This window comes from Rutidosis leptorrhynchoides, chromosome 6 (genome assembly GCF_046630445.1).
Source record: "Rutidosis leptorrhynchoides isolate AG116_Rl617_1_P2 chromosome 6, CSIRO_AGI_Rlap_v1, whole genome shotgun sequence".
NCBI lineage: Eukaryota > Viridiplantae > Streptophyta > Magnoliopsida > Asterales > Asteraceae > Rutidosis > Rutidosis leptorrhynchoides.
Genome location: NC_092338.1, coordinates 409,376,753 through 409,448,841, shown reverse-complemented (window position 1 = coordinate 409,448,841; position 72,089 = coordinate 409,376,753). Strand labels below are relative to the sequence as shown.

Below are 72,089 nucleotides of genomic sequence, written 5' to 3'. Positions count from 1 at the left end.
CTTGCATCTTGGTTGTTCTTGAAGATCTTGAAGCATAAAGCTTGGATCTTTAAGTTACATGAAGATTACAAACACAAGTTTGAACCTTTATAACAAAATAACAAGATTAAAGTTAAAAGATTTAGATCTGCAAAGTAGGTGAAGATTCAAAGCTAGAAAGCTTGAATCTTCCATGTTCTTGAAGGATTCAAATCCATGTTTGAATCTACAAGATATAATCAAGATCAAAGCTAAAAAGCTAGATCCTTAGATGATGATGAGGATCAAATGAAAGGGAAGGGAAGAAGAAGAAGAAGAAAAATCAATTACTTACACTTTTTAAAGAGAGAAAGACTAGAAAAATAATTAGAGAGTAAGTGTGTGTGAAATGCAGATGAGAGCAAGTGTAAAATGGATGAATCAAGGCTTGAATTTATAGTGTGGTGATGGTGGTGGTGGTCTTCCAAAACCGTGGGCATGGGGGGACAAAAGGGGAGACAACTTTTGCTTTTTGGTTAATGGTTGTCTAAATTTGGTGCTTATGTTGGGATCCTATGCAACATTAAGGATAATACTTGAAAAAAAATGCTAGCATGTTCCCTCTAATAAATGAGCATTTGTCTTACTTATTAATGGGTCACTAGTTACTTATAATTGGGCTAATTAAATAGTCCACTAACTAGTGTAGGGTGGGCTAAAGTCCAACAAGGTAGAAAGTCCAACAAGACTAACTAGTAAGCATAAGTAAATTACTAAGCGTAATTAAGCATCCAAAAACCAAAGTAATTGTTATTATAAAATAACAATTAGTATTTCGTAGTTATAATATTCCGATTATGACCAAAGTTAAACATGTACACAGTACGCAGTTCGTTTTAAACGTCAAGTGACACCAACGGTCATAAAGGCTTTCGGGGATCAAGTTAAGTACCCTACGTACTTAAAGGCACGTTTTAACATATAAACAAAATTAATCCACATGTAGTAAGATCCCAGAGTATAATATAGCTCAGTACGCACAAATACGCAGTTTCGTGAAAGCACAAAGCACAAAAGCATGTCGAAAAAGCCGGGTCGTTACAGTTCTGGTACTGCAACTAATAATCCCCCCTGACTTCTATCTACATTGAGATACTCAGCAATTAAAGTAATGAAAATTCCACCTCCTATTATACTATTATTTCGCATACCCCTTACCATTACCGATAAGTAATAACCCACACAATAAGGTATGTTCACAATGAAATGTCCCGTTCTTATTGATTAAAAACGTTCCATATTATTTGATTTCGTTGCGAGGTTTTGACCTCTATATGAGACGTTTTTCAAAGACTGCATTCATTTTAAAACAAACCATAACCTTTATTTCATCAATAAAGGTTTAAAAAGCTTTACATAGATTATCAAATAATGATAATCTAAAATATCCTGTTTACACACGACCATTACATAATGATTTACAATACAAATATGTTACAAAAAAATAAGTTTCTTGAATGCAGTTTTTACACAATATCATACAAGCATAGACTCAAAATCTCGTCCTTATTTAAGTATGCGACAGCGGAAGCTCTTAATAATCACCTGAGAATAAACATGCTTAAAACGTCAACAAAAATGTTGGTGAGTTATAGGTTTAACCTATATATATCAAATCATAATAATAGACCACAAGATTTCATATTTCAATACACATCCCATACATAGAGATAAAAATCATTCATATGGTGAACACCTGGTAACCGACATTAACAAGATGCATATATAAGAATATCCCCATCATTCCAGGACACCCTTCGGATATGATATAAATTTTGAAGTACTAAAGCATCCGGTACTTTGGATGAGGTTTGTTAGGCCCAATAGATCTATCTTTAGGATTCGCGTCAATTAGGGTGTCTGTTCCCTAATTCTTAGATTACCAAACTTAATATAAAGGGGCATATTCGATTTCGATAATTCAACCATAGAATGTAGTTTCACGTACTTGTGTCTATTTTGTAAATCATTTATAAAACCTGCATGTATTCTCATCCCAAAAATATTAGATTTTAAAAGTGGGACAATAACTCACTTTCACAGATTTTTACTTCGTCAGGAAGTAAGACTTGGCCACTGGTTGATTCACGAACCTATAACAATATATACATATATATCAAAGTATGTTCAAAATATATTTACAACACTTTTAATATATTTTGATGTTTTAAGTTTATTAAGTCAGCTGTCCTCGTTAGTAACCTACAACTAGTTGTCCACAGTTAGATGTACAGAAATAAATCGATAAATATTATCTTGAATCAATCCACGACCCAGTGTATACGTATCTCAGTATTAATCACAACTCAAACTATATATATTTTGGAATCAACCTCAACCCTGTATAGCTAACTCCAACATTCACATATAGAGTGTCTATGGTTGTTCCGAAATATATATAGATGTGTCGACATGATAGGTCGAAACATTGTATACGTGTCTATGGTATCTCAAGATTACATAATATACAATACAAGTTGATTAAGTTATGGTTGGAATAGATTTGTTACCAATTTTCACGTAGCTAAAATGAGAAAAATTATCCAATCTTGTTTTACCCATAACTTCTTCATTTTAAATCCGTTTTGAGTGAATCAAATTGCTATGGTTTCATATTGAACTCTATTTTATGAATCTAAACAGAAAAAGTATAGGTTTATAGTTGGAAAAATAAGTTACAAGTCGTTTTTGTAAAGGTAGTCATTTCAGTCGAAAGAACGACGTCTAGATGACCATTTTAGAAAACATACTTCCACTTTGAGTTTAACCATAATTTTTGGATATAGTTTCATGTTCATAATAAAAATTATTTTCTCAGAATAACAACTTTTAAATCAAAGTTTATCATAGTTTTTAATTAACTAACCCAAAACAGCCCGCGGTGTTACTACGACGGCGTAAATCCGGTTTTACGGTGTTTTTCGTGTTTCCAGGTTTTAAATCATTAATTTAGCATATCATATAGATATAGAACATGTGTTTAGTTGATTTTAAAAGTCAAGTTAGAAGGATTAACTTTTGTTTGCGAACAAGTTTAGAATTAACTAAACTATGTTCTAGTGATTACAAGTTTAAACCTTCGAATAAGATAGCTTTATATATATATGAATCGAATGATGTTATGAACATCATTACTACCTTAAGTTCCTTGGATAAACCTACTGGAAAAGAGAAAAATGGATCTAGCTTCAACGGATCCTTGGATGGCTCGAAGTTCTTGAAGCAGAATCATGACACGAAAACAAGTTCAAGTAAGATCATCACTTGAAATAAGATTGTTTTAGTTATAGAAATTGAACCAAAGTTTGAATATGATTATTACCTTGTATTAGAATGATAACCTACTGTAAGAAACAAAGATTTCTTGAGGTTGGATGATCACCTTACAAGATTGGAAGTGAGCTTGCAAACTTGAAAGTATTCTTGATTTTATGTAACTAGAACTTGTAGAATATATGAAGAACACTTAGAACTTGAAGATAGAACTTGAGAGAGATCAATTAGATGAAGAAAATTGAATAATGAAAGTGTTTGTAGGTGTTTTTGGTCGTTGGTGTATGGATTAGATATAAAAGATATGTAATTTTGTTTTCATGTAAATAAGTCATGAATGATTACTCATATTTTTGTAATTTTATGAGATATTTCATGCTAGTTGCCAAATGATGGTTCCCACATGTGTTAGGTGACTCACATGGGCTGCTAAGAGCTGATCATTGGAGTGTATATACCAATAGTACATACATCTAAAAGCTGTGTATTGTACGAGTACGAATACGGGTGCATACGAGTAGAATTGTTGATGAAACTGAACGAGGATGTAATTGTAAGCATTTTTGTTAAGTAGAAGTATTTTGATAAGTGTATTGAAGTCTTTCAAAAGTGTATAAATACATATTAAAACACTACATGTATATACATTTTAACTTAGTCGTTAAGTCATCGTTAGTCGTTACATGTAAGTGTTGTTTTGAAACCTTTAGGTTAACGATCTTGTTAAATGTTGTTAACCCAATGTTTATAATATCAAATAAGATTTTAAATTATTATATTATCATGATATTATCATGTATGAATATCTCTTAATATGATATATATATATACATTAAATGTCTTTACAACGATAATCGTTACATATATGTCTCGTTTAAAAATCATTAAGTTAGTAGTCTTGTTTTTACATATGTAGTTCATTGTTAATATACTTAATGATATGTTTACTTATCATAGTATCATAATAACTATATATATATATCCATATATATGTCATCATATAGTTTTTACAAGTTTTAAAGTTCGTGAATCACCGGTCAACTTGGGTGGTCATTTGTCTATATGAAACATATTTCAATTAATCAAGTCTTAACAAGTTTGATTGCTTAACATGTTGGAAACATTTAATCATGTAAATATCAATCTCAATTAATATATATAAACATGGAAAAGTTCGGGTCACTACACACAACGCTCTGTGGGTCTCGAATACACATGAGGTAAAATAGATCATTTTCATTTACCTTTTCTTTATTCCTACCTCGTTGTGTAATCGAGTTTGCTAAAAACCTATGGATCACTCTTAGCTCAGCTCTATTAATATCAGTATAAGAGTAAGATCCCCCACGAAATCGGTTATGGCTAGTCATTCTACTCCATATTCCATTCATATCAAAATTTTCATCAACCCTTCTACCATTAATTATCAACCTTTGACAATCATTAGATACTAATTCCTCAGGCGTATATATACACAAGTCCCGAGCCATATCTAATAGAGACATATGGCGCATCACACCTCCTAAAAAATATCTAATAAAACTTTGATCGGTTAAGCTAGCTACCTGATAATTTATTTCAACTGTACTTAATAATTCCACACACCATTCCCTATATACAGGCTTACATATAGTGAATAAACGTTCCCAATCATTAAAAGTAGAATTACCATACCTTTGGTAAAGTAATTCCCTGATTCGTTCGGCTAATCCCACTGTTCTAACGGTTCCCAATCTATCACCCTGGGTACTTCAACATCCTTTGACTGAAGAATGTGTAAGTTTCTCTGATATTTTGGATAATCTATCCAATGTCTGTCAAATCTTAAATTAGGGTGTAAATCTGCCACTTGTATATTTGAATATGAAATGAATTGATGCGGTAGATTTTGTCTGTATTGGTTGTTAATCTCCTATTCGTCTGCATTCTCAGGAGGAGCATTGTGAGCCTGGGAAGTGGATGAAGATTCACCCCTTTCAGTCTGCAAAACACATTAAACACAATTTTTGTGCATCCAAATATGCATTAGTGTTAGCAAAATCATAGATTGAAACAATCATAATGACATGTTTAATTCAAATTAAACTTTATACGCATTTTCATAATATTAACAATTCTACACTTTTTCAAATAAGCATATATGAAAATGTATGCAATATTCCTTAGCATTTAACTTCTAAAACATGTCAAAAATAATCATTATAGCAATTAAACGAGTTTCAATTGGCATTAATATCAATTAAATCAAGTTCATGCATTTTTTTACTCAAAAAGTCAACAATCTTGCTAAAAAAATCATGTTTAGGATCAAAGTTTGAATTATTTAGCAACCTAAACATGTTATACTACTTAATTAAGCATGAACTAACAACAAAATTCGGCCATAACCCGTTTATATCAAAAAGCCCCAATTTTGCTCAAGAACACAAACCTTAGATTACTCAAAATTTTGAAGTTTAAAGCTTCTAATCATGTTAAATAGCATCAATCTAGGTTATACAAGCATAATATACAAAAAATTTATGCACAATTAGGCTAAAATTCATCAAAATTAAATTAGCTTAAAATATGCTCAAGAACACTTAAATTCCGAATTAAAGAGTGTTTGTGTGTAGAAATTACCGATCTTCTTGAAAAACTACTTGGTATGATTCTTCTCAACATGTTTTTAGCAAGAAATTTGATGATTAACGGTGAAAAATTGTGAATTTGGGAGTGTTTTGTGTGTGTTTTCCGCAAAAAAAAAATGAGATGGGTGTGTTTGGGACTGGTCAGTCGACCAGTTATCTGGTCTGGAAATATGTAGCTCCGCGACTGCGGTGATAATTCCCCTCAGGAGCTCCGCGAGTGCGGTGCTTTTTTTATTTATTTTTTTTATATAAAAACCTTTATTAATAAAACAATTAATGGAGTAATTTTTAAAATTTTGTTCCTTTCTTTGGGTTGAGGTCGTTTCGGTACGTTTACCTAGTTCGTCCCTTGACAAAATTTAAAAATTGTCATTTTAAAGTGATTGTTTTAAAAGCAAAGATTTTTGAGTTTTTTTTTTAATGTTTTTGGCATACTTTAGATCAATAAAATTAAAAATAATGATAATAAAATTTCTCGTCCCGCCATCGGGTAAAGCAATTTCGGTTCAATGACCTAGTCGATGAATTTTAGAAATCAAATTTTTAACTTAATGAAGTAAAGTAAATTTTTGTTTTTAATTCACACCAAACTTAAATTTAAAATGCATAAAATTTTATATAAATATTATTAGTATTTATATACATTAATTTTACAAACTTACATTTAAAAATAATATAGTTATATATTAATTTAGAAAACAATAAAAATCTTTATGGTCTTTTGATGTGTTCTAGAGGGTGTGTATGAAACGGCTATCAGTTTTATATTTATTTACTATAGGAAATCACCTAAATTAAACTAAAACACAAAAGGCAAGTATACCTATCGTGTAATAATATAGCTAAGGTAAAGGCCGAGAGGTCGATCCGTGGACACTATTATTGGGTGTCTTACTAGGTCAAATTAGTTAATTAAGTAGTTAAACTAGATTTAGTAATATATAGTAATTATAGGTAACTTTGGGGGGATTTACCGTTTAATGACCGGTTTGTCAATTTTATATTTTTAAACGTAAATATAAATGACAATAATTAAAGTACAATAAATAAAATGACGATAAATGAAAGTACGATGAGATATAAAATAAAGGAATTATGCTTATTTAAACTTCCGTAATCATGATGTTTGACGTTTTGATTTTAATTTATTACCATGGGTTAATTGTCCTTTGTCTTGGATTATTCAATACGTCTATCTGGTTTTTGTCCATAACAGTACATCGGCCATAATTATAAAGTGCGAGTGTCCTCGTCAAATTACCCTTATACCTGAAGTCAAATATTCCAACTAATTAAGGATTTAAACTGTGACGCAGTTATCACTTCTGTCAACAATTACACCAGTTATCATTGTATGTAATCCACCCCTGTTTTGATTAGATATGAATATTAATTTACCCACTTGATCAGTTTGAATAATCAATTACCCAACCCGAATAATTAATTAAATGATTATAATAGATTCCATATGAATGTCACTAAATAGGACAACCATAATCATTATTAATTATTAGGTTAATTAATTTGAAGATAGGTTTGACAGACTCCAATGAGTTGTCACTCAATTAGACAATACCCCCCATCTATTAATAGTCAATAGTCCAATTTCCACAAGTGTCGGTCTTTTGCCCAAACCTTAATTATGGTCCAAAGTTCAATAACCCCGTCTTAATATTTAGTCAAACATCACGATTACTTTGACTTAAGTAAGCATAATAATAACTTAGTTACAAGACATTAATTTAAAAAAGAAGAACATAACTTACAATAATTATTTATAGCGTAGCGTTACACGGACAGAGTTTCGATTTAAAACCCGTAAAACATTCTTACAGTAACCCAATTATTATTAAACTTAAATTAAAATTATAATTATAAAATATAAATATATATATATATATCGTATATGATATGAGAAAGGAAAAGAAAAAGGTGTAGTTTCTTTATTACTCCGTGCCTTGCTTTTATAGGCAAATGATTGATACTGTTGTAGGTGGAATGTTAGCTGCTACCATTCAAAGTTGAATCAATAATATCTCGTTGCGAATTATTGATTTGAAATTTTCACTTATGACCCTTTAACTATGCTCAATTAACAACTTTTTATTATTTATTATTATTCTTATTATGAATTATTTAAATATTATATTATATTCTTGTGCATAGTTGACTTGTACTTTCAGCTCCGTTGCGTCGAGCGTTGAAAGTTGGTTCATGTCTCGGTTCCGGATTTTCGAACGCCTTTTCGTATAATTTAATATCATGTACTTTGGGTTTTGCGGCTTGTACTCTTGTCATTTTAGACGTTTCTCATCAATAATTTGAACCACTTGGATTGTATCTTGTACATTTGAGCTTTTTGGTCATTTGCGTCTTCAAATCTTCGTTTTCGCCTTTTGTCTTCGCACTTATTTATTTAAACGAATATTACTTGAAAATAGAACAATTGCAACTGAAAACTTTACATATTGGAAAGATATTGCGCCTGAATATATGTTCATTTGTAGCACTATCAAATATCCCCACACTTGAACGTTGCTTGTCCTCAAGCAATATGGAACTTGAAATAAAATCACACTAGAATCACTTCTTTATTCTTCACACTTTATACATAAGTGATTTTGATACGGCGGTATAAACAATGATAGTAACGATGTGGTTTACAGTCCCACATGACTATGAAAATTTAGATCCTTTAAGAAAATCGGATCTTTATGAAAACATTTGATCTTTTGAAAATTCAATCTAGCTTTTACCCTGGATAAGTTTTCCGAAATAACCCTTCATCGGTGTTTGCAAATTATTTTTGTGAGTTTTGTGGGTTTCAGATTTGAAAATTTTAGCTTAAAACTTATGATTTTGTGTCACCCACTTGCTAACCTTGTATTAGGAAAGCAACACGTCCAGTATACTTGCTCCGTATATTACCTTTCGGTAAACTACCATCCGGTTGTAAAGGAAAGCCTTGAACAAGCAACTGTTAAGGCAATGTCCCGTGACATGCTTTTGATTATGGTATATATCTTGTCGGATGCAATTACTATCCTTTGTAGGAGCAATAGTAAAGATCACCCTATAGTTTTTCGGTCTGGCACAAGGTCCTGTCTTTGACCATGCTATGCAACCACCGTTCTTACGGTTGACACCTGATTTGGTTCAGGTGACCTAATGAATTCCAGGTGAATTCCTAGGATTTTACGTTCAATGGTAATGAACGCATTAAAAATGGGTTTTCAGAAAACAAATCGGTTTGTAATTTTGATCAAAATATTTTTCTCGTTCAAGCTCGAGTTTAGATATCATCGAATTCCATGAGTTTGTAATTCTCAATCTTCAAGGTCAATCTAAAGGATCGAGTAATATCAGGCTTACAGAAACATGTGATAGATAGTTTTATTGAATAACTTGGTACATTCTCCCCACACTTAGTTTTTTTCTTTGCCTTTTTATTCTCCTTTATTCCATTTTAAATGAATTCAAGCGTTTTAGGGTGTTTCTTAATTTATGTCCATTCCGAGGTAACGATAATTTCGGTATTAACACCTAGTTTTTATCGTTCATAAATATGTATAAACATGATTTTGAATTCATTTAGTTGAAAATTTTTCAAAAATTAAACCAAGTGTAACCCGAGAGAATTTATAACACTTCCCCACACTTGAGATCTTGCAATGCCCTCATTTGCAAGAAATCAGTAAAAATTTAAATTCATGAGGGTGATTAGTGTAGAAAAATGATTAAAAATACCGAGTTTTCAAACCTATTGTTTTATATCACATTTGATATTTTACGTCTTGTCGTTAAAATTAGTAGCCTTTGATGAACATAATGCTAGTTTTTGAAAGTGTGCTATTTTACCCTGTTTTGTACATAATATAAACTACAAACAAATATATACATAATATTTTTTTATATAAAACCTTTATTTATTAAAACAATTTAAATGAATAATTTTTAACATTTTGTTTCCTTTTACTTTAGGTAGAGGTAGTTTCGGTACGTTTACCTAGTCCGTCCCTCGACAAAATTTTAAAATTTGTCATTTTTAAAGCTATAGTTTTATAAGCAAAGATTTTTGGGTTTTTTAATTTTTTTGGTATACTTTAGATCAATAAAATTAAAAATAATGATAACAAAATTTTTCGCCCCGCCCTCGGATAAAGCAATTTCGGTTCCATGACCTAGTCTTCAACTCACGACGAATTTTATAAATCAATTTTTAACTTGATGAAGTAAAGTACATTTTTGTTTTTAAATTCACACAAAACTTAAATTTAAAAATGCATAAAAATTTCATATAAAACCTATAAAACCAAAAAATTTAGAATGGGGGAGAAAACTAGTTCTTTAGTGTCTACTAGTGGAAAAGACCAATCGAATTCCATTCTTGGAACTACACGAGAACAGAACAACTAACTCTAGACAGCATTTTCTTTTTTTAGAACATTTGAATCTCCCCACACTTAGGTAGCTGTGGTGTCAAATTTGTGATTAACTTCATTGTCAATTTCTTTTGGACCATAATCAACTTGCATATCTGTGACTTTTGCTTTAAGCCATTGGTCGGATTCCTGTGTAATATCCACAAATTCAACTAGTTTTGCCTTATCTTTATGCGATAGATTGGATACTAACCGGTTACATAACTTAAAGTTCCCCTTGGTTCTGGCATCGCGAATCTGTTTAATAAGTTTCTTCATTGAACTATTAATAACGGAGTCATTTAATTTCGTATCAACAACGGGGTTCTTTGTTATCAGGTCATCATTAGGTGTTACTTCATTTTCCCCACACTTAGGCATTTTATTATTGTTAAGCACTACCGATGGAGTTGGTAAAACAATATGGTTCTTACCAATCGTTTTTGTTGGTTCAACGGTTTTGGTTGGTGGAGATTTAGACTTTCGACTCACAAAGGTGATCGATTTTTCATCATTACTAAGTGTCATTCTACCTTTTCTTACATCAAATAACGCTCTGGTGGACGCTAAGAATGGTCGATCTAAAATTAGAGGAATGTTTGAGTCCTCTTCTATGTCAATGACAATAAATGCGACTAGAAATGTTAAATTACCCACTTGAACGGGTAGGTTGTCAGCAATTCCAACTGGGTGCCTAATAGTTTGATCAAAGAGTCGGACACTCATCTCTGTTGGACTTAACGCACCTACTCCTAATCTCTTATATAATGAAAGAGGCATAACACTCACACTCGCACCTAAATCTGCTAGTGCATCATACATGATACAATCACTAAGTAGACAAGGAACAATAAATTCACCCAGATCACCCACCCTGGGTGGAGGTTTTGGTGAAACTATCTTCACCGGGTTTATTTTTACGGTTTTTATTTCTTGTATTTTCTTATTCTTCTTCTTCTTCTTCTTTCCAGAGGTATCACAAACTTTATTACCTATTACTTGCTCATACTCAACTCCTTTTCTTGGAAATGGGATGGGTGGTCTGTATGGTGCCACCACTGGCTTTACATACTCGGGTGGTGGTGGTGGTGGTGGAACTTCTTCATTGTTACTCACATCTAAAACCTTCCCATCTTCTGATGCTGGTTTTTCAGAATTCGTTGATACCATATTAACATTCTCATTCCGAGGATTTACTTCAGTATCACTCGGTAGCTTTCCTTGTTCCCTCTTACTCATCATGCTAGCAAGAGTACCTACGTGTTTTTCTAGATTCAAAATGGAAGCTTGTTGAGTTCTTAATGACTGATCAAACCTCTCATTTGTTTGGGTTTGAGATGTAATAAATTGTGTTTGAGATTCCATTAGCTTTGCCATCATTTCTTCCAGATTTAACTTTTTCTCTTCGGTTTGTTGTGGTGGTTTATACAAGCCAGGTCTTTGTTGATTGAAAGTGTTGTTTTGAGTTGGTTGGTTATTCAGACCTTGTTGATTGTATGAGTTATTGTTGGGTCCATTTGGATTGTAAAAAATGTTTTGATTTCGATTGAAGTTTGGCCTTGGCGGTTGATAATTATTTTGATTATTATTTCCCGGCCTTTGGTTCATGTAGGAACCATTCTCACGTTGTTCCATCGTTTGCTCAATGTGACAATCTTTCGTTAAGTGTGGTCCACCGCATTGCTCACAACTGATTCGTATTGCGTGAATATCTTTAGTCATCTTTTTCATTCGTCTCTCGAAAGCATCTATTTTTGCGGAAACGAAATCAAAGTCATGGCTAGAATCGGCTCTAGCCTCTTTAGATGAATGAAAGATATCTTTTTCTTGGTGCTACTCATGTGAGTGGGAGGCTGTGTTATCAATGATTTTGTGAGCTTTAGTTGCGGTTTTCTTCATAATGGAACCACCAGCTGCTATATCGATGTCTTTTCGTGTAGTGATGTCGCATCTTTGGTAGAATATTTGTACTATTTGATAAGTGTCTAAACCATGTTGAGGACATCCTCTCAACAACTTTCCAAATCTTGTCCACGACTCATATAATGTTTCATTTGGCTTTTGTGTGAACGTAACAATTTCTCCTTGAAGTCTCACGGCTTTAGATGCCGGAAAGAATTGTTTAAGAAATTTTTCAACTAAAACATCCCATGTATCAATCGCCACTTCAGGTAACGATTCTAACCAATCTTTGGCTTCTCCATTTAAAGTCCAGGGAAATAACATGAGATAGATCTGTTCATCCTCAACTTCTCCGATTTTGAATAGAGTACAAATTCTATTAAAGGTTCGAAGATGTTCGTTTGGATCTTCTTTTGGCGTACCACTATATTGGCATTGATTAGTTACCATGTGTAGGATTTGTCCTTTGATTTCATAATCTGACGCATTAATGTCTGGCTTAATAATGGCGTGACCTTGGCCAGTGCGTGTGGCTCTCATTCGGTCTTCCATACTTAGAGGTTCTGTTACTTCCAAAATTGAATTTGTTGAATCTGAATCACTAGAGGATTTTGATTTAATGGTTTCTTCCTCGACAATCTCTGGATGAGTAATTTGTGGTTCCGGAGGAATGATTAGTGGTTCAGGATCTCTGAATTGTCCTTGAATATTCTCCGGATTCTCAATTGTGAAATCGGGTTCAAAATATGGATTATCGGAAATATGAATTGGAGTACTTGTTCGACTAGATGATGATTTGAATGAAAAATCAACGGCGATAATATTGGCTAGATGTCTTGATCTGGTTACAGGTGGTGAACGTAAGAAATGTGGTGAACGTTTTGCTTGGTGCATTCACAGAATATCCTATTAGTTATAAAAATAAAAGAAATTATATAAGTTATCAAATTAATAGACTTTTCTGATTTTGCCCACGTTTCGAATAGCCAAAAGATGCAGCAGGTAGCCAGGACTCTTTAAATCGGAAGCCCACAACTCGCCACTAACAAATCCAACTATTACTACGAACCAGAAAATTTTGGATGTCTATCAATTTAACCACTTAAAACAATTTTTCGTCAAAATTTTGAAATAAAAATCTATGTCCTAAAAACTAGAGCGTCGAGAAATAAGAAAGAAAAAGAGCGCGTCGAAAAATAAAAGGTTAAAAAATAAGAAAATTGTTGCGCGTCGAAAATTAAAAAGGGATTCTAAATGAAAAACGGGAATTACTTAAAAGGATACTAAAATTTTAACACGGCGTCGCAAAATTTTAAGGCACCTAAATCTTAGTCTAAAGAAAAAGCACTTAAGAGATTTTACGGCAAAGCCTAAAAATCTAAAAGTATAAAAATAACTATGACAAAACTAAACTTAATACTAAAAGTTGTGACTAGAGTCTAAAATTCTAAAGGTAATAAAACTTAATTTTTTTTTTAATTTTGTAGACAAAATCTTAAAAAAATATTTTTTTAAATAATTTTTTTAATTTTTTTACGAAATTAATAATTTTTTTTTAAATTTTTTTTTTACGTTTTAATTTTTTTTTAATATTTTTTTTAAATATTTTTTTAAAAAATATTTTTATTTTATTTTTATTTTTAAAAAAATGAGATTTTTTTTATTATTATTTTTTTTAAATTCTATTTTTTTTTTTCCATTTTATTTTATTTTATTTTTTTAAATTTTTTTTTAATTCAAAAAAAATAGAAAAGCAAAAACTATTTAATTATTTTTTTAATTCATTTACTATTCATTGAATAATAAATGAAATGAAATTAATTAATTTACTATTCACATAAAAGCGACATGATATAAATTATTAATTATAAGTTACATAATATACTCCTGAAATATTTAATAAATACGACTTTTTAAAACTTTACGATTCAAATTTGATTCAAAATTATTATTATATTATTATATTTTATTTCAATATTATTATATTATTATATTTATTAAATTATTATATTTAAATTAATATATCTTTAATCAATCAAAAACTAAAAAAAAAAACTTAAATACCCCGTGAAGACACAAAAAGTGTCCCCGGCTGCGGCGCCAAAAATTTAATGTGTTCTAGAGGGTGTGTATGAAACGGCTATCAGTTTTATATTTATTTACTACAGGAAATCACCTAAATTAAACTAAAACACAAAAGGCAAGTATACCTATCGTGTAATAATATAACTAAGGTAAAATCCGGGAGGTCGATCCATGGACACTATTATTGGGTGTCTTACTAGGTCAAATTAGTTAATTAAGTAGTTAAACTAGATTTAGTAATATATAGTAATTATAGGTAACTTTGGGGGGATTTACCGTTTAATGACCGGTTTGTCGATTTTATATTTTTAAGCGTAAAGATAAATGATAATAATTAAAGTACGATAAATAAAATGACGACAAATGAAAGTACGATGAGATATAAAATAAAGGAATTATGCTTATTTAAACTTTCGTAATCATGATGTTTGACGTTTTGATTTTAATTTATTACCATGGGTTAATTGTCCTTTGTCCTGGATTATTCGATACGTCTATCTGGTTTTTGTCCATAACAGTCCATCGGCCATAATTATAAAGTGCGAGTGTCCTCGTCAAATTACCCTTATACCCGAAGTCAAATATTCCAACTAATTAAGGATTTAAACTGTGATGCAGTTATCACTTCTGTCAACAATTACACCAGTTATCACTGTATGTAATCTACCCCTGTTTTGATTAGATATGAATATTAATTTACCCACTTGATCAGTTTGAATATTCAATTACCCAACCCGGATAATTAATTAAATGATTATAATAGATTCCATATGAACGTCACTAAATAGGACAACCATAATCATTATTAATTATTAGGTTAATTAATTTGAAGATAGGTTTGACAGACTCCAATGAGTTGTCACTCAATTAGACAATTTTTTACTGTAGCAATTCACTGTAGCAAAGTCAATTTCACTGTAGCAAGTAGTGATTTTCGAAAACACTGTAGCATTTTGAGTACTGTAGTAATTTGAAAATACTGTAGCAAATTAGTGTTTTACTGGTTCATCTTAAATGCTTTAGTTAACTTATCTAAATATCAATCGAATCAATAAACGAATATTACTATCGTTTACTAAATAACTTGAAATTATATATATGTATATATCTTTTTAATATACATAAATCAGTTTTTAAATATACATTGGAAGTTATTTATAAATAAATTTTAATAATAAATATTCCAACTTATCATATATATTCAAATAGATATTTAAACCAATAAGTTTAATGTACGGTCTCAAACAATTAATACATTGTTACCTTTTCAAATTATAGTATATATGTATCTATTTATATATAATTGTTCGCGAATCGTCGAAAACAACCGAAGGGTATTTAAATATATAAAAGTAGTTCAAAAATTTTGAGATTCAGTTTTACAGACTTTGCTTATCGTGTCAGAAATGTTAATCATACAAAGATTAAGTTTAAATTTGGTCAGAAATTTCATGGTCATCACAACTCTTGTGCATAGTTGACTTGTACTTTCAGCTCCGTTGCATCGAGCGTTGAAAGTTGGTTCATGTCTTGGTTCCGGATTTTCGAACGCCTTTTCGTATAATTTAATATCTTGTACTTTGCGTTTTGCGGCTTGTACTCTTGTCATTTTTAGATGTTTCTCATCAATAATTCGAACCACTTGGATTGTATCTTGTACATTTGAGCTTTTTGGTCATTTGCGTCTTCAAATCTTCATTTTCGCCTTTTGTCTTCGCACTTATTTATTTAAACGAATATTACTTGAAAATAGAACAATTGCAACTGAAAACTTTAAATATTGGAAGGATATTGCACCTGAATATATGTTCATTTGTAGCACTATCATCTTTTATCCCACTTTAATCAATCAAATATTAACAAAAATATACGTCCCTCTTTTGGGTAAAGTAATTTCGGATATATTACCTAGTTTTACTCGTGACGAAATTCTGAAATATTTTAAATTGATTGATTAAAGATATTTATACCTTATGAATAAACGGTAAATTTCGCAGTGATGCATTAAATTTTTGTATGATATCAATAATTTCGGTTTATTATACCTAATTTTATTGAATATCAATTTAATACTTTATAGCGAATGATTCAGCGTTTATTATCAAAAGGTTAAAAGCAATAAATAAAAATAAAATAAAATTAAAAACTGTACATACTTACCTATGAGAAAGAATTCTCAGAGACCTGCTTTAGTTGACTCATAGGAGAGTCGTTCGATTTGGTTCTCCATTGCTACGTAAGCGTAACCTCGAGTTTTCAATAATTTTTCTTCTAAACATATGAATGGTCCTTCTCTGCATTGAGTAACAAATTCAGAATCGGAATGTGTTTGATTGTTCGAACATTTCCCTTCATGTGACCATTTTCCACATTTATGACATCTTTCAAGGTGTCGTGTTCTTCTTTTTGCTGCGGATTTTGATTTTCATTTACCAAAATGTGTCTTATTATGATTGTTCCTGAGTTCTTTTCTTACTTCGTTCATTTTTTCTCTTATGAATGATACCAGTTCACTCGAGAAAGTGTTATTATTACATTTAGTAATCATAGCATGTAGTAGTAGACCATGGTTCAAATTAAAGGAATTCTTCATCTCGTAAAACTTAAAAACACAAAAATTCAGAATGGAAGGAGAAGACTAGTTATTCGGATTCCATTCTCGAGAACTACACGAAAACATAAAATCTAACTCTAGACAGCATTATATTATCCTTTAAAACATTTGAATCTCCCCACACTTAGTTAGCTGTGGTGTCGAACTTGTGATTAACTTCATTATCAACTTCCATCGGATCATGTATGTAATGTTTAACTCTGTGATCATTGACTTTAAATTCAATTCCGTTTGAATTTATCAATTATATTATTCCATATGGGAAAACTCTTTTGACTATGAATGGTCCAGACCATCTAGATTTCAATTTTCCAGGAAATAGCTTGAATCTTGAATTGAAAAGAAGGACTCCGTCTCCTTCCTTAAATTCTTTTGAACTTCTGATTCTTTTATCATGCCATTTCTTCATTCTTTCCTTATAGATTAACGAATTTTCATATGCATCATATCTTAATTCTTCTAATTCGTTTAGTTGACTTAACTGTAGATGTCCAGCTCCATGTAAATCAAGATTACACGTCTTCAAAGCCCAAAATGCTTTGTGCTCAATTTCTACTGGAAGGTGACATGCTTTTCCATAAACGAGTTTAAAAGGTGTGGTTCCAATTGGAGTTTTGTAGGCTGTTCTAAAAGCCCAGAGTGCATCCTCCAATTTCATGGACCATTCCTTCGGATTTGATCCTACAGTTTTCTCTAGAATACGTTTTAAAGCTCAGTTGGTATTTTCATCTTGTCCACTTGTTTGTGGATGATAAGCAGTAGAGATTTTATGAGTTACTCCATATCTTTTGAGAACTTTCTCAAGTTGATTATTACAGAAATGAGTACCCCGATCACTTATTAAAGCTTTCGGTGTTCCGAACCTTGCAAAAAGACGTTTTAAGAAGTTGACTACAACTGGTGCATCGTTAGTTGGGAGAGCTTGTGCTTCCACCCATTTAGATACATAATCAATGGCAACGAGAATATAGAGATTATTATGAGATTTTGGAAATGGACCCATAAATTCAATACCCCAAACGTCAAATACTTCACATACTTGAATGACATTTTGTGGCATTTCATCACGTTGACTTATTTTTCCGGCCCTTTGACAAGCATCACAGGATTTACAAAGAAGGTGTGCGTCTTTGAAAATTGAAGGCCAATAGAATCCAGCGTCATAAACTTTTCTTGCGGTGAGTTGAGGCCCATAATGCCCTCCTGTTGGTCCTGTGTGACAATGGTTTAAGATTTGACTAGCTTCATCTACGAATATGCATCGGCGTATTATTCCATCGGGACAACTTTTAAACAAATGTGGATCTTCCCAGAAATAGTCTTTTATATCACTAAAGAATTTCTTTCGTTTTTGGTACGACAACCCTTTTTCAAGGAATCCACATACTAAGTAGTTTGCATAGTCTGCAAACCATGGAATTTCATTATAATCGATCTTTAATAGATATTCATCAGGAAAGTTATCTTGTATAGTCGATTCATTTAGAACTTCTAATTCAGGGTTTTCAAGACGAGAAAGATGATCAGCGGCGAGATTTTCTGCTCCCTTTTTGTCTCGGATTTCAATATCGAACTCTTGTAAGAGTAAGATCCAACGGATTAATCTTGGTTTGGCATCTTGTTTTGAAAATAGGTATCTAAGAGCAGAATGGTTGGTATAGACCACCGTTTTTGCTAGAACGAGATATGAACAAAATTTGTCAAAAGCAAAGACAATAGCAATGAGTTCTTTTTCAGTAGTTGTGTAATTCGTTTGTGCTCCTTGTAACGTTTTACTAGCGTAATAGATAGGTTGAAATCATTTTTCAATTCTTTGACCTAAAACGGCTCCCATTGCAAAATCACTTGCATCGCACATGAGTTCAAATGGTAGATTCCAATTTGGAGTTATCATGATCGGCGCATTAGTGAGTTTTTATTTAAGAATATTAAAAGATTTGATGCATTCATCTGAAAAGATGAATGGAGCATCTTTTTCTAGGAGTTTATTCATAGGAGTGGCAATTTTAGAAAAATCTTTTATGAAACGTCGGTAAAAACTGGCATGCCCTAGAAAACTCCTAACTCATCTAATATTGGTGGGATGTGGAAGCTTAGCAATTACATCTACTTTAGCTCTATCCACTTCAATTCCTTCCTTTGAAATTTTATAACCAAGAACGATGCCTTCTTTAACCATGAAATGGCATTTCTCCCAATTAAGTACTAGATTTTATTTCTCGCATCTAATAAGCATTCGTTCAAGATTAACTAGACATGTTTCAAAAGTATCACCGAAGACTGAAAATTCATCCATGAAAACTTCCATGCATTCTTCTATCATGTCGTGAAAAATCGCCATCATGCACCTTTGAAAGGTTACAGGGGCGTTGCATAGTCCAAATGGCATGCGTTTGTAAGCAAAAGTACCATAAGGGCATGTGAAGGTGATTTTCTCTTGGTCCTCGGGTGCAATTGGAATTTTAAAGTATCCGAAGAAACCGTCAAGAAAACAATAGTAACTGTTCCCAGCTAACCTTTTCAACATTTGATCAATGAAAGGTAAGGGAAAGTGATCATTTCTGGTGGCGTCATTTAATATTCTATAATCAATACAAACACGCCATCCTGTTACAGTCCTAGTAGGAATAAGCTCATTTTTTTCATTTGTGATGATAGTGATGTCACCCTTCTTAGGTACGCATTGAACTGGGCTTACCCATTGACTACCAGAGATTGGATAAATTAAACCTGCATCTAGCAGTTTAATAGTTTCTTTCTTAACAACATCTTGCATATTTGGATTTAGTCTTCGTTGGTGTTGCACATAGGTTTTATGATTTTCTTCCATAAGGATTTTGTGTGTGCAATACGAAGGACTTATACCTTTAATGTCATGAATCTTCCATGCAATAGTGGGTTTTATGAGCTTTTAGCACAGAAATGAGTTGAGATTTTTCATTTTCTGTAAGAGAAGACGATATTAATACAGGTAATTCAGATTCACCATGTAAATAAGCGTATTTCAAATGGTTTGAAAGTGGCTTTAACTATAATGTCGGTGGTTCTTCTATCGATGATTTGTATTGATATTTGTCTTCCTATTTTAGTATTTGAAGTTCTTCTTTTGTTGGTTCGTATTCGTTAGCCATAAGTGTAGCTAATATTTCAGCTTCATCAATTGGTTCAGTTCCTTCTCCTAAAGAACATTCTCCCGTTCCTTGTAATTCTATAAATTCTTGTAACAATTCTGCATGTGAATCAATGGTTTGAATGTAATAACATGTATCATCTGCAGATTGCGGTTGTTGCATGGCTCTATCAACAGAAAAGGTAACACTCTCTTCCTCTATACTTAAGGTCAGTTTCTTACCAAACACGTCTATTATTGCTTTAGCCGTGTTTAAGAATGGTCTTCCTAATATGAGAGGAACTCGAGAATCTTCTTCCATGTCCAGAATAACAAAATCTACTGGAAATACTAAAGTACCAACTTTAACTAGCATGTTCTCCATTATCCCTCTAGGATATTTTACTGATCGATCTGCTAGTTGTATGCTTATTCGTGTTGGTTTCAAATCTCCAAGGTCTAGTTTAGCATATAATGAGTATGACATTAAATTTATACTAGCACCTAAGTCTGCCAATGCTTCTATTGAACTAAGACTTCCCAGAAAACATGGAATTGTGAAACTTCCTGGATCTGATAATTTTTCTGGTAGTTTATTCAACAACACTGCAGAACAATTAGCATTCATTGTAACAGCTGAGAGTTCTTCCATTTTTTTTCTATTTGTGATTAGATCTTTCAGGAATTTAACATATCTTGGCATTCCTGAAATCACATCAATGAAAGGAAGATTGACATTTATTTGTTTAAACATATTCAAAAATTTGGATTGCTCGGCTTCAAGTCTTTCTTTTCTCATTTTACTCGGGTAAGGAAGCGGTGGTTGGTATGGTTTAACATAAGGCTTTGCCTTAACTGTGTTATCTTCATTAACCTTTTCAACTACTGGTTCTGATTCCTTCTCTTGCTCAGGCTGTGGTGCCTGTGTAGTAGGAATAGAGTCATCAGAAATTACAGGTATTTCAGGTGGTTTAAATGTAATACCAATTCTTGTGCTAATGGCTTTAGCTGTTTCATTTCGGGGGTTAGCATTTGTATCGCTCGGTAGACTCCCCGATTTTCTTTCACCTATTAACCTTGCTAGGTTACTCACTTCTTGTTCCAGATTTTGTATAGAAGCTTGTTGATTTCTAAATGCTTGAGCATTTTGTTCATTAGTTTGTTTCTGAGATGTGAAAAATTGAGTTTGAGATTCAACTAGCTTCGACATCATATCTTCTAAATTTGGCTTTTTATCATCGGTTTGTGGTGGTTTATTTGGAAAAATAGGTCTTTGTTGGTTGTAAGTATTATTAGATACTTGTTGATTGCTAGGACCTTGTTGGTTGTTATAAGGAACATTTTGGTTATAATTCTGATTTTGATTGTAGTTTGGTCTTGGCGGTTGATAATTATTTTGATAATTATTTTGATAATTATTTCCAGGCCTTTGGTTCATGTATGAAACATTCTGTCTTTGTTCCATTGTTTGTTCAATACTGAGACAATCTTTTATCAAATGTGGTCCTCCACACTGCTCACAACTAATTCGTATTGCGTGAATATCTTTAGTCATCTTTTCCATTCATCTCTCGAAAGCATCTAACTTTGCGAAAATGGAATCAAAGTCATGGCTAGAATCGGCTCTAGCCGCTTTAGATGAACGAAAAATATCTTTTTCTTGATGCCACTCATGTGAGTGGGAGGCTGTGTTATCAATAATTTTGTGAGCTTCAGTTGCGGTTTTTTTATAATGGAACCATCAGCTGTTATGTCGATGTCTTTTCTTGTAGCAACATTGCATCCTTGGTAGAATATTTGTACTATTTGATAAGTGTCTAAACCATGTTGAGGACATCCTCTCAACAACTTTTCGAATCTTGTCCATGCCTCATATAATGTTTCAATTTGGTTTTTGCGCGAACGTAACAATTTCTCCTTGAAGTCTCACGGCTTTAGATGCCGGAAAGAATCTTTTACGAAATTTCTCAACTAAAACATCCCATGTATCAATCGCTCCTTCAGGTAACGATTCTAACCAATCTTTGGCTTCTCCCTTTAAAGTCCAGGGAAATAACATGAGATAGATCTGTTCATCCTCAACTTCTCTGATTTTGAATAGAGTACAAATCCTATTAAAGTTTCAAAGATGTTCATTTGGATCTTCTTTTGGCGTACCACTAAATTGGCATTGATTAGTTACCATGTGTAGGATTTGTCCTTTGATTTCATAATCCGGTGCATTAATGTCTGGTTGAGTAATTGCATGACCTTGGCCAGTTCGTGTGGCTCTCATTCGATCTTCTATACTTAGAGGTTCCTGATTTTCCATGATTGAATTTGTTGAATCTGAATCACTAGAGAATTCTGATTTAATGGTTTCTTCCTCGACAACCTCTGGTTGAATGATTAGTTGTTCAGGAGGAATGATTAGTGGTTCAGGATCTCTGAATTGTACTTGAATATCCTCCGGGTTCTCAATTGTGAGGTCGGGTTCAAAAAATGGATTATCGAAAATTTGAATTAGAGTACTTGGTCGACTAGAAGATGATTCTAAATAAAAATCAACGGCGACCATATTGGCTAGATGTCTTGATCGAGTTATAGGTGGTGAACGTATGAAAGGTGGTGAACGTTTTGCTCGGTGCATTCACTGAATATCCTATTAGTTATAAAATTAAAAATTATTAAAGTTATTAAATTAATAGACTTTTCTGATTTTGCCCACATTTCGAATAGCTAATAGATGCAGCAGGTAGCCAGAACCCATTAAATCAGAAGCCCACAATTCGCCACTAATAAATCCAACTATTACTACGAACCAGAAAATTTTGGATGTCTATCACTTTAACCGCTTAAAATAATTTTTCGTTGAAATTTAAAGAAGATAAAAAAATTCAATGTCCTAAAAACTAGGGCGTATAAATGAGAAAGAAAAAGCGGGTCGAAAAACGTCGAAAAAAAATAAAAGGTCGAAAGATAAAAATAAGAAAGAAAAGCGTCGAAACTTAAAAGTCTAAAAACTAAAAATTAAAACTTGTGTCTAAAGGTATTAAAGATTAAAAGGAATTCTATATTCAAAACAGCAATAACTTAATTAGGCACTAAAATCTTAAAACGGCGTCGCAAAATTCTAAAGCACCTAAATCTTAATCTAAAGAAAAAGTACTTAAGATATTTTACGACAAAGCCTAAAAATCTAGAAATATAAAATAACTACGGCAAAAACTATAACTTAAAAAAAACTATAACTTAAAACTAGTTACGAACGATAAATATACAAATTACGAATTAAACGATTAAAATTTACAAAATATATAAAAATAAAACTTAAAGTTATAAAAATACAATTTTTATAAAAATATTATTTTTATATTATTATTTTATAAAAGTATTAATTTTATATATTTAATAATAATTAATAAACTTAATATTACTAAATAAAACTAAAACTAAAACTAAATACTAATTAAATAAATCAAAACCTAATTAGGTTAATAATAATAATTAATTTATTAAAACCCTAATAAGTAATTAATGCGTACAAGGTTTAGCCTGTCAGATGGCTCCGCGACTGTGGTTCATTTATGCCTAAAAGGCTCCACGACTGCGGAGTTTGCAGACTCAGATTTCGTGCAGGCCAAAATTCGTGCAGGTTCAGATATATATATATATATATATATATATATATATATATATATATATATATATATATATATATATATATATATATATATATATATATATATATATATATATATATATATATATATATTGATTTTAAAAATAAAATTTAAATAAAAAAATACTTATTAGTAAAAAAATATAAACTTTTTAATTTAAACACTTAAAATTATAGATATTTATATTTTTTATGTTTTTATATTTTAAAACTTATATAAAATTATATTTTTACAAAAATAGCTTAAAAACTAATTTTTTTTATAACGTTTCGCTTTCGGTGTGATGTTCCCTGGCAGCGGCGCCAAAAATACTTGATGTGTGCGAGGGGTAGTACAAAATACTATTATATTTTACTACGAAATACTATTAAATATGATACAAATTTACACAAGTTATTTATTTATTTATAGAATGGATATACCTAAACCTTGCTACAACACTTATAGGCAGTGTACCTAATCGTAGAGTAGTGTAGTTTTTAGTAAGTCTGGTTCGTTCCACAGGGATACAGTTGAGTTTAACGCTATATTTTTATTAACTATATTTGTATGTATATATATATATATATATATATATATATATATATATATATATATATATATATATATATATATAAGTAGTATTATTATTATTATTATTATAAAGGGGGTTTTACCGTTTAATGACCGGTTTGTCGCTTTTCCGTCTTAAATCACAATTAAAACCTAATGTAAAATATTAAATATAACTTAATTTAAAGCGTAAAGTAAATGATAAATAAAAGTACGATAATTAAAAGTGCGATAATTTAAAGTACGATAAATAAAATGACGATAAATAAAATTGCGATGAGATATAAAATAAGAGAATTATGCTTATTTAAACTTCCGTAATCATGATGTTTGACGTGTTGATTTTAGTTTATTACCAAGGGTTAATTGTCCTTTGTCCTGGATTATTCGATATATCCATCTGGTTTTGTCCATAATAGTCCATCGGTCATAATTATAAAGTGCGAAAGTCTTCGTCAAATTACCCTTATATCCGAAGTCAAATATTCCAACTAATTGGGGACTTAAACTATAACAAGGTCTTAATACTTTGTATAATGAATACACCAGGTTATCGACTGCGCGTAATCGAAGGTTTTAATACTTTGTTAACAATTACACCAATTACCCTTGATTGTAATCCACCCCTGTTTTAATGAGTCCAGTGACTACCAATTCATCCCCGTGTCCGGTCAAATGAATAATTATTAGTATTTATAAATATCCCGCCCACCATACCCAGTCAAGCGTATGTGGTTATAGATAAATACGTCAAATTATAAATCTCTATATTAAATCAACGAGATATCATTTAATTAATATAAAGCCCATTAATAGCCCATAGTCCAATTTCCACAAGTGTCGGTCTTTTGTCCAAACCCCAACTATGGTCCAAACCCCAATAATCCCGTCTTAATATTTAGTCTAACATCACGATTACTTCGGCTTAAATAAGCATAATAATAACTTAGCTACGAGACATTAATTTAAAAAGATTGAACATAACTTACAATGAGTATTAATCGCGTAGTGTTACACGGACAGAGTTTCGACTTACAAACCTTAAAACATTCGCTAAAATAACCTTATTATTATTATTAACTTAATATTAAAATTAAAATTATAAATATAAATATAGATTGAGAGATTGAAGTAGAAAAAGGTGTAAAGAAATCGGCAGAATGCGCGGCCTTTTATAGGCCATTCTGAACTGTAGATCTCCGTGATTGCGGTGCTTCTCTTCCTCACAGCTCCGCGATTGAGGAGCTTTGGATTCCAGCTCACCAAAATGAATTAAACGTGGGCTGCTGATAAATATAATATATAATATTATATATAATTAATTATATATTATATTATATTCTTGTGCATAGTTGATTTGTAATTTTAGCTCCGTTGAGTCGTACGTTGATAGTTGGTTCATGTCTCGGTTCCGAATTTTCGAACACCTTTTTGTATAATCTAATATCTTGTACTTTGCTTTTTGCGGCTTGTACTCTTGTCATTTTTAGACGTTTCTCATCAATAATTTGAACCACTTGGATTGTACTTTGTACTTTTTAGCGTTTTGGTCATTTGCATCTTTAAATTGTCGAATCTGTCTTTTGTCTTCGCCTTTTTTTATTTAAACGATAATTACTTGAAATTAGAACAATTGTAACTAAAAGCTTGTCTTCCTTGAAGGATAATGCTATGAAATATATGTTCGTTTTTAGCATTATCAGTGATGATCAAAAGTTGATGCAAGATTTCTATCGTACCATGAGCGATGAGTTGAAGGGTAAGATTAGTCGAGGAATGGCTAAGTATTTTGATGAGTTATTTGAACTGGCCCGGGGTTTCGAACCGGAGGTTCCAAAAAGAAGTGATTTCTCTTTCTCTAAGAGAAAATTTGAAGGTTCGAGTCATTCAAACTTTTCAAGCAAAAAGAACAAGAAGAGTTCCGAAAGTGTTAATAGTGTGAAGAAGGGTGGTTTCGGAAGTTTTCTCCCTAATTTCTATAATTGTGGTCAAAAGGGTCACATCTCTCGTGAATGCCCAAAGTCGGTTATGAATATGCTCACATGTTTTAATTGCCAAAAGCAAGGACACCGAAAGTCGGAGTGTCCCGATTTTCTTACCGATACGGGTACGGCTAGGGGACAAAACTATTTAATGACCAATGATGAAGCCAAGCAATCCAACGAAGTTGTCTCAGGTACTTTCATGGTTAACTTTAATCCGGCAAGGATACTATTTGATAGCGGTGCTAATTTATCGTTTGTGTCGCCGCGATTTTTGTCTAAGCTTAATAAACCGCTAGCTAAGTTAAGTCATCCGGTAGAAGTTGAAATAGCGGATGGTAAGACGGTGCTAGGGGTCGATGTGTGTAAGGATTGTAATGTTGTGTTTGGTCCCGAAACCTTTAAAATAGATCTCATCCCGATGACTTTGGGCGAATTTGATATTGTTGTTGGTATGGATTGGCTCGATCATTATAGAGCCGATATCGCATGCCATGAAAATTCCATTCGTGTGAAGACCTCAAGTGGGGGAGAGTTAATTATTCATGGCGAGAAACGTAGAAGACTTGTGCCATAATGCACTTATGCACGGGCACGTCGTTTTCTTAGTGGTGGTGGCATGGCTTTTCTTGTCCATGTAGTCGATACTCATGAAGAGCCACCATCCATGCGTGAAATTCGAATGGTTAGTGAATTCGAAGACGTTTTTCCAGACGAATTATCGGGTGTTTCGGCGGAAAGGCAATTGGAATTTCGCATTGAGTTGATTCCGGGGGCTACACCCATTACTAAAACTCCTTATCGTTTAGCACCAATGGAAATGCAAGAGTTATTAAACCAAACCAAAGAGTTGCTAGAAAAGGGTTTCATTCGACCGAGGGCCTCGCCATGGGGTGCTCCAGTTTTGTTCGTGAAAAAGAAGGATGCTAGTATGCGGATGTGTATTGATTATCGGGAGTTTAACAAGGTGACGATCAAGAATCATTATCCATTGCCTCGGATTGACGATTTGTTTGACCAACTCCAAGGCGCGACTTATTTTTCTAAAATTGACTTACGGTCCGGCTATCACCAAATGCGGGTCCGTGAGGAAGATATTGAGAAAATGGCTTTTCAAACTCGTTACGGGCATTTTGAATTTATAGTTATGCCTTTTGGTCTTATGAATGCACCGGCGGCATTCATGGAACTTATGAACCGAGTATACTAACCTATGTTGGACAAGTCGGTAATTATGTTCATCGATGACATTCTTGTCTATTCTAAGTGTATGAAGGAACACGAACGTCATTTGCGCGAAGTGTTGAAGACGTTGCGGAAGGAGAAGTTTTATGCTAAACTTTCCAAGTGTGAATTTTGGCTAGGGAGGTTCAATTCCTTGGCTATATTGTGAACAAAGAAGGTATCCAAGTGGATCCGGGGAAGATAGAAACGGTAAAGAATTGGGAACAACCGACTACACCTACAGAAATCTGAAGCTTTCTCGGATTGGCCGGTTATTATCGTCGGTTTATCAAGGACTTTTCTAAGATTGCTTCTCCGTTAACGAAGTTGACAAGGAAGAACGCGAGGTTTAATTGGGAAAATGAGCAAGAAATTGCTTTTCAATTGTTAAAAGAGAACTTGTGTCAAGCTCCGATTTTGGTGTTACCGAAAGGTGTAGAAGATATGACGGTTTATTTTAATGCTTCTTTAAATGGGCTCGGGTGTGTTCTAATGCAAAGAGGTAAAGTCATCGCTTACGCCTCTCGACAATTAAAGGAACACGAAGAGAGATATCCGACTCATGATTTTGAATTGGCGGCGGTGGTTCATGCGTTGAAAATTTGGTGCCACTACTTGTATGGTGTCAAGTGTACGATTTATTCGGATCATAAAAGTTTGAAACATCTTTTTGATCAACGAGATTTGAATTATCGTCAACGTAGATGGATGGATGTGGTAAAGGATTATGATTGTGAGATACTTTATCATCCGGGTAAGGCGAATGTGGTCGCGGATGCGTTAAGTCGAAAGAGTCAACATCCGGCGATACGAGTAGGATCGTTACGCATGATTAGTACTAACGATTTTCTTGTAAAGCTTGGTGAGATTCAAATTGAAGCTTTTGTTAACAACAAACATGAGGAACGAATCATGGGCCAAACGGAGTTTATTACCTTACACCCGCATGGTTTGTTGTCCTTTTAAGGACGAGTGTGGGTGCCTAGAATGGGAGGTTACTGACAAGTGCTACTTGATGAAGCATATAAGTCAAAGTATTCCATTCATCCGGGTGCGACAAAGATGTATCTTGATTCGAAGAAAGAGTATTGGTGGTCGGGCATGAAGCGTGATGTTGTTAAGTATGTTGAACAATGCGTCACATGTTTGCAAGTTAAAGCCGAGCACCAAAAGCCGTATGGTAAGTTACAACCGTTAGAAATCCCAAAATGGAAATGGGAGCACATTACCATGGATTTCATTACAAAGTTACCAAAGACTGCGAGAACCCAATTTGATACGATTTGGGTGATAGTTGACCGATTGACGAAGAGTGCTTTGTTTCTTCCCATTCGGGAAACAATATCGTCGGAGGCTTTGTCAAAGTTGTTTATCAAGGAGGTGATATCGAGACATGGGGTTCCTATATCTATTATTTCGGATCGGGATACTCGTTTCACATCTCGGTTTTGGAATAAGTTTCATGAAGATATAGGTGCACAATTGAGAATGAGCACGACATACCATCCTCAAACGGACGGTCAAACAGAATGTACGAATCAAACATTTGAGGATAGGTTACGGGCATGTATTATCGATTTCGGTGGTAGTTGGGATGAGCACTTACCTTTGGTGGAATTCTCGTACAATAATAATTATCATACTAGTATCGGGATGCCACCTTATGAGATGCTTTATGGACGAAGGTGTTGAACTCCGATTTGTTGGGGTGAAGTGGGACAAAGGGAAATCGGGAGTACCGATTTGGTTTTAGAGACGAATAGTAAGATTGAAATGATTCTGACTCATTTGAAAGCGGCTCAAGATAGACAAAAGTTGTATGCCGATAAACGTAGGCGACTTATCGAGTTCCAAGAGGGTGACATGGTAATGCTTAAGGTTTCACCATGGAAGGGTATTATTCGGTTTCGAAAACGGGGAAAGTTAGCTCCTCGGTTTGTTGGGCCTTTTAAAATTTTAGCTCGTGTTGGTGAGGTCGCTTATCGTTTGGAATTACCCGAAGAGCTTATTGGGATCCATAATACATTTCATGTTTCCCATCTCCGTAAGTGTCTTGCGGATAATTCATCATGGGTGTCATTAGACGAGATTGAGCTAAATAACAAGTTAGAGTATGTTGAGGATCCGATTGCAATACTCGATGAAAAGGTGAAAATGTTGAGAAATAAAGAGGTGAGAACTTTCAAAGTTCAGTGGCGTCGTAGTAAGGCTTCCGAGTTTACGTGGGAATCTGAAGAGTTTGTTTTGGTTTATCTTTCTGCTTGTCATGCGGCTTGAATTGTGAGGACGTAATCTGGTTCAAGTGGGGGAGATTTGTAAGATCCTGTATCCAGCTAAGTGGGACGCCGTCCAATTGTGAAGGACTGGACGCCGTCGAGGATGCTGGACGCCGTCCAGATGAACTGGCAGACCAGCTGTTTTGCTTTTAGATATTTAAAGGGGTAGTTTGGTCTTTTCACTTGTTGGACGTATTTAAGACCACAAGATCAGTTCTAGGAACCTCATTCACTCCACTTTCAACCACCTCATCCTTCCACCATAAATTCTAGAGAGAGAGGAGAGTTCTAGAGTGAGAGAGCTCAAATCAAGGAGGAAGAATGTTGATTCAGGTCAAAGTGCGTGTTTTAAAGTTGTTCATCTAGTCCCTAGCTACGTTTTGATTGTGGTGGTAAGTCATAATCTCAATTTCCATACTTAATTTAGTTTAAGGGTTAGTGTTTGGGTTAGTGATGAACATAAAACCCTTTTATTTAGTGATTTGGGGGTTTTTGGGTAAGTTTGGTTCATGAGGACACAAAGATGACTAACCTAGGGTTTTGAAATGATAAATGGAGCTTATGAGTCTTAATTTGGTTAGTTAATTGCCAGCACACCTAGATATTATGTAAGTGGGTGTTATTTGGGTATGTGTGTGACCTAAATGGGTGTGTTAACCACAAAATGGGTCAAATGAGTTTTGGGTGACCTAGGTTGTTCAATGAGTATATTAAGACCCTAAATGGCTAGTGTTAGGGTTTTGACAAAGTTGACCTAATATTTGGGTTAAGAGTGCAAATGGGTCGAGATTGCACTATGGGTCAAAATGTTACTAGGATGGTGAGTAAGTTGGTTGACCATCTCAATTGTATGATTGATTATATGCATGATGTAATAGGTACATCGCGTTCAAGGTTGTGAGCTTGATTAACTCACTAAAGGCGTTAAGGTGAGTGGAATAATTATACATGTGTGTATGTAATGTATTTACTTGTGCGAAGTGCGATGTGGGTTTTAAGTTCGGGTATGCGATACCACATCGTGTTGGCATGGGATGAGGGTTTAAAGTTCGGGTATGCGATACCTCATCATCGTGTGTGTGTGCGGGCGTGAAGTGTGGGTTTTAAGTTCGGGTATGCGATACCACATTTCACGTGATGGGTGGTTTTAAGTTCGGGTATGCGATACCACCCAAGGGACTAATGATGCATACTAGTGGCGTCTGAGTGGCTAACGGTTCATTCGCGAGAATCGCTCCCTTTATATTTTGGTTAACCATGGTTATGTGTTGTAGTATAGCATATTGTATGGTTTGTGTTATATGCTATCGTTTGTGCTAGCTCGTGATATCGGGGATTTAGCATGTACTTTGAGATGGTATGCTAATTTAACATGCTAGCGTGTATGAGATATTTATGTAAGTGATTGCAAGTAAGTAGGTTATATATGTATGTGTATAATTATTGCATTCATTAAGCGTTTTGCTTACCCTCTCGTTGTTTACTATTTTTAGGTTCCGGAGTGGACAAGGGTAAGGGTGTTCGTTTGGATTAGTTGCCTCCCGCTTTGTTTTGGATAGGGGATGCTTTTGTGAAGTTTGACTTTTGAAGTTTGACCGAGATTGTGGGTAGTTTAACCTCAAACAGCATGCTCTAGGTGTCGTTTGGAAATTAAACTCTTATGGTCGAAACTTGTATTTTTAGAACGGAATTCGTAAAACGGCCGATGTGGGCCCGATGTTGTAAAACTCGATCTTATGGTGAAAATCTCTTAGTTTTACTTATATTAACATGTTGTGAAAGGCGTTTCATTTAAAAGTGATGGGAAGTGGGTTTTCCGCTCATATAAGTTAGACCCCGAAAGCAGAAATCTGCAGTTCATTTGGACGCCGTCCAGATACACTGTGTCAGAAAAAAAAATTAAGGCGTGTTTTTTGTATAACGAGGGTTGGGTCGTTACATAAATTAATGTAAAGAACATAGACACAAGGATTTATAGTGGTTCGGATGGATGTTAACTAATCCACCTTAATCCACTCCCCGATTACACTAAACGGGATTTCTTGCTTCACTAAGCACTTTTCTCCAAACCCGATGGAGATCTGATTTACAAGTCTTCAACTTCTTTGGTAGACAACAAATATAATCTTTATATCCCTTTGAAAGACCAACTCCAACCTAGCTCAACTTGTCTTCAACTAGGACAAGTATTAATCTTCAAATAAGAGTAATCAACTTCCTAAGTCCCTTTAAGGAAGTAGATCACTAAGCTAGCCTATGCTTCTACTAACTGAAGTTACAAGACTCATACACTTTGCAATGATAATCCTAAGACAATACTAGGATATACATCACACTAAGTAAACTCACAAGATAAATAATTTTGATTAGTAAGTTTACAACAACCAAATTCTATATCTATAAGATCATAGAATCTTCTCTTGCTTGATCACATTTGAGTAGTAATTAAAGCACTTGTGATCTCTAGAAATAAGCCTTTGAAATATGCAAGAGGGTCAACTTCAAATGCTCTTTAATGCTTGCTATTTATAGTGAGTTTTTAAAACTAGCCGTTGTCACACGGTCACCAGCACGGTCGACCGTGGTTCGACCGCGCGTACTCCACTCCAAAATATGTATCCGTTGTATAGCCGTTTGACTCAAATTTGAACACCACATTTTGGAATCTTTACTTCATCTAGCACCTGCAAAAGAAACCAAATATCCTATACAAGTACTATATGTATTAAGTGTGTGAGATTTGGTCTTATTGAGTGAAAATGACCTAACACTCCAAATGTAGTAAACCCAACTTTCTTGGAGAAGTGGCTTGATTGACATTTAGGGTAATCTCAGCTTTGGTCAAGACTTAGTTAGGTTCATTAATTCATTTGGGTCAATCCTAAAGACTAGTCAACATGTAATTAACTTCCTAGTTTCAATTAATCACAAGTCATATTCATTTTAAGACTAAGTAGAGATCAATTGAATGATGTCTTTCTAAATCAAACATTAAGTATATAAAGACATCAATGTTAAGTCATACTTGGACATGTTACACAATGTGTTACTTAGACAAGACCAAATAGATTATTGACCATTATTCTTTTGTGAACCATTTTACACTTAATTTATTGAAGTAAACTAGTTACTTGAATCCTAGTATTCTAACTAGTAACACATAGTAAGCATGTTAATCAAGTTGGCAAATTAACGAGTATTAAACACATTAGCAAATAGCAAGTAATACTCACACATAGCAAGAGATAGTTATTCTAAAATCAATCATATGAATGTTTGCACAACACTATGGTTTAAGCTTTAGCAAGCTTACTTGCAATATAACATATTGCATGATTAATGTGTAAGAACACATTAATGTTCAACACATGCACAAGGGAGGAGCAATATCTAGTTGGTACTTGGTGACTACAAGTCTTTACTTAAAAAATTGTTCTTCATTTTGCCTTAATTTGTCACTAAGTAATCTTTAATTGTAATCAGTGTTCTGGTGACATTAGCTTATGTGTATTGGTACTTGGCAGTGTTGTAAATCTCCCGAGATCTCTCCTAGATCTCCCCGATATCTCATTTTTAGAAGGCAACCGAGACGAGATGTTCATCTCCCGAGATTTCTTGATCAACGAGTTTAAACTTAGTCAAAGCCACGGTTTCTCAGATTTTCTTGCTAATTTGTAAGATTTTCTTGTAAAATTCATAATTTCTAAGATTTTCTCGCTCATTTCTCGGATTTTTTTGTAAAATCTCGTAAAAATGTATATAAATATACATATATTTATGTTTTTATGTATATTTTTATTAAAAAAAACTATAAAGTCAACGTAAGTCAACGTTCGAGATCTCCCCGAGATTATTCCGAGATGCCGAGATCTCCTTAAAAAAGTCCAAACGAGATCTCCGCGAGATCCGAATTCTCCAACCTTGGTACTTGGTGATCATCCTAAGAATATCTAGACAAGTTTTAAGATCACAAGTTATTGATTAATACTTATGTGTTATGTCTAATCATGGTTAATTTGTCATTAAGATGTAATTAAGCGTAATTAACCAAGATTAGTGTTTTTATGACCAAGACTCGGTTGAGTATGGAAAGGACATCTATTCTAAGCGTGTTGAGAAAGGTTTCATGAATTATAGATGTCGGGAAGTGGTCAAACTAAATTTGATCAAAAATGGTGACAGAGAATTCTGAAGTCGCACTACGGTTGACCATGGTGGCAGCCGTGCAACTTGTTTTCACAAAAGTGCGTTGAAGATTCAGTCTGGGCTTCTATGGCAAAGTATACGGTCGACCGTACTTTGACCGTGTACTTTAATGATCTTTATTTTCATTCTATAATTTTTGTTTGACTTGGTCATTTGCAAGATCAAGTATGGATTAGTGAACTTGCGTGTTTTATGTTAAGATGTCGATCATCACTTCTGCATATGTATGTGTCATCATCAAAACATATTCTTTGGTTAATCATCATACTTAACTTTGTCGGTTAGTCCATTAACCAACATTCAACCAACATTCTCCCCCTTTTTGATGATGACAAACATACAAGTGATGAGGTACATTTTGCTATAAATATGCAAGTGTTAACATCACTTATATCCATATTTCTCCCCCTTTTGTCGAAGCAAAAAGGTTAGCTCCCCCTAGAACTAAGATCGCCTTTAGAGCAAAGCTCCCCCTTAAATTGTGCACGATGGAAGATAATTATTAAAAACATAACAAGCACACATTTTAGTCATAGCAAACACGAAACATAGATATGCATATACGAAATTATGCATGGATAACATTGCAAAGCACCTCTAGATTTGTTCTACATGGGGCGAGAGGTGCTTGGTTATGAGGAGCCCCTTCCACAAACAAGGTTGTTCAGAAATCGTCGTAAGAGCTTGTGGGTTCGACGATTTTGACGGTGAAGAATGGACATTTGAGTGGAGTATAATAGTGTAATGAACTGGTCATCTTCAACACTATCATCGAATCCTGTAACACTCCAGGTAGGTGCGTTCTCACCTTCTGTTTCTTCGTTAAATGGTCTAACCGAATGATAATTGATTGGGAAGGTGGTTAGACCAACGGGATAAAGATCTTGAATACACAGTTGCGTGAAGAGTTTTGTCAGGTGTGCTCCATAAGGAAGGGAGATTGATTCATTGTACACCAACCCACTCATCCTCTTTGCCATGAAAAGTGCCATGTTGACTTGAATTCGGTGTTGGAGACACCAGAGTAAAGAGGCTTCACAGGCATGGACCTTTGTGGAGAGATTTTCCACCTTGCAGTAGATATTTTGGTTTATGACCTTGAGCCAAAGGTCAAACTTAGGTGATTGATGGGCCTTTGACAAAAGGTGTTGATAATGTCACCTTTTGTGACAAACTCGGGAAGACAATAAAGATATGGACTGTAGGTGAAGAATTCCACACCTTCATCAGGTACATGCATGAATTTTCCAAAGTCTTTGAGAGATATGGAAAACCCTTTATCAAACAACCGAAATTTGATGTTGTTTGGGAGAGTGAATTCATAGTTCGCATAGAATTCTCGAACTAGAGTGGAGTGAATGAGACCTCTTAAGGTTAAGAATGCGTCCCATTTTATGTGAGCAAAATTCTTGAGAAGGTCCTCAGGAAAGTGTTCAATAGTGACCACATAACCTTCGATAATTGGTCTAGTGCTAACCATTTATCGGTTGTGATTGATCATATCTCTTTCTTCTTGGGAGTTAGGAAAGTGATTATCAAAGGAGTCGGAAATGGAAGAAGACAAGTTAATCATGAAAGGATTGTTAGGGGACTTGTTTGTTTGACTCATTTTGAGTGAAGGGGTTGTAGTGAGTCTTGCATCATGATCTTATCAATTTAAAGGGAAAAATATGAGTCTTCATTTAATCTTTCATTCCCTTTTGAAGTAATTGAATCTTTTAAGGAATTGAATCATATTTAATTATGATGAATTGTGCTACTTTGTGTACTTTTAGATCAGATCCATTTAGGTTTGAAGGAGTCAATGTGCATTAATTCTTCAAAGAAAGAGAAAAGGTAGATTTTTCAGACTGCTGCACGGTCGACCGTGTGCTTGACCGTAGGAATTCTGAAGATATTTGTTTTTGTTCAACAAACTAGTGTTTGCCCAGATTAACTCATTGAAGCAAATATTATTCAAGAAATATTCAAATAGTCATAAGAACAAACATTCAATCACATAATGTATTACACCAGATAAACAAATTCAAACAACATTGTAAATTCATCTTCTTCTACTACTCCCTTCACCTCTACTTCTCACATCGTTGTTCCTCCGGCATGAGAAAGCTCTTTTCGCTTTCTTTGATAGCAATTGAATCTTGGATTGATACTTCTTTATCTTAGCTTGGTTCAGGTAGATTCGTTCTGCTTTTGACTCACGGTCCAAACCATAAAAAGGATCATCAGGTTCGTTTGGAAACTCTTCTTCATCACTGTCGAAGATTTCTTCTAGATTAATTTGTGAGTTGGTCATCGCTTCATAGACCCTTTCGATCTCGTTAGAGTCATCTTCGTCTTCACATCCCACCATGGTCAACGTATGACGATTGAATATTTGATTTATTGGATTGATGTGAATGTCATCCATTACTCTTAGTTTGTTAAACAACCTAGTGAGATGCATTCCATATGGAAGAGCTCTTGTTGAGTTCTTTGGTATATTGATCATTTGTATAGCCATAAAATAAGCCATATCAACTGGTTCTTGCATTTCCAGACATTAAAGGAGAGCCATTTGAACAGCATGAATGTGCGAGCGATTTCCCATTTACAATAAATATTGTAGTCGATCACTGTGTTCCATATGCGGAACTTCTTTCGCAAATGTTTGCCTAGTACACCCCGATTGATGATTTCTTCTCTTGGAGCATTGTCTTCACATAGTGTTTGAATAGCCATATCTCTATTAATGAAGTGTGGGAGATATAAAAGACTATGTCCTGTGTGGAAGAACCTTCGTCCATTTGTCAGAACTCCCAACAATTTTCCAAATTCGTGAAGGGGTATCTTTGTTCTTGTTGCTTTTAATCTAAAAGATACTGATCCATCAACATAAATGAAACTAGAGTAGAAGCTTCGAAAGAGTGATGGATATATGGGTCCATTCAGATCAAGAAATGCATTCCACTTTAAATCTGAGAAGGCTGCAACCATTTCAGGAAAATCTTCAACATCGACTCTTCTTCCTTCTGCTATTCTTCGATTACTCAATCTTTCTCTATTGAGTGTTGATCCATGTGGAGGGAAGTTGGATGAGCTTTCTCCTCGATTAGCCATTTCCTGCACAATGATACTTTCAATTAGTTCAAAGTATATATGTGTTTCAATTGTAGGCTACAAGTTTTGCAAACTTTAATTATCATCAACAGTTAAGCGTTTTGATGTTAATATTCTTCACATTTTCACTATTCATTAGTGTCAATGAGTTTGCAACTAGATTATGATTTTCATAAAGTTCATATGTGTTTTAGATTTTTGAGATCATCATTAACACATGTTTTGACATCTAACATTATCACACTCAATTTGCAACAATGTAGTTTATATCATATGAACAATGATTCTGTGAAAATCTAACCTAGATGTATAATGAACCCTAGAATTATCCAGAGTTAAATCAATGCATAGATAGGCATCACTACAATCGTTTCTAAGTTGTTCTCAAGAACAATTTTGATTGTTTGTATCAATTTGGATTTTGGGACATTCTAGTTAGGGTTTCTTCACAACATTAGTAAAGAGTTCATCATACAAACACAATTGAATGCTAGGAAAACATGGATTGATCATACCGAGAGTAGGAATTGAGATGGAAGGAATGAGTTGTTCTTCGGTGTGCGGTCGATCTCCTCAGCCGTGCAGAGAGTAATTGTTTGAATTGAGTTTGAGTGAAATGAAAAGTGAGAGCTTAATTCAATTTAAAACAGTGTCAGGCCGCGCACGGTCGAAGTACGGTCGACCGTGGCATTCGGGCTGGAGGAAAAGCTTCTAGACGATTGGAACAGGTTTCTACGGTCATGACTGCGGTCAGCCGTGCTTCAGCCGTGAATCTTCTGATGAAGAGTTTCTTCACTTCTTCTTCTTTTGAGCGCGTTTTGATGATCCTTAGGTTCTATAGAATACTTGAGGACAAGTTTTCTTTTCCTAACATTGAATGATCAAATCCTCCCGATGTTTCATCATCAATGACATGTAATATACTACATACTATATATATATATATATATATATATATATATATATATATATATATATATATATATATATATATATATATATATATATATAGTCATAATCAAGAGGGAAACACTTTTTAGGGGGGAAGGGGGAAGCAAATTATTTTTTTTTTTTCGTTTTTTGAAAAATCTTTGTTCACGAACATTATAGATTAGATGAAAATATGAACATTTAAAAAAGACACTTTGTGATGAATGTCATTATTTTGGCGGGAAAACACTCGAATAAAAAAATTAAAACATTCGATGCATTGAATGTTTTCCTGCTGAGTTTATTTGCATCGTTTTGTTTTCATCTTGTGTAAAGTATTTTTTTTGAATTTAGCCCGATTTAGAGTTTAGGGTTTTGGGTTTTGGGTTTTCGGGTTTACTCCGTAAACCCTCAATCCAAAACCCTAAACCCTAAACCCTAAACTCTAAACTGTTCGTGTTAAAATATTCAATCTAAACCCTAATTTCTAAACCCTGAACCCTAATTTCTAAACCCAAAACCCTAATTTCTAAACCCTAATAGCTAAACCCTAATTTATAATCACCTAATTTCTAAACTCTAATTTCTAAACCCTAATTTCTAACCCCTTAAAAAAAACTTAGCAGCAAAATATTCAATGCATTGAATGTTTTTATTTTTTTCTTCAAGCGTTTTCCCGCCAAAATAATGACATTCATCACAAAGTGTCTTTTTTAAATGTTCATATTTTCATTTAATCTATAATGTTCGTGAACAAAGTTTTTTCGAAAAACGAAAAAAAAATTACTTCCCCCCACTTCCCCCCATATATATATATATATATATATATATATATATATATATATATATATATATATATATATATATATATATATATATATATATATACATATCTATATTCAATTATACATATAGTATACACAAAACGCAACAACTTGTATTTAGCATGCAATTCATAGTTTCATTCAAACATACAATCCTAATACAAGTAAACTTCATTCAACATTCCTTTTGAAATCATTTCCAAATTTTTTTTTTTGCATTTGTATGAAAAACCTTTCATTTATTCAAAGTTCTTTGAGAAAGTTATTCTTTTAAGCATTTTGATCGTTGGTATTGGTTGATTTTAAGGTTACTCAATTCTTGACTTATCCCTTCCATTGAATTGCTAGTTTGGTCCATTTTTCCCATGTTCTCAATTTTCCTAATAATAGACAATGGACTTTGATTACATAATTTGTATTTACTAGAGTCGTGACACAAATTCATTTCAAGTTAATCTTTTGATGAATTACAAATAGTTGTCTTTTCAAGCTTTCTTTTCAAAAAGTTGTTTTCATCAATTAGAACTTTACTAAATTGCTTAACTTTGTGTAATTCTTTTTCTAAAAGTTTTACTTTGTCACGACTACTATCATATACAAATTTAATAATTTTGTAATCATCTAGCAATTCTTCATAATTAGATGGATAAAATACATGTACCTCATTGCAATACATGCTTGAGACATCATCTTCTTTGTAGGGAGATTCAACCTCTTCTTCACTTTAACCATCTTGATTTAAATGATTCCAAGAACCCATGAGGCAAAACTCTTCATCTCCATCCAAACCCTTTTCTTGAGTATCTTCCCAATCTCTATCAAGATCCCTAAGCTTCTTCAATTTCTCTCTTACTCTTTTACTCTTTAAACTCATAGAGTTTTCTTCTTCTTGAGAGCATAGTGAATCCCAACATTCCTTTAAATTTTCACATGAGATTATCTTCATTCTTTCTAGCATCAAATTGTTTCAAAACTTCATTGTCTTGAAATGTTGACTTCACTAGTCTTGAACTAGCTTGTGGAACAAAGTCTCCTACTTTGATTATCCTCCACAAGTAGTAATCCTTAGATTTGAGATGATCTTCAAATCTTGATTTCCACACAACAATATCTTCTATATCAAAGATTGGTGCTTCTTTCACCAATTCTTCCAAGTATCCCATAGTTTGAGTTGATTCGAGAATCGTTGACTCAAGTTTTTGCACAAAACGAATTTTGACACTTCCAAAAACGTTTAGAGAGCAATGATTTGAGCAACCGCTCTGATACCAATTGTAAGTAACTAGAGGTTGAAACGTTTTTAACACTTTTTCGATTGATCACTAAATTTGAGTAACTATGATCAACCAATTCAACTCAAACTTGATGTGTGTGGTGTATATGTTCAAAATAATAAGTAAAGTAATATAAAGAACATAGACACAATGATTTATAGTGGTTCGGGTGGATGTTAACTAATCCACCTTAATCCACTCCCCGATTACACTAATCGGGATTTCTTGCTTCACTAAGCACTTTTCTCTAAACCCGGCGGAGATTCGATTTACAAGTTTTCAACTTCTTTGGTAGACAACAAACCTAATCTTTCTATCCCTTTGAAAGACCAACTCCAACCTAGCTCAACTTGTCTTCAACTTGGACAAGTATTAATCTTCAAATAAGATTAATCAACTTCCTAAGTCCCTTTAAAGAAGTAGATCACTAAGCTAGCCTATGCTTCTACTAATTGAAGTTACAAGACTCATACACTTTGCAATGATAATCCTAAGACAATACTAGGATATACATCACACTAAGTAAACTCACAAGATAAATAATTTTGATTAGTAAGTTTACAATAATCAAATTCTATATCTATAAGATCATAGAATCTTCTCTTGCTTGATCACATTTGAGTAGTAATTAAAGCACTTGTGATCTCTGAAAATAAGCCTTTGAAATATGCAAGAGGGTCAACTTCAAATGCTCTTCAATGCTTGCTATTTGGTGAGATTCAAAAACTAGCCGTTGTCACACGGTCACCAGCACGGTCAACCGTGGTTCGACCGCGCGTACTCCAGTCCAAAATATGTATCCGTTGTATAGTCGTTTGACTCATATTTGAACACCACATTTTGGAATCTTTACTTCATCTAGCACCTGCAAAAGAAACCCAATATCCTATACAAGTATTATATGTATTAAATGTGTGAGATTTGGTCTTATTGAGTGAAAATGACCTAACACTCCAAATGTGGTAAACCCAACATTCTTGAAGAAGTGTCTTGATTGACATTTAGGGTAATCTCAGTTTTGGTCAAGACTTAGTTAGGTTCATTAATGCATTTGTTCAATCCTAAAGACTAGTCAACATGTCATTAACTTCTTAGTTTTAATTAATCACAAGTCATATTCATTTTAAGACTAAGTAGATATCAATTGAATGATGTCTTTCTAAATCAAACATTAAGTGTATAAAGACATCAATGTTAAGACATACTTGGACATGTTACACAATGTGTTACTTAGACAAGACCAAATAGATTATTTACCATTATTCTTTTGTGAACCATTTTACACTTAATTAATTGAAGTTTACTTGAATCCTAGTATTCTAACTAGTAACACATAGCAAGCATGTTAATCAAGTTGGAAAATTAATGAGTATTAAACACATTAGCAAGTAGCAAGTAATACTCACACATAGCAAGAGATAGTTATTTTAAAATCAATCATATGGATGTTTGCACAACACTATGGTTTAAGCTTTAGCAAGCTTACTTGCAATATAACATATTGCATGATTAATGTGTAAGCACACATTAATGTCCAACACATGCACAAGGGAAGAGCAATCTCTAGTTGGAAATTGGTGACCATCCTAAATGTATCTAAGTGTATTTTAGGATTACAAGTCTTTACTTAAAAATATTGTTCTTCATTTAGCCTTCATTTGTCACTAAGTAATCTTTAATTGTAATTAGTGTTCTAGTGACATTAGCTTATGTGTGTTGGTACTTGGTGATCATTCTAAGAATGTCTAGACAAGTTTTAAGATCACAAGTTATTGAATAACACTTATGTGTTATGCCTAATCATAGTTAATTTGTCATTAAAATGTAATTAAGCGTAATTAATCAAGATTAGTATTTTTATGACCAAGACTCAGTTGAGTATGGAAAGGGCATCTATTCTAAGCGTGTTGAGAAAGGATTCATGAATTATAGATGTCGGGAAGTGGTCAAACTAAATTTGATCAAAAATGGTGACAGAGAATTCTGCGGTCGCACTACGGTTGACCGTGGTGGCAGCCGTGCAACTTGTTTTCACAAAACTGCGTTGCAGATTCAGTCTGGGCTTCTACGGCTAAGTATACGGTCGACCGTACTTTGACCGTGTACTTTAATGATCTTTATTTTCATTCTATAAGTTTTGTTTGACTTGGTCATTTGCAAGATCAAGTATGAATTAGTGAACTTGCATGTTTTATGTTAAGATGTCGATCATCACTTATGCATATGTATGTGTTATCATCAAAACATATTCTTTGGTTAATCATCATACTTAACTTTGTCGGTTAGTCCATTAATCAACATTCAATCAACACGATCGTTAGTCAAAAATACACGATTGGTCCTCAAACTTTCTTAAAAATTGCACCAAAAGTCTATAACTGCTACTGTTTGTTCATACCTTCATCAACCTCATGAACTTGAAACTCAAATTCTTAATTGATCATCTTCAACAAACATTCATTATAGATTCGTGATTCTCGTTGGATATCTAACACTCGTTGATCACCTAATGAAAACCCGAATAGTGAAACATGTTTTGAAGAATCGAAAAAGGTGGGCTGTGATGAACTACCAAATATTAATCTTAATGAAAACCCGAATTTAAAGGATATATTTAGGGTCGATTCTTTTCGTCGTCTACCCAGTCGGGCCCTTATCCGCAAGAGCCAACGAAGTTCCGGATCTTCCGATGCTACTTCATTTCGATGTTTGGAAAAAATGTACTAATGGAAATCAAAAGAGCTGCAGCAACTAAAATCGAAACTTTGACAATAGTTCAGGAGGTGGTAAGGAAGAAATTAGTGCTTAGCGCATTTGAAATACTCAATCACCCAATTAATCCAAACGTGTTAGCCGAAGAGAAGAAATTATTAGAGACTTTTAAGAAAGCAGTAGGTACTTGCGTAAAACATAACAAACAACAAGACTAAGACAATGATTAGGATTAGTTTGTGTTTTAATTTATGTTTTAAATCTATCTGAATGCTTTAATTTTCGTTTGTTTGTGAGTTTTATAATTTTAAAATAATGTAATCATATTTGTGTTAATTAAGGAAAATGTTATTTTAGTTAAAATGAATAAAAAATATATTAATTAATAACGTGAAAGTTAAGAGAACAAAATGTTAGTTATGATCAAATTTGCAAAAAAAAAAAAAAAAAAAAGCCGAGGCTGCTGTCGCAACGGATTTAATTGTGTACCGTCGCAACGGATCTAAAAACGGGTAAAAACGGTCTACGTTAAAACAACCGACAACAACGGTAAAAATGGTCAACTTCAAAAAACGTTCGAGACGGGGTCGAAGCAGATTTTGACCAATGTTGACTTTTAATATATTTTTAAACATAACCATTATTTCAAATTAAAGACAAATATTTGAAATTAAACATACATTTTAATTACAAATTTATGTCTGATATGTTAATGTTTAAAATATATATAAAAAATTAATTTCGATTAACATCCGTCTCGATTTCGTCTTGACCGTTGCGACGTTTTAAGGTCCTAATCATGCAAGTTTTATAACTTTGGTTATGGTTGCGAAAATTTAGTTATATGAATCAACTATGAAATTTTGTTGTTAACGTGATCATGATTAGACCATTTGAAACGCACCATCTTCAACGGCGTTGGTGCCTATGTGGCAGGCCGGAAACGCCAACAATCGGCCGTATCCCGGCGTTGGCCACTCGCGTTTTTCCGGCGTTGGGGAGACTCCAACAGAGGCTACAACGGACGTTGGATCGACGTGTACATTTTTGTTTGGTGCTGAGATTTGACCAAAACTCCATAGTTGCAGATATATTTTGTGATTTTAGGAAGAAAATAAAATTTACAGGTATGAAATTTTTAGGTTGTGGGAGTAATTTGGGGAAGAAGAGTCGTGGGAGTAATTTGGGGAAGAAGAAAACAATTTATCAATTTTTAAGTTAAGTCCCTCAACTAATATATAGATTCTATTATAACCCTTTAAAAAATAATAGTATGTATTATGTCAAGTATTCAATCTCAAACTTGTAAATAACTAGATATTTTTTTAACTAGTCTTCTTTTGTAATAAATATAGATATATAAAATAGCTGTTTATTGTAATTAAAAAATATTTTTAAAATATAAATATAATCATATTAATAATAAAAATAATATAAAACAATTAAATAAAACACAAAAATACAAAATTAAATGCCACATCAGCATTCCACTACCACAACACGAACTCACAACACGAACTCTACTCCACTCAATAACTCAACACGTCCTAGTCATAAAAAAAGTACAAAAAATGCACAACACGAACTCACAACACGAGTTATCAATACAAATGGTCTTATACGGAGTATTTGTTTTCTTTTGGGTTCATATTAAATTAAATGGATTATGGATTATTGGATTATTACAATTAAGAAAAACAAATGATCTGTCAATTGTCAATTGTAATTTTAATGTTGAACATTGAATTAGCCATGCTGAATGTCTACAGTATGACTTCCTAAACTCCCACATCTCCCCACTCAAACAATGGAGTAGAGTCGACTAGTCGACTAGTCTTGATCTGTTACGTAAAAAATCACTAGTAGGCTTTTTATTTTATATACATATAAAAATAAAAAATAAAAATATAAAAAACTACTGTATCTTAAAATAACCACACATCCTGCTCTCTTTCATATTCCAAATCACAATCTCTAGTCGCCAGCTGCATCTGCTCCTGCTATATATTTACTCCGTATATCCCACTGTCTGTCGTTTACTGCTCTTTTTTTTTTTTTTTTTTTTTTTTTTTTTTTTTTTTTATCAGTTCAAACTTGAATAAAAATATCTCATCTGCCTCATTTCAATGGACTTTCATCTTCATCATCATGAAGATTCTTCTTCTTCTTCTTCACTTGCTCTTCCCCTGTTTTCTTCTGAACCGACTTCTTCATCCTCCATTAAATCCTCCAGTAAGTCCTTTTTGTTGTTTATACAAACAAGATACTTATATGGGTTAAAAAGTGCATGCTCAACTTACACTCCCATGTAACATTTTTTTATCTTTCTTGTTTTTAAAACTATAATTAGATGCGGCATTTATAATCGTCAACAAAGTACTGTAGTAACATATATTAAAAAAAAACAAATGTGTATGTATAGATCATAATATATGTAACTTTTAGGTAACAAATATTTTTGCAATAAAGATTGGATTTTTATTCTTGGGTATGAATCCTTTTTTAGTTCATGGATGAGAAAGTTTGACAAAATAATGTATTTTGCTAGAAGGTTGGAATTTTTTTTTTTTTTTTTTTAATATTGTTGTTACTAATATTTGAGTGTGTGTGTGTGTATGTGTGTGTGTGTGTGTTAAAGAAGATATGATGCAAGGAGCAAGTGGCTACTTCAGCATATGTCAATGGCAAGAACTTGAAGTTCAAGCTTTAATATACAGACACATGCTTACTGCTTCACCCATTCCTCAACAGCTTTTACACCTTTTACTCAACTCATCATCATCATCATCATCATCATCATCATCATCATCATCATCTAACTCCATAACAAACATCAACTCTACTTTTTACCCTCTTTCCAACATCCCACCTTGTAAGTCACTCCTAAAATCTACTATTTCTGTATAAATTAGGTGAACTTTTAATACTTATTAGATGTAACATTTTTTTTTATTTTAAAAATCACATTTTGAAAAAGTACACAATAGATCATATGGAATGATATCCTTATATTTCTTATATCTTTTGAAATTTTTTTGTTTCTTGAAGTGTACCAAAGTACAGGAGGGTATTGGGGAAAAGGTGGAATGGATTTAGAACCAGGAAGGTGTAGAAGAACTGATGGTAAAAAATGGAGGTGCTCAAGAGATGTTGTTATTGGCCATAAATACTGTGAACGCCATGTCAACCGTGGCAGAAACCGTTCAAGAAAGCCTGTGGAAGCTGTCCCCACACCAACAACAACCACCAATCACAGTAGTACAGCTGGAAGTCAACCGTTTGCAACGTTGACTAGTGCTAGTGGTGGTGGTGGTGGTGGTTCTGGTTCTGGGCATTCTCCATTTTTTGATCAACTTCATCATAATCAAAGGTACATAATTTAATGTTTATTATTACTGTAAAGTTTTGACCTTTTTGGCCTACATTGCATATATTGTTTGTACGGTACAAGTGAAAGAGACAAGTCTTTATTGGTATTTTAAATGCGCATGTTAAAAGTTGCTAGGTAAACTACAGTGAAAGTTCCTGTTGGTTGTTTTGTATTTTTCACTTTTTTTTTTTTTTTCATTCAGTCATTTTTGTAGAAAAAAGTTTCTTTTTAAAGGTCTATTTTACCCTTAATTGGTTTACTAGCATTTTTTGATATCATTTGAGAAGTCTATTACGGAGTTATTGTTGGATTGTTGCTTAAATACCAATAAGGTTACACTGTATTTTTTATTTGGGTAAGTGAGGAAAATTTTTTATCAACGAACACATTGACTTTTCCATAGAAGGTGAAATTTCGGGTAATCAAAACGTACCAAACAATTAATATAAATTAATATAGTTGAAAATATATGTTTAGGTCAGATGGATGTATGTATGTGTAGATTGAATTGGATTCATTCCATGGAGTGTTTGCAAGCATGTGAAAATTTAATACTCCGTATATGTGTATTATTGAATATATGATGTGTCATAAGTCAGAACCTGACAATTTCATTAGATCTTTGCACCATGTTTGAATAAATCTTATGTTTTATTATTATATTATAATATTATATATATATATATTATATATATACGGAGTATTTATATTTATATTTGCTTTAAAAGATGGACTTTATTTTCAGTACATATTTGAGCAAAAATATTAATTAAGATCTTACAAATGTGAACACCTTGACAAAAACTTATGCACATAGTGGCCTTTGTAGCCTACTCTACACGTTAGCACATTCCCCTTCTTGTGTTTAACCTTCAATACAAATACAATCGATATTCAATAACACATAAAACACTCAATTTTCATTTTCATATAAACAGAAAATGAAAAATGAAATAAATTGAAATGAAATTGATAGGAGTAATATATAAAAGGAGTAAAAGATTTACCACAGATATGTGTATTGATTATAGTTTGGATTTTTTAGGCTTTTAGTGGGTCTCATGTTGTAGATGTGGACAAAACGCATGGGTCCCATGTTTGAAGTCTTTGGAAAAGGTGTTAGGAATCTGGGGTCAAATCTGGTGTGAAACTCACCCCAGCCACTCATATTTGCACTGTACTATCAGCCTGCTCTACTAATTTCCCTTCTGTTTATTTCTAATTTACTCACTGGCATACACACCTACTTCTCACTTTTATATGGGCAGTGATATCTACACAACCAATTTTTACAAATACACAACCAAACATGCTTTACAGTGTTGTACTGTACAACACTGTAAAACATGTTTGGTTGTGTATGTGTAAAAATTGGTTGTGTATATATCATCACCCCTTTTATATACACACTATTTTGTACTACGTGTTTTCAATAAATTAAATTGAATACGGAGTACTTTTTTTTTTGTTTATTTCTAAGGATAAAAAATATTTCTATTTCTATTTTCTGTATTCTATAATCTATATACAGAGACAAGGCATTGCAGTATGTAGTAATTTAACCATATTAATAGTTTACTTAAAACTATATTATTTTTTCGTAAAATAAAATCACTTGTGAAGATTATGGATAACAAGTGACAAGCATATAATGTATTAGCTCAATTTATTAGGCTAATATTAGCTCAAGTGACAAGCATATATCATATGCTTGATTAGAGTAATATCCATATGCCTTTTGGTATGGTACCGCCTTCTAGATACGAGCCTCACCAGGATCCTCTATTGTACTTTTTGTTGAACTCGTTTTCTTTTCGAAAATGTTTATGATGTTATATAATGTTCTCGTTATTTTTGCCAATAAATACATAAATAAATAAATAAATAATATGTCTTTTGTTATTCTCAGGACTTCAAAATCTACTATTGACAAGAATGCATATGGATTTTCGCAAGGCAAATTATTAGAAAACGACAACAGATCATCAAGTGATCGAGTTCTTCGACCTTTTTTTGATGATTGGCCAAGAACTGATCAAGATCAAGAATTGCTAGCTACAAGCCTGTCCATTTCAGTACCCGGAGATACATCTTCTGATTTCTCGTTGAAACTTTCATCTGGAAACAATGAAACGGGCCATCGTGGGGAACAAATCGATAGTGAACGAGAACGTGGCCCATCAAACTGGGGCATGTTGTGGGGAACACATCATGCAGGTTCAATGGGTGGGCCTCTTGCTGAAGCGTTGAGATCATCTTCAACGTCTAACTCGTCATCACCAACGAGTGTTTTACATCAGTTGCAACGCGGTTCTACTACTACTTCTGAGACTAGTTATGTTAGCACTTGATTGCATTGTGTTTTATTTTTTTTATTTGATTACGTGTTTGCTGTATTGTGATGATGTACACCTTGTCAAGAATTGTCCTGGCTCTAACTATACAACATTGTTTGTTATGTTCGGTTTGTATGTATTGTGATAGTGCAACCGTACAGGAACTTAAGCGAAAAAGAATTATTTCGCCACTACTCAGCTAATTCGAAACTGTCCTTCCTTTCAACCTCATTTACATTATATAGTGAAAGCTACAACAAAGACAAATAGTCAACAATGCCTACAAAAATAATTATTTCGACCTAAAAAGGCTCGAATTCCAAGTGCCTTTCAGCAGATCCGTTGTAGTTTAAATATTTTTTCGCATTCTGCAAACATTCATATTCATCCTCTCCAATATCATAATCCTCGGGCACTTCTGGCTGAGTAGCACACCGTATCAGAGCCCAATTCAAACCATCAAAGAACGGGTGTTGTTTAATCTCTGCAGCCCCTTTTTTTTTTTTTTACCCCAATCGGTTTTCAGGCTCCTTTATAAACAACCCTTTGATAAGATCTCGTGCTTGGAAACTAACGAGCGGTGTGTCAGGAAAATTAACGCTTTATATAACCAAATTTGCTAACGTCACATCGTTTCCCGAACCTTTAAAAGGAGTCGTTCCATACAAAAGCTCGTAAAGAAAAATCCCAAACGTCCACCAATCAACAACACTTCCATGACCATCTCCTTTGATGATTCCCGGCGCAAGATACTCGTGGGCGGTGGGTCCCAACAAATGAGTTGGATCGGGCTTCTGTCGGCTCAGCTACAAGCTGGGGTAATGATCTGGGTAATGTAGCAGGGGCGAGTTTTCTTTTTTTTTTTGGTTCTGCGTATTTTAGGGTGAAACATAAGACTTGACATGTGGGTTTAATGCAGAATGGACCGATGCAGTTGGACCACGCACACGGGGCTTGACATTCTTGGAGGGTCGATCGTACCTGATGAAGGTGATTGCAGGAGAGTGGGATTCACAGAACAATGAAGAGAAAGATCGAAGTCTGTGAGCATTATGTGACCATCCTGTCGTACTAGAATGTTTTCTGGTTTTAGATCCCGGTATATAATTCCGAGCATATGCAAGTATTCCAAAGCTAGAAAGACTACAGCAACGTCGAATCAGTAAATTACATTTAATCTAAGTTGGTACATATATGAAGTTATTCAGGATTACCCTTGCTGTTTCCAACCCATACCTGGCCACCACTAAATATTCGACCTAGACAGGATTCGAACCTGGGACCAAGGTTGCAAAATACGTGAGACGGGGTCGAGACGGTCGGGTCCTAAAAAGGTCGACACGTTCGAGACGGGGTCGAGACGGGGGTCGAGACGGACGTTGACCAAAGTTGACTTTTAAATATATAAGTATAAAAATGCTTATATGTATACATATTTTAAAGCTAAAAACTTTAATTAATTAATTTATACCGATAATTGCTATCATCGTTAATTTAATACAAAAAATTCAAACTAAAATACGATATATTTTACCGATTTTATCGATTTTCTCCCTTTTCTGAATGTTGACCGACTTTGACTCGATTTTTTTCAACTTTAACCCGAATTTTGATCGTTGACTGTCATATTAGACGGTTTTCTACGAGACGGGACGGACTAGTCATCAAACCGTCGAGACGGGCGTCGAGACGGCTCGAGACCGGGTGTTTTGCAACAGTGCCTGGGACCTCTCACAAGGCACTCAAACCCCAACCACTGGGCTATTTAGTGATGTTTTTTTCTTCAGATGTACAGAATATAAGTTTATTCTAAAGCAACTATAATGACGGATCGATGGCCAAACAACAACACAACTCAAATGGACCCGTTAAAAAAAAAAAAACTGACCCATTTTGGTTCGACCCGTTTGGACCCAAACCCAATTGCCAGGTATACTTATATATAAGAAAATGGGTCAAAATCACCACCTTACAGCCCACATATAAGTTACACACCAACACTGCAGAAAATATCTTATAGAGGAAACTTAATATGGATAACGATATGACAAAAATGGAGTTAACAAATGCATGATGAGTTCGACCGTACCTTGCTCCTTGTTGGTCAAAATATCTTCCTGCAGGTTGCTTCTGTCGAAGTACATGCAAATCGCCACCTGGACAATACTCCATAACTAGACAAGAAAAGCTCTCCGATACAAAATGAGCATAAAGAGTTGGAAGAAACGGATGATCAAGACATCTCAAAATCTCATGCGCGTTGACATATGAGGTCAATTACCAATGCTACACCTGCTCATATTGCTCTATCTTCACTAATGCTTGTGCTACTACTATATTCACCAATGCTGCTGTTCGAACTTTGTGTAAACTCTGATTTATCTCCACTTTTTGATATCGTGTTAATGTATGCTATAAACTCATTTGTACCACAACCATTGTTCCTCTTGAGAAAATCGACGTCAGCACCAGTACTTGTACAAGGAAGTGGGTCCCGTTCCTTTTGCGCATCTTTCAAAGCACAATGACATCTTTGGCATACCGAAGTATCATTCTTCTTCAAGACGTATTTGTTCTTGATTACCGTCTTTACAACCGCCCTTTGAGAACCTCGTTTTGACTTTCCTAACTTACTGCTGCTAACAGAAGTAACTGAAGGCACGTTTTGCAGCTTCCCTTTTCGCCTTAACTTCATCGTTGGTTTATTTTCTGCAAAAATTGGCTTATCTTCAGAACCAATTATAACTGACTTCAACGACTCATCAACAGCATTACTACAAGATCTTAAACTCAGAGAAATGACCCCTTTTACAATCAGTGACGAATCATACCCACTTTCTGGTTCTTGTAAAATTTTATTCAACCGAACTGTGGGCCCCACTTTTTTCGTACACTCCCTACTATCATACGACTTCATCTTGGGCTCTTGCAAATACTGAGAACTCGATGTGCTTGCTTCAGCAATGACAACTTTGACCTCCTCAATTTCAGATGCCGATGTACTAGTTTCATTCACGTTAACGGATCTGTACAGCCGTTTCATGCCAGCCAGTTCTGATGCCTGCGAAATGAAAAGTCCCCTTAACGTCTGCTTCAACGCCACGTGTTCCGAGTTTCCAATTCCAGATAAATATAATGTACTCATCTTCATCGGTTTCTTCGATTGATTTTTTCTTGGTGTTGTGCCACATGATTCATCATAATGGGTCAAACTGATAGTTTCCAGCCATAATTCAGCTTCACCTTCTAGATGTCGTAATCAAGATTTGTTTCTAGATATTCAAAGAAGGCTTCCGTATGACAACTCATACGGAAGTAGCAAAGTTGAATACGATGACGGCCGCTCACCTTCTCCGTTCACACCATTCCACCACCACCAAAGTTTTAGTATAAATAGAGGTTGAAATTTCAATTGTAAATCATCCCAAAATCACTCAGAGAAGTGTAATCACAACCTAGATAGTGTGTGTGAGTTTGAGAGTTTTTTAGAGTTTTGTAATACTCGTGTAATCTATTCTTGTGAGTAATAGAGTTATTTTCTCTCAAATTTGTATCTCCCAACGTCCAGGAAATCCTCTCTTCCTAACAAGTGGTATCAAGAGCTTGGTTAGAGACGTTGGTTGAATTTTTGGGCCTTCTGAAGTTTTCTCAAAATTCAATTTTGAGTGTACCATTGGATTCGTCTCGTCGAACCGAGTCCAACGCAAAAAATGGCGACTTAAACGGAGTTATAACGAACCCAGAAAACGCGGTCAAAGTTTGGTCAACTCGCCGGAGAAGACGACCGGTGCCGGAATTTTCGCCGGAGAAGACGATCACTGTAGCAACTCACTGTAGCAGCTGGCGGTACTGTAGCAAGTTCCTGTAGCACTACTGTAGCAGTACTGTAGCAATTCTGAAATTTTACAATTTGGTTCCTGAAATTTTCAGAATTTCATTTTTGGTCCCTGAAATTTATAACAAATTATAATTTTGCCCCGTAAGTAAAATTTAAGCCGCGAAGTGTCTATTCCACCATTTTCAACCGTTCCGGACGTAACGGTGATATCTGTTTTCTACAATTCAACCCCATTTGTGTTGAAAAATTATTTGTAAGGTGATAATGTATATAGAAGAGTCAACATCATCTTCGGGAGCTATGATTATGCTCACAGCCACAAATTACACGCTGTGAAAACCTCGGATGGAAGATCTCTTCAGCTGTAAGGATTTGTTCGATCCTATTGAATTGAAGGGTATAAATCCTGATTCTGCCAAAGAGAAAGAGTGGAAGAAATCAAACCGAAAAACTATTGGTCAGATCCGTCAATGGATTGATCATAGTGTCTTCCACCATGTTGCACAAGAGACAGATGCAAATGCCCTCTGGAAAAAGTTGGAGGACATGTACCAGGCCAAGACTGCTCTGAATAAAGCCCTGTTGATGAGGCGTTTAGTCAACATGAAGCTTAAAAGTGGAACTTCAGTTGTCGAGCATACCAGTGAGTTCTAGAACTTGGTCAACCAGTTATCGTCTGTAGAGATGCTGCTTGGCGATGAAGTTCAGGCGCTACTGCTACTTAGTTCCCTTCCCGATAGTTGGGAAACGCTGGTAGTAACACTCAGCAACTCAGCCCCGAATGGCAAACTTACCATGTCAATGGTCAAGGATGCCCTATTCAGTGAAGAGGCAAGGAGAAAAGACATGGGCACAGATCATACCCATGCCTTTGTCACAGAGAATCGGGGAAGACAGCGAATGAGTAGCAAAAATAAATGGAGAGGCAGAAGAAAGAGCAGGGGCAGGTCAGCTGATGGCAGAAAACCAACATATAAATGTCATCATTGTGGATTAGAGGGACATATGAAGAAGAACTGCTATAGATTAAAAGAGGAACAAGGTCAAAGCAGTTCACAGCCGAAGAATAAAGGTGGAGAAACATTAGTGACTATCCCTGGTGATGTAGCTTATTGTTCAACCCATGATGAGACATGCCTTCACGTCTCACGAGAAGAAACAGAATGGGTGGTAGATACTGCAGCTTCCTACCACGTGACTCCATATAAGGAATACTTCACAACATACAAAGCTGGTGACTTGGGAGCTGTGAATATGGGAAATTCCAGTTCCGCTGAGATTGTCGGAATTGGTGATGTCAAGATAAAGACAAGTTCCAGGAGCACAATCACTTTGAAGGATGTCCGCCATGTGCCAGATCTTTGACTGAATTTACTTTTCGGAGTAGCTCTCGACAAACAGGGCTATGATAGTCATTTCAGTAAAGGCACATGGAAATTGTCAAGAGGCGCTATGATAGTCGCTCGAGGACACATTTGTGGCACACTATACAAAACTCATGTGAAGATCTGCATAGACAATATTAATGTTGCAGAAAAGGAGGCTTCACAAAATTTATGGCACCAGAGACTCGGTCACATGAGTGAGAAAGGGTTGTCTACCCTAATAAAGAAGGAGCTTATCAATGTAGACAAGGATGCTGAGCTAGATCCTTGCAATCATTGTCTGTTTGGTAAGCAGCATAGAGTCTCGTTTAATTCATCTTCAACGAGAAAATCAGAGTTACTCAGTCTGGTACACTCTGATGTTTGCGGTCCCTTAGAGGTTGAATCAATTGGCGGCAATCGATACTTTCTGATGTTTATCGATGATACTTCTTGAAAGATGTAGGTATATTTCTTGCGGACGAAGGACCAGGTGTTCGATTACTTCAAACAGTTCCATGTCACGGTAGAACGTGAGACAGGAAAGAAGTTAAAGTGTCTTCGATCTGACAACGGCGGTGAATACTCTTCCAGGCAGTTCGATGCCTATTGCAGATCATATGGCATCCGACATGAGAAGACGGACCCACGTACCCCTCAATATAATGGTATAGCAGAAAGAATGAACCGAACAATCATGGAACGTGTTCGGAGCGTGCTCAGTATGGCTAAGCTACCAAAGCCATTCTGGGGAGAAGCAGTCAGAGCTGCATGTTACTTGATCAACCGATCTCCATTAGTACCACTGAATTTTGAAGTTCCGAAGAAACTTTGGTCTGAAAAGGATCTATCATACTCTCACTTAAGAGTATTTGGTTGTTTGGCGTACGCACATGTATCCAAGGAGCTCAGCAGAAGCTGGATGCAAGGACCACTCCATGCATATTCATAGGCTATGGAGATGAAGAATTTAGATACAGATTATGGGATCCAAAGGAGAAAAAGGTGATCAGAAGTAGGGACGTAGTGTTCCATGAAAGCCAGACAATAGAAGATATTGAAAAGCCCACAATATCTCAGAAATCAAATGTTGCTGCTCAGGTGCCAGAGGCAACAACGGAATCATTCATGAGAAATGAATATACAGTGCAAGATGAAATACCAGAAGTAGAAGATAATGAGGAAAATGACGGTGTTGAGCAGGGGGAGCCACAACCCCATCTGCCAGACGTTCTAGGACCATTACAAGGCGAAGATGATGGTGGATCTCCTCAGTATATTCCAGAAGTTCAAAGATCTGAACGAGGTCGGATTCCATCGAGTAGATATCCGGAATCCGAATACCTTCTACTTACTGAAGATGGAGAACCAGAGAGTTTTCATGAAGCAGTAGCTCATAAGGATAAAGAAAAATGGTTGCTCGCAATGCAGGATGAGATGGATTCTCTGTATAAAAATCAAACTTATGAGATTGTAGAACTTCCACGCGGGAAGAAGGCACTGAAAAATAAATGGGTGTTTAAGCTGAAAAAGGATGGTAGTGGAAAAGTGGTGAAATACAAAGCACGGCTTTTAGTCAAAGGATTCCAACAGAAGAAAGGGATTGATTTTGATGAGATATTTTCACCAGTAGTCAAGATGACTTCAATTAGAGTCATACTTGGATTGGTCGCAAGTATGAACTTGGAGCTTGAACAGATGGATGTAAAGACAGCTTTTCTTCATGGAGATTTACATGAAGAAATTTACATGGAGCAGCCGGAAGATTTTGAGGTTTCAGGAGATAACCTCGTATGCAAGCTGAAGAAAAGTTTGTATGGTTTGAAGCAGGCACCTAGGCAGTGGTACAAGAAGTTTGACTCGTGCATGGTGAGTCAAGGGTACAAGAAAACTGCAGCAGATGAGTGTGTCTACATTCAGAAGTTTTCTGAAGGAAATTTCGTTGCTCTTCTACTATATGTAGACGATATTTTGATCGTAGGGAAATACGCAATGAAGATCAACCAGCTGAAGAAAGAACTCTCTAAGTCTTTTGACATGAAAGACTTAGGACAGGCTCAACAGATTTTGGGAATGCAAATAACCCGAGACAGAAAGAATAAAAGGTTATGGCTATCTCAGGAGAAGTATATTGAACGAGTGCTTTCACGTTTCAATATGAACTGCCAAACCTGTTAGCATTCCATTAGCTAACCATTTCAAGTTAAGCAAGAGTTCTTGTCCCTCATCCAAGGAAGAGATCGGGGAGATGTCTTCAGTACCATATTCTTCAGCAGTTGGAAGTTTGATGTATGCAATGGTGTGTACAAGGCCTGATATTGCTCACGCAGTGGGAACAGTGAGTCGTTTTCTCTTGAACCCCGGGAAAGAGCATTGGAATGCAGTAAAATGGATTCTCAGATATCTTAAGGGTACAACGAATCTATGTCTTTGTTACGGGGGAGCTGATCCAATCTTGGAAGGCTATACAGATGCGGATTTGGCCGGAGATCCTGATAGTAGGAAATCTACTTCAGGATTCATTTACACTTTTGCAGGGGGAGCCATTTCATGGCAGTCAAGACTACAGAAGTGTGTTGCATTATCCACAACTGAAGCAGAGTATATTGCTGCCGCAGAAGCTGGAAAAGAAATGTTGTGGTTAAAGCATTATCTCCAAGAATTTGGAATCAAGCAAAAGGAGTACAAGGTATATTATGACAGTCAGAGTGCTCTAGATTTGAGCAAGAACTCCATGTACCATTCCCGTACAAAACATATTGATATTCGCTATCATTGGATACGCGAGGTAATTGATTGACAACTGTTGAGACTAGTGAAGATCCATACAAAGGAGAATCCTGCGGATATGTTAACAAAGGTGGTGACTCGAGAAAAGTTGGAGTTATGCAGAGACATAACTGGAATGTTCGTGGATTCGGCTGAAGGGGGAGAATTGATAGTTTCCAGCCATAATCCAGCTTCACCTTCTAGATGCCGTAATCAAGATTTGTTTCTAGATATTCAAAGAAGGCAACCTTGACAACTCATAAGGAAGTAGCAAAGTTGAATAAGATGACGGCTGCCCACCTTCTCCGTTCACACCATTCCACCGCCACCAAAGTTTTAGTATAAATAGAGGTTGAAATTTCAATTGTAAATCATCCCAAAATTACTCAGAGAAGTGTAATCACAACCTAGATAGTGTGTGTGAGTTTGAGAGTTTTTTAGAGTTTTGTAATACTCGTGTAATCTATTCTTGTGAGTAATAGAGTTATTTTCTCTCAAATTTGTATCTCCCAACGTCCAGGCGATCCTCTCTTCCTAACACAAACGATGTATGGAAGTTCTAACGTTTTTCACCTCGAACAGTTTGTTAACATCATCTTCGGTCGATTTATTTCCTAGAGGCTTTTTCCCTTTATCATTCAACCTATCTTTATTTTTTTTGGAGCAATCACTTGATTTTGGCTCATTTATTAACTCGACAATCTCACACGTACCACGCAAACTCATTTAGTAAGCATGCGTTCAGAAGCGATTACTAATCCTTTCTTATAGATAGTGTCCTAAATACACGTATTTACATAATACAAAGCAAAATGCATAATTCATCCTTCTCTATGGGTTACACTTTGTACCCAGATTCGATGATATCATCAAATTATTTAAGTCACTTGTTGACACGCACCAAATCATGCAAATATAACAAATTTAAAACTTGGTCAGCGCTTTTTCATGAAGATCCCTTACATGAGTATAATAAATTGTAGAAAATGAAAGGATAATGTAATGAACCGAAAAATTTTGACTTATTTAAACCAATTCTCTATACGATTTATTAGTTTGACACGTTAAACAAAATCTGTTAGATTGAGTCTCAAAATTTTAGTATTGTTTCATATATTCAATTACTTTTGACTACTCTCGACGATTCACGAACAATTATATGTCTGTATATATATATATTATAAGATGTACAAGTAAAAACGACTTTGCTACAGTAAAACACTATTTGCTACAGTAAAAAACGACTTTGCTACAGTAAAACACTATTTGCTACAGTAAAACGACTTTACTACAGTAAAACACTATTTGCTACAGTGAAACGACTTTGCTACATTGCTACAGTGAAAATGACTTTGCTGCAGTAAAACACTGTTGCTACAGTACACTATTTGCTACAGTAACACTATTTGCGGAAGTAATTTTATGTCGACGAACTAGCAAACAAAAGCGGATCAGGCGGCCATGCGATCGCATGGGCTACAGTTTTTGGAAATATGCCTATAAAAAGGCAGTTTGCTCGACAAATTTATATACACCATCTTTCTTTTCTCTTTTTCTGTGTTCTAAGTTTATATTTATAATTATAATTAAAATTTTAATTTAAGTTTAATAATAATAAGGTATATTTGAGGGTGTTTTAAATCGGGTTTCAAACCGTTTTAAGCTAAGGGAATATTGGGTATTGTTCGGGGTATTGTTCTTGAATCCAAGGTCAACCATACAGTCATCTACCATCATTACGTCTACGCTTTTTGCCTACAATATTGAATCTCAATATTGAACTGTGAGTTTATAGTCTTCCTTTTTAAATACTTTAAATATTTTTGGGCTGAGAATACATGCAATTTATTTTAAACGCAATAAGACACAAGTACATACTAAATTCTACACTGAGTTAAACCGAAAATTCCTTAGCTTTGGTAACTAGTAGCTGCCCGTCTGAGCTAGAGCGCTAGCCTTTTAACGGACGTATGTTATTTGAGTTTGTGACACGTTGGTTTGCGTGTATTAAAACGAATGGGGTAATTATCATTATAACGGTAAAGTTTAGTTACCAGGGTGCTCTGTTACGTAGAATCTATTGATAAACTTTTGATGAAATCTTGTGGTCTATCTTTATATATATTTATGACTCGAGCAATTAAACCTATAACTCACCAACATTCGTGTTGACTTTTTAGCATGTTTTATTCTCAGGTCCTTAGACTGCTTTCGCTGTGATGTGCTTGTTGCCTGCATGGAGTCTCTCATGCTTTGTATAAAGTTTATTGCATTCGAAATAAAACTGCGTTTGGTAATAAATAATTTGACTGTGATGTCAAACTGTATGATAAAAACTTATGTATTTTTGGAGATTTTCTTATACCTAAGCACTCACTCACATGTTTATAACTTTCTATGTTTAGAAAGTCACTTATTTTAATGAATGCAATATTTTATCAAAACGTATCATATAGAGGTCAAAACCTCACTGTGGAATCAATGATTAACGTGCCGCGTCAATAGCGATTTTGACGGGTCGTTACAGTTGGTATCAGAGCTTGAGGTTATAGGGAACCAGAATTTGAATTAATGTGTTTAACTGGTAATTGTTAGGATGCATTAGTGAGTCTGTGAAATGTCCCGTTCTTATTGATTAAAAACGTTCCATATTAATTGATTTCGTTGCGAGGTTTTGACCTCTATATGAGACGTTTTTCAAAGACTGCATTCATTTTAAAACAAACCATAACCTTTATTTCATCAATAAAGGTTTAAAAAGCTTTACGTAGATTATCAAATAATGATAATCTAAAATATCCTGTTTACACACGACCATTACATAATGGTTTACAATACAAATATGTTACAACAAAATAAGTTTCTTGAATGCAGTTTTTACACAATATCATACAAGCATGGACTCCAAATCTCGTCCTTATTTAAGTATGCGACAGCGGAAGCTCTTAATAATCACCTGAGAATAAACATGCTTAAAACGTCAACAAAAATGTTGGTGAGTTATAGGTTTAACCTATATATATCAAATCATAATAATAGACCACAAGATTTCATATTTCAATACACATCCCATACATAGAGATAAAAATCATTCATATGGTGAACACCTGGTAACCGACATTAACAAGATGCATATATAAGAATATCCCCATCATTCCGGGACACCCTTCGGATATGATATAAATTTCGAAGTACTAAAGCATCCGGTACTTTGGATGGGGTTTGTTAGGCCCAATAGATCTATCTTTAGGATTCGCGTCAATTAGGGTGTCTGTTCCCTAATTCTTAGATTACCAGACTTAATAAAAAGGGACATATTCGATTTCGATAATTCAACCATAGAATGTAGTTTCACGTACTTGTGTCTATTTTGTAAATCATTTATAAAACCTGCATGTATTCCTATCCCAAAAATATTAGATTTTAAAAGTGGGACTATAACTCACTTTCACAGATTTTTACTTCGTTGGGAAGTAAGACTTGGCCACTGGTTGATTCACGAACCTATAACAATATATACATATATATCAAAGTATGTTCAAAATACATTTACAACACTTTTAATATATTTTGATGTTTTAAGTTTATTAAGTCAGCTGTCCTCGTTAGTAACCTACAACTAGTTGTCCACAGTTAGATGTACAGAAATAAATCGATAAATATTATCTTGAATCAATCCACGACCCAGTGTATACGTATCTCAGTATTGATCACAACTCAAACTATATATATTTTGGAATCAACCTCAACCCTGTATAGCTAACTCCAACATTCACATATAGAGTGTCTATGGTTGTTCCGAAATATATATAGATGTGTCGACATGATAGGTCGAAACATTGTATACGTGTCTATGGTATCTCAAGATTACATAATATACAATACAAGTTGATTAAGTTATGGTTGGAATAGATTTGTTACCAATTTTCACGTAGCTAAAATGAGAAAAATTATCCAATCTTGTTTTACCCATAACTTCTTCATTTTAAATCCGTTTTGAGTGAATCAAATTGCTATGGTTTCATATTGAACTCTATTTTATGAATCTAAACAGAAAAAGTATAGGTTTATAGTCGGAAAAATAAGTTACAAGTCATTTTTGTAAAGGTAGTCATTTCAGTCGAAAGAACGACGTCTAGATGACCATTTTAGAAAACATACTTCCACTTTGAGTTTAACCATAATTTTTGGATATAGTTTCATGTTCATAATAAAAATCATTTTCTCAGAATAACAACTTTTAAATCAAAGTTTATCATAGTTTTTAATTAACTAACCCAAAACAGCCCGCGGTGTTACTACGACGGCGTAAATCCGGTTTTACGGTGTTTTTCGTGTTTCCAGGTTTTAAATCATTAAGTTAGCATATCATATAGATATAGAACATGTGTTTAGTTGATTTTAAAAGTCAAGTTAGAAGGATTAACTTTTGTTTGCGAACAAGTTTAGAATTAACTAAACTATGTTCTAGTGATTACAAGTTTAAACCTTCGAATAAGATAGCTTTATATGTATGAATCGAATGATGTTATGAACATCATTACTACCTTAAGTTCCTTGGATAAACCTACTGGAAAAGAGAAAAATGGATTTAGCTTCAACGGATCCTTGGATGGCTCGAAGTTCTTGAAGCAGAATCATGACACGAAAACAAGTTCAAGTAAGATCATCACTTGAAATAAGATTGTTATAGTTATAGAAATTGAACCAAAGTTTGAATATGATTATTACCTTGTATTAGAATGATAACCTACTGTAAGAAACAAAGATTTCTTGAGGTTGGATGATCACCTTATGTAACGACCCGGAAATTTCCGACCAAATTTAAACTCTAATCTCTATATGGTTCCGACACGATAAGCAAAAACCCTAAAGTTGACCCGCACTTTTTCGATCGTTCTATACTTATAAGATTAATATTTACATAAATTAAACCTTACCAACATGATAAGCAATCCAAATTGTTGAGACTTATGTTTTCGAAAAGAGTTTTACACAACGTTTGACCGTCTAGTTTGACCGATGATATCACGAACTATACAATATATGATAATTATACGTTTGTGTATATATATGTATATATACATATTTAACATGATCTAAGAATGTTTTAATATCTCATTTTGTATTAATAACAATAAGTTATAAGTATATTTTGAAACTACTAACTTAAGTTTTCAAAACGATAACCATACGTAACATTATTTGACTTAAATACTTATGACCTATAATGTTTATACATATATCGTATAAGTAATGTATTTAATCACTTTTAAAGACTTAAATACATAAAACAATATAAGTATATTTACAAAAGATAGCTATATTTGAATCCTCGTTCCGTTTTCTCAAAGATTTCTATACGTATACCTAGGGTATATGTACCCGTATCATACGCAGATTCTAGATGTATTTACTATTGGTATATACCAATAAAAATCTGCTCCTTAGCAGCCTTAAATGATTAAGAAACATGTGAAACCAACCATTTGTCAAGTAGCATGAATTATTTAGCAAGAAAACAAAGTTAGGTATTTTTTTTTCCTTTATAACCTAAAAACGTTTTTATGCATGCACACCATTTCTTCACCCCATTTTCTTATACTTACACTTCCATTTCTCTCTCAAAATACTCTTAACTTCATACTTGATCATCTCCAAGCATTTTCCCCATCATTTAGCTTCAAAAACCTTACTTAAACACCATAAGAAAACCATACAAAAACACTTCAAGAAATCCTTCTAAGAACACAAACTTACTTCCAATCTTTCATCCAATTCCATCACCCTTTTGGTTCTAGCTTTTTACTCCTCTTTTACAGAAACCTTGTCCAAGGAACTTGAGGTAGTATCTATGTTCATAACCTTATTCGATTCATATATGTATAGCTATCATATTTTGTGGTATACAATTTTAACAACAAGAACATAGTTTGAAAGTTTTCAAACTTGTTTGCAAACTAAATAGATCCTTCTAACTTAACTTTTAAAATACTTCAAGACCTGTAATATAACTTAAATATATGCTAACTTAACAAGGTATAACTTGGTTTTTCAAAGAATATCTTAAAAACTGTTTTTACGACGTCGGAGTGTAACCGGGGACTGTTTTGGGTTGGATAATTAAAAACTATCTTAAACTTTGAATTGGAGGTTTATGTTCTGGAAAAATGATTTTTACTATAAATATGTTAACACATAGAAATTTCATGATTTAATTCAAAGTATAAGTATTTTTAGAAAAATGGTCATTAAGTGTTATTTTTTTGTAACAAAAATGTTTAACTTCATAAGTTTCACTAAAGTTTCACCTATGCCGTGTGATTTTGAATACAAACCAAGGTATTTTCAGTTCATAGTATTAAAGAGGGGCTCGATCCAAGGAGATGGCAAGTTGAATCAACGAAAACGGATTTGTAACGAAGAAACTATGACCGAAACAAAATTGGTTATCCTAGACTTGTTTAACTTCGGGATTAATTGGGAAAAATTAAATAAATCACATATTTCTAAGATAACATGATATTTTATATATATGTACTTATAATTCAATTTTATATGGTTCAGGATCACCCGTAAACAACACGAGAAGATTAATCATAAGATCCCATGTTTGTACGCAACACGTCATTTGACAACACCGGTACTTTATATACGCAACACGTCATTTGACAACACCGGTACCGTGGGTCAAGATTAATCTCGACCAATACATATACGATGGGGTTTTATTTATTTCGTTGGGGGTTTTATTTATTTCATTGCGGGTATATTAAACATCTAAAAATGAACCATTAAAATTGAATTACTAACAACGAGCTGCTAACTACGGACTAAGGAATTATTCAAAGTATTAAAAGTATAACAAGTATATATATGTGACGTTTGTTTAAAAAGAAAAGGTATTGATATATTATATATGGATAGGTTCGTGATATCAACCGGAGACCAAGTCAAATTATATATATCTTCAAGACGAAAGTGAGTATATAGTCCCACTTTTAAACTCTAAATATTTCGGGATGAGAATACATGTATTTTATGTTTTACGTTATGGACACAAGTAACTGAAAAATATATTCTACGTTGAGTTGTACCACTGGCATACTTCCCTGTAGCTTGGTAACTAATATTTACAGCGGTATTGTAAACGCGAATCCTGTTGATAGATCTATCGGGCCTGACAACCCCAACCGGACTGGACGACCAGTATTCAACGGTTGCACAGTACTTCGTTTCGTGACTACACTTGGTACAGTGTAGTAAGATTTCATATTAAAGGGAATATGCGACGTGATTAATTGTTAAGTATGGTTACCAAGTGCTCAACCACTTAGAATATTTTTATTAAAATGTTTATATATGAAATCTTGTGGTCTATATTTATATCGCTGTCGACATTAAACCTATATCTCACCAACTTTATGTTGACATTTTAAAGCATGTTATTCTCAGGTATGAATTAAGTCTTCCGCTGTGCATTATCTCGTACTAAGGATACTACTTGAGGCCATTAAGGACTTATATCATAAGGCGTTGCATTCGAGTCATTGAAGTTCATAGAGACTATTATTAAGTAAATGGCGGTTTAGGTCATTTGAATATTATGAAATGTCAGGCGAATATGTCAATTATGGATGTAACTATAGATTGTCTTTTAAGAATAAATGCAACGTTTGTAAGATGTATCATATAGAGGGCAAGTACCTCGCAATGTTATCAACTATTGTAATTCGTTTGTAATCAATATGGACAACGTCCGGATGATTAGTTTCGGATCCTTTCAGTTGGTATCAGAGCGTTGGTCTTAGCGAACCAGGCCTTGCATTAGTGTGTCTAACTAGTAGTTGTTAGGATACATTAAGTGAGTCTGGACTTTGACCGTGTCTGCCTGTCAAAAGTTTTGCTTATCAATCCTAGTCGGAAATCATCTGCTTATCATTCTTAGGGAACTGCCTGCTTATCATTCTTAAGTCTATACACGTCTTACTGCATTTAGTGCATCGATAGTGTATAGACAAAATTCATATCCTAGCGTATCTGTTACTATAGACATTGCCTGACGTATTTCAAAGATTCTCCGTAATTCATGGGATTTTGATATTATATATACATATGTAAATTATGTATTGAAGAGTACCAAACCCAACTCCTATAATCTATTCCAAACCAAAAATTCATTTCTCCGACCATACAAGATGGATTCTTCATCCAGCTCAAATTCCTCCGACTTCGATAGCTTCGCCGATATGGATTTCCATTCGAGCTCCGAGAACAGCGTTACCGGAATGGATCAACCAATTTCCCATCATCTATTCTGGATGAATTGGGGATGGGTTCGTAATATACTAAATTTCTGGAGGCAAGAAGAAGGTGATCCATTCCATCCACCAAATTGTCCTCTTAACGATGAACCTGAAGCACTTACCGGCGAACCTATTCGAAACACCATTTTCTCGCTCATTTCTATAGTATCTCGTCATGATTACATATTATCCCATATTTCAAATCTTGTTCATTCGCTCGTTCCAACCGTCAATCATCCCGGTATAATAGAAGAAGTCAACGAACTCCGTGCTCGGGTAGTGGTTTTGGAGAATATGGTGCGAAGGTTACAAACACCAACAGCAGCACCAGCAGCATAATCCGTACTACCATCGTCAACGCCGACAGTACCTTTATCACCCCAATCACAACCGCGCCTTAAATCTCAACATCACAATCTGTATCTCGAATATCAACATCACACGACTCAATATCTGTACTTCGAGTATGATCTTCGTTCTATATATCGTTCTACATCGATTATCTTCGCTTTACGTATCGTATGACGATTATGTAATTTCTAAAGTCTTAGAGATTATGTAACCTAGAATTAACGATAAATCAAATGAGTTTAATATCTTATTGACTCATTAAATCTATGATTATCTCTGAAGAAAATATATATGCAAGTATATTTTCATAAAGATAGTAATTAAAAATTCCTTCGTACAAACTATTAATGATGAAAATATTTTAACGGGTGGGTAGTACCCGAGGAATATTTAGAATTCACATTAATAAGTTATATTGTACATTCTTGAATCTGATTCAACGGTTATCTATTATCTTACTTACAACCACCGATATTCGTATCCGCTCACCCCAGAATAACCATTTTCAATCAAATTTCATATTCGGATTTTGACCTACCAGAATCCAACAAGTGTCATAAAGAAGAAAACATTGGACAAAATAAAAAAAAAAATTGTTAGAAACACACGATTTAACTAATTAAAAATCTATTAAGGATTCCACGCTAACTGTTCCGCCTAACTCTGGACAATTAAAATGAATTAAAATGTTGATTGTAACATATGAAGCTAAACAATTCTTCAAGCTTGCCACTTGATTTTATCTTAAACCTCATTCGTAACTTGACGATTACAATTCGCATTCAAATCCTTTCATGATTCCTGAAAACACCTCGACCGAGAAGTTGAACCCGCCGCACCTTGCCTACGGAATGAAGATTTATACATACAGTTATACACCTGAAGAACTCTCGAACCCAAATTCATAATTTAACACATAACGTATTGAATCCTTTGCCATTTATTAGCAAGAACAACCCTACAATTCCTTTTCAAGAAGCTAATTTTGTCACAGCTCCACTTCGACTTTTCAGTGAGATTATTTCTATTATAATCATGATATTTATACCTTGTCCTTTCGCCGTCATTACCGGAAAACCTTTTATATCCCTCGACAACATCAACAGGTGCACCAGCAGATCGTTATCCTTTTGGCGAAATCAACAATCAGTATTTTGAAAATCTCGCGGAACTTCTTCCATCATATCTATAATGTCTATCCCTAAGAATTTCATAATCTGAACGTGAAGTTTCTGAAAAACACCCGGGACTATGAAATAGTTCTTGAAATGCTAACGAAGCAGCAAAAACTGTAAACGACTTTAACGGTCAAAAGTTTGATGACAAAGAATAGTAAGGTGGTAAAGCTGAAAAAAAAAAAAAGTTTGGAACTAGAAAACGGATGAAGCAAAGTATGAAAGAGGCTGTGGATAAATCACAGGGACTGAACCTGCTCTCAAAGAATACAAACGATTCCGTACCTGCTGAAACCGTCAGTAAGAACCCTACTCTTTATTCAAAACCTTGCCCGGATGATATTTTTCATCATCATCTTATCTTAGATATTATAAGATATCTTCATATCATTCGTTATACATAATTTTCATATTTCTGGAGATATTTTTACAACTATTCCTATCTGCGATCATTTATCTCTCCGTAACATCTGCGTTACAATATAAAAGAAACTGTGTTAATTTCTAAATTCTGAAACCTCCGAGATTAAAATATAAATGATTTGAAGTAGTGTTGGGAACTGATGCATGAATTAGTATAATATAATGAAACTTGATCAACTTCATTATATTACAGTAAGTCATGTTAAGTTTCTAATGGAATGTGATGATTCACAGTACCGTCATCATGTGCCATGTTACACGGCTCTTACATTCTATCAAGTCTCCAAACATATTAGAACGTATCACCTTGATAGTTCTATTTTTCCGGAATATTCGAGTAATTTAACGAATCAAGATCGTGCCATTACAATTTCATTCTAAAACCAATAGCTAGGTTCATTCCAAATTTCCTACCTACGAATTTCGGACCATTGTTCGCTTGGCTCGAGGACAGGAAGAAGAAACGAAGGGACAAAACCTCAGAATAGAAATAGGAACATAAACCACAGCAAATAAGAGAGAGCATTAACTGTGGATGACAATGATTTTAAGGGACGGGAGTAGGAACATCGAAATATAAGGGAAGGTATAAAACCTAACAACAACCCCGAAACTACAAACCGTGCATATCAATACGTATTGCAACGTAAAGGCACGGGAGAATTAAAAACATTATAATTCCAAGGAAAGGATAAAAGAGAATAGATTCTTCTGGTGATAGATGAAAAAGAAGAATGAAAGATATGAAAGTTAGAATTATAACAAGGATTAGAATGGGATGGAGCATATTAGCGAATGTCTTAAAGTAGGAACTAAAGAGAAAGAATAGAAGATGTGGGAAGAAAGAAAGGGAAGGAGGTAAATTTATAGTGAAATATTCGACAAAGAAATCAAAACAGATTGCCGCGTTAAATCAAAGAAGATCCTGATCGCCGCAAAACTAAATCTTATTACATAAGATTTTCTTTAAAACCCTTAAATCCCGGAAATCGATCATAATCACGTCATCGGTTACAACAATTCTATATTTACTCATTTCACTCTTTTGTGATAGCTTCGCTCGTGCGTCTCACATAACCGAATCGTTTTATCTAAATCTTTCAATAATGATAAAATTTCATTATTACCTCATATTCGTCATGAAAACATTCCTATTGTTATTTATGACAACCTCTACCAAATTTCGAGGACGAAATTTCTTTAACGGGTGGGTACTGTAACGACCCGGAAATTTCCGACCAAATTTAAACTCTAATCTCTATATGGTTCCGACACGATAAGCAAAAACCCTAAAGTTGACCCGCACTTTTTCGATCGTTCTATACTTATAAGATTAATATTTACATAAATTAAACCTTACCAACATGATAAGCAATCCAAATTGTTGAGACTTATGTTTTCGAAAAGAGTTTTACACAACGTTTGACCGTCTAGTTTGACCGATGATATCACGAACTATACAATATATGATAATTATACGTTTGTGTATATATATGTATATATACATATTTAACATGATCTAAGAATGTTTTAATATCTCATTTTGTATTAATAACAATAAGTTATAAGTATATTTTGAAACTACTAACTTAAGTTTTCAAAACGATAACCATACGTAACATTATTTGACTTAAATACTTATGACCTATAATGTTTATACATATATTGTATAAGTAATGTATTTAATCACTTTTAAAGACTTAAATACATAAAACAATATAAGTATATTTACAAAAGATAGCTATATTTGAATCCTCGTTCCGTTTTCTCAAAGATTTCTATACGTATACCTAGGGTATATGTACCCGTATCATACGCAGATTCTAGATGTATTTACTATTGGTATATACCAATAAAAATCTGCTCCTTAGCAGCCTTAAATGATTAAGAAACATGTGAAACCAACCATTTGTCAAGTAGCATGAATTATTTAGCAAGAAAACAATGTTAGGTATTTTTTTTTCCTTTATAACCTAAAAACGTTTTTATGCATGCACACCATTTCTTCACCCCATTTTCTTATACTTACACTTCCATTTCTCTCTCAAAATACTCTTAACTTCATACTTGATCATCTCCAAGCATTTTCCCCATCATTTAGCTTCAAAAACCTTACTTAAACACCATAAGAAAACCATACAAAAACACTTCAAGAAATCCTTCCAAGAACACAAACTTACTTCCAATCTTTCATCCAATTCCATCACCCTTTTGGTTCTAGCTTTTTACTCCTCTTTTACAGAAACCTTGTCCAAGGAACTTGAGGTAGTATCTATGTTCATAACCTTATTCGATTCATATATGTATAGCTATCATATTTTGTGGTATACAATTTTAACAACAAGAACATAGTTTGAAAGTTTTCAAACTTGTTTGCAAACTAAATAGATCCTTCTAACTTAACTTTTAAAATACTTCAAGACCTGTAATATAACTTAAATATATGCTAACTTAACAAGGTATAACTTGGTTTTTCAAAGAATATCTTAAAAACTGTTTTTACGACGTCGGAGTGTAACCGGGGACTGTTTTGGGTTGGATAATTAAAAACTATCTTAAACTTTGAATTGGAGGTTTATGTTCTGGAAAAATGATTTTTACTATAAATATGTTAACACATAGAAATTTCATGATTTAATTCAAAGTATAAGTATTTTTAGAAAAATGGTCATTAAGTGTTATTTTTTTGTAACAAAAATGTTTAACTTCATAAGTTTCACTAAAGTTTCACCTATGCCGTGTGATTTTGAATACAAACCAAGGTATTTTCAGTTCATAGTATTAAAGAGGGACTCGATCCAAGGAGATGGCAAGTTGAATCAACGAAAACGGATTTGTAACGAAGAAACTATGACCGAAACAAAATTGGTTATCCTAGACTTGTTTAACTTCGGGATTAATTGGGAAAAATTAAATAAATCACATATTTCTAAGATAACATGATATTTTATATATATGTACTTATAATTCAATTTTATATGGTTCAGGATCACCCGTAAACAACACGAGAAGATTAATCATAAGATCCCATGTTTGTACGCAACACGTCATTTGACAACACCGGTACTTTATGTACGCAACACGTCATTTGACAACACCGGTACCGTGGGTCAAGATTAATCTCGACCAATACATATACGATGGGGTTTTATTTATTTCGTTGGGGGTTTTATTTATTTCATTGCGGGTATATTAAACATCTAAAAATGAACCATTAAAATTGAATTACTAACAACGAGCTGCTAACTACGGACTAAGGAATTATTCAAAGTATTAAAAGTATAACAAGTATATATATGTGACGTTTGTTTAAAAAGAAAAGGTATTGATATATTATATATGGATAGGTTCGTGATATCAACCGGAGACCAAGTCAAATTATATATATCTTCAAGACGAAAGTGAGTATATAGTCCCACTTTTAAACTCTAAATATTTCGGGATGAGAATACATGTATTTTATGTTTTACGTTATGGACACAAGTAACTGAAAAATATATTCTACGTTGAGTTGTACCACTGGCATACTTCCCTGTAGCTTGGTAACTAATATTTACAGCGGTATTGTAAACGCGAATCCTGTTGATAGATCTATCGGGCCTGACAACCCCAACCGGACTGGACGACCAGTATTCAACGGTTGCACAGTACTTCGTTTCGTGACTACACTTGGTACAGTGTAGTAAGATTTCATATTAAAGGGAATATGCGACGTGATTAATTGTTAAGTATGGTTACCAAGTGCTCAACCACTTAGAATATTTTTATTAAAATGTTTATATATGAAATCTTGTGGTCTATATTTATATCGCTGTCGACATTAAACCTATATCTCACCAACTTTATGTTGACATTTTAAAGCATGTTATTCTCAGGTATGAATTAAGTCTTCCGCTGTGCATTATCTCGTACTAAGGATACTACTTGAGGCCATTAAGGACTTATATCATAAGGCGTTGCATTCGAGTCATTGAAGTTCATAGAGACTATTATTAAGTAAATGGCGGTTTAGGTCATTTGAATATTATGAAATGTCAGGCGAATATGTCAATTATGGATGTAACTATAGATTGTCTTTTAAGAATAAATGCAACGTTTGTAAGATGTATCATATAGAGGGCAAGTACCTCGCAATGTTATCAACTATTGTAATTCGTTTGTAATCAATATGGACAACGTCCGGATGATTAGTTTCGGATCCTTTCAGTTGGTATCAGAGCGTTGGTCTTAGCGAACCAGGCCTTGCATTAGTGTGTCTAACTAGTAGTTGTTAGGATACATTAAGTGAGTCTGGACTTTGACCGTGTCTGCCTGTCAAAAGTTTTGCTTATCAATCCTAGTCGGAAATCATCTGCTTATCATTCTTAGGGAACTGCCTGCTTATCATTCTTAAGTCTATACACGTCTTACTGCATTTAGTGCATCGATAGTGTATAGACAAAATTCATATCCTAGCGTATCTGTTACTATAGACATTGCCTGACGTATTTCAAAGATTCTCCGTAATTCATGGGATTTTGATATTATATATACATATGTAAATTATGTATTGAAGAGTACCAAACCCAACTCCTATAATCTATTCCAAACCAAAAATTCATTTCTCCGACCATACAAGATGGATTCTTCATCCAGCTCAAATTCCTCCGACTTCGATAGCTTCGCCGATATGGATTTCCATTCGAGCTCCGAGAACAGCGTTACCGGAATGGATCAACCAATTTCCCATCATCTATTCTGGATGAATTGGGGATGGGTTCGTAATATACTAAATTTCTGGAGGCAAGAAGAAGGTGATCCATTCCATCCACCAAATTGTCCTCTTAACGATGAACCTGAAGCACTTACCGGCGAACCTATTCGAAACACCATTTTCTCGCTCATTTCTATAGTATCTCGTCATGATTACATATTATCCCATATTTCAAATCTTGTTCATTCGCTCGTTCCAACCGTCAATCATCCCGGTATAATAGAAGAAGTCAACGAACTCCGTGCTCGGGTAGTGGTTTTGGAGAATATGGTGCGAAGGTTACAAACACCAACAGCAGCACCAGCAGCATAATCCGTACTACCATCGTCAACGCCGACAGTACCTTTATCACCCCAATCACAACCGCGCCTTAAATCTCAACATCACAATCTGTATCTCGAATATCAACATCACACGACTCAATATCTGTACTTCGAGTATGATCTTCGTTCTATATATCGTTCTACATCGATTATCTTCGCTTTACGTATCGTATGACGATTATGTAATTTCTAAAGTCTTAGAGATTATGTAACCTAGAATTAACGATAAATCAAATGAGTTTAATATCTTATTGACTCATTAAATCTATGATTATCTCTGAAGAAAAT

The 72,089-nt window shown here is 34.1% G+C and overlaps 2 pseudogenes; one reads left to right on the top strand and one right to left on the bottom strand.

Annotated features, from left to right (window-relative positions):
• Positions 1-44,919: 44,919 nt before the first annotated feature.
• Positions 44,920-48,514, top strand: LOC139851404 (growth-regulating factor 3-like; annotated as a pseudogene).
• Positions 48,515-48,801: 287 nt separating this feature from the next.
• LOC139855096 (serine/threonine-protein kinase KIPK1-like) lies at positions 48,802-51,644 on the bottom strand (annotated as a pseudogene).
• Positions 51,645-72,089: the final 20,445 nt, after the last annotated feature.